This window comes from Choloepus didactylus, chromosome 6 (genome assembly GCF_015220235.1).
Source record: "Choloepus didactylus isolate mChoDid1 chromosome 6, mChoDid1.pri, whole genome shotgun sequence".
NCBI lineage: Eukaryota > Metazoa > Chordata > Mammalia > Pilosa > Megalonychidae > Choloepus > Choloepus didactylus.
The window spans coordinates 23410832-23482920 of record NC_051312.1 but is presented as its reverse complement, the minus strand read 5'-3'; the positions used below and the strand labels follow the sequence as shown (position 1 = coordinate 23482920).

The window sequence follows — 72089 nt, the reverse complement described above, 5'->3', positions numbered from 1 at the left end:
TCTACTGTCTGTCTTCCCTTCCCTGTCTCATTTTAATACTTCCCTACTAGTGCCTTCTAGGATCATCTTCCAAGTAAACTACTTGCATTCAAATCCTTGTCTTGGGATCTTCTCCTGGGGAAACAACCTAGGAAAAACTAGACAACATTGTTGCAACTGATTTGTGAGATAAATATAATTACTATTATATACAAAGAGCTCCTATTAACTGAAAATATAGAAACAACCCTAGAGATTTGAGCAAACAATCAAATAAACAGAAACACCAAAAATAAATTGGTAAAATCAATAGTTGTCATGAACTGCTGGGTAACAGTGTTGATCAAATATTTGGAAAAACTCTTTGGCAGTATGAACTCATCATTCCATTCCTTGGCATATATCCAGTAGAAACACAAAGCATAACTGAAACTAAAGATTGGGACATGAATGTTCATGACAACACAATTTCTAATTGCTGAAAACTGAAACAACTTGTATGTCCATCAAAGAACAGATCAATAATTTTGGTTGTATTTTTTCAGTTGAACACTGTATAGAAATGAAAAAGACTGACATTCTGATACTCAGAATATTAGGGAATTCCATAGCCATAGTGTTAAGCAAGAAAAGGCAAACATCAAAGTGCATATATCATATTATTATATTATTATAAATTTCAAAACTGGCAAAATTATTCTACAGTAATGTAAGTCAGAATAGCTATTACATTTTAGGAGTGCTGAATAGGTGAACATAAAGGAGGCTTCTGTCAATATGTCATTAATCATCTATGTCTTCTTCTTGATAAATATACTACTTAACTTGAGTTGTACTCATAGTAATTGTGCATTTTACTGTATTTATATTTAAGTTATACTTCAATAAAAATGTTTACCAGAAGAATCTGGAAAAAAATGTAGATTTGGCCAGTGTTGCAGTTGTGTTCTCTGAGTGCAGATGCTGAGACAGAGTTTGGGATGCAGAGTCTATTTTAGGGATCTATAGCTATGGAAGGGAAGAAAAGGATGCAATTTGGGACAAAGTGATAAATCAAACTCTGATGCACCCACCAATCCCTGGCTTACCCCAAGGGGAACTTTGCTATATATATGACCCATCAGTGTTGTCCCCCTGTGACCAGGCCTTTATAACCCTATGTTAATCAGTAGCCTGGGTTGGTGGCTCTCCACAGCTGGGGTCACCTGTGAAGGGGTTGACAGCTGGAAGAACATGTCCTTCCTCGAAGCAGGATCTGTAGAGTGAAAATCTGTCTAACATAGCAAGGAATAGGGAATCAGCCAGTCTCATATATTGCAGGTGAGAGTGGATGTTGGCAGAATTACCACAGAGAGTAGTTTGGTAGTACACACATAAATAAAATATACCTTATGACCCAGCAATTCTGCTTCTGAGAATTCAGTTTACATTGTGACTAGCAGATGTAAAGGAATGTGCATTTGGATATTCTGAAGTGTTCTTTGTAACAGCAAAAAAATGAAGACTTCTAAGTGTCCATTAATATATGTTTGGCTAATAAATTTATAGCACATTGAAAAAATCACAGCATGCAACCATTAAAAATTTAGTCATTTTTATGAATAATTAAATGGAAGGGCCTCTGTGCTGGTCTGAAACTGTTATGTACCCCAGGAAAGGTCATATTCTTTTAATCCAGTCTTGTGGATGTGAAATTATTGTGGGTGAGACTTTTCTATTAGATTATTTCCATGGAGGTGTGGCCCCATGCATTCATGGTGGGTGTTGATTAAGAGAGCCCAAGAGCAGACACCAACACTGACACTTGGAGATAACAGACAGAAAGAAATTTGGAGATGCTAAGCTAAGAGATGAAACCCAGAGTTTGCCCTGGAGGAGCTAAGACAGGACTCCTAAACTCTTAGAGAAACACCCTGGGAAAACAAACAAGGATGCACAGGAACTGAGAGAGAGAAGCTAAGTGAGAGAGAAGCTAAGAGAGGCAGAAACCCAGAGACATTTTGGAGAAAGCCATTTTGAAACCAGAACCTGGGAGCAAAGGACCAGCAAATGCCAGTCGTGTGCCTTCCCAGCTGACAAAGGTGTTCCAGAAGCCATCAGCCTTTCTTCAGTGAAATTTCAGCAAACTGGAACAGTCTCCAAAATATAGCACTTCAGAAAAATTGAGTAAGAACCACTTAGTATTACTAATTTGTAACTGGATACTGTTTACATAAAGAATGCATTTGTATATCTCTGTGTGATGAGCAGGTATATGTTTTTATTAATTTTTTAATGTTCACATAAAACTGGTAGAAAAGTAGCTGCAATGCTGTGGCAACAACCCAGTCCTGAGGTGCCAGGGGTCCCCTGGGACCAGAGCCTGCTGAGCCTCCTACCTGAGGAAGTTGAGGACAAGATGTGGAATAGTGGATTTGGAAACTATGGCAGCTCCACCTGGGGGTGCGGGTGGCCTCACGCAGTCCCCTAGGGGCTTTGGATTGCAGCCTTCTACTCAAGCTGAAAAGAAATCAAGAACCTGAGCCCAGCACATAGTATCTTGTACCATATCCCAGAGTGCTTTCCACCACTCTGGTTGATGAAGTGTTAAAGTTGGGAATGTTGGGATTTCACAAGTCACTATCATGGGCATGATCAGACTTGCAGGGAAGGCTCCAACCAACATTGTTTACAAATGGCTGACATGACAGCTGCACCCATGGATGTTCACCAGTGGGTTGACACAGATCATGCAAGCAGTGAAAATACTGTGGCTTCTTCAGAAACATATGTGAAAGTGGCTGACCACATGAGATCTTTTCAGAACAAAAAAGCCTGGTTGCCTTTAAGATCATAGCCCTGAAGAATTTGAATGAGTTCACCACACATATTTTGGAAGTACTCCATGCACACATGATGCTGAGCAAATCCCACAACCAGCCCTCAGCAGGAAGAACACCTAGTGCCAATCCAGGAATGGGAGAAGCAGGGAACTTTGGTCGGAATAAATTCATGCCAACCAATGGCCTCACTGTGGCCCAAAACCAGGTGCTGAGTTTGCTTAGAAAAGAACTTGCCTAAGACCTGAAGGATTGAACTTTCATGAGCTCAAAGAACCAGCTACAGCTCATGAAGATAGCCTCATTCAAGCAAGCTGTGGATTATCTTAGCAACAAGGGGCACATCTATTCCACTGTGGGTGATGATCATTTTAAATCCACAGATGCAGAATAACTGGATCTAATTGGGTACCTGAGATATTTTCTAGCTAGATCTGTTTTCACAATCTGTTGTCTTCAGCTGTGCATAAGTTTGACAAGTTAACTTCTAAGAAGTAAGTTTTTTCTATAAAAGGTCTCAACTGACATCCTTTTGAAACTTACTGTCCTTCATTTTTTTTTGTTTTGTTTTGTTTTGTTTTGTGTTGAAGCTCAGAGGGAGATGGGCAATTAAAAGGGATGTAAACCAGGAGAGAATTTCTTGAAGGAGTTATAAATAAGCTAGCTACAACATCAGGATAGATGGAATTGGAAGAGACACTACCAAGAGAGTTGGGCAATATTACATGAATAAATGCTCAGGCATGTCTGTTCCTAAAATGTTCCTTGTTAAGACAATAGGACTAGTGTCTATTGGCAGAGAGCTAACCAAGAGACCTGCCAACCTCTGTCTGTTTTTGTTCCCCACTTTGATTATGTGGAATTACTTTCAGAATTGCACTTTCATTCAGACTCTTGTCTTGATGGCCTGGAAAGTGTGTTTATGTGAATGTGAGGTTCTGGAGTGGTGGCCTCTGGAGCCAGGCAGAGGAAAGTACTTATTTTGTAGTTTTGTACAAAATAAGTGCATCCATTTGTTTAATAAAAAGTTTCCTTATTGCAGAAAACAAAACAAAACAAAACTGGTGGGAGTGGTTACCTCAGGAAGAAAAACTACTAGATTGAGGGAAAGTAGCATGTAGGAATTTATTTTTCTTTTTATCTCATCATTTGGTCATGTCAGGTAAATGTATTATCTAATTAAAGACCTTTACATTTAATTCAACATAAAGTGTTTTAATGCAGAAATCAATGAATGAAAAATGTTGACACAACTTCCACATTTTAGGATTACCAAGGTTTCTCTCTCTTTCTCTTTCTATGTAGATTGATAGATACTCATATTTACAAATATACATGTTTGTACATAATAATATATTTATATTTTGTGTATTTAGATATTTAAGTGTTTGATGTATATATTACATATTACATATATAATATTACATGTCATATATAATTCACGTGTACATGCATTTATGTTATGTGTCCACATGTTTATATATGCTTTAAAAACAGATGCACAGTAAAATGCAAAATATATTACATCAAGAGACAAATAATATTGGACTTGTCGATGAACTGAAATATCATTGTTATAGATTGAACCACATCCCCCACAAAGACATATTAAAATCCTAACCCTCAGTCCTTTGGATGTAAACCCATTGTAAATAGGATCATTGAAGATGTTTAGTTAAGGTGAAGCCAAACTGACCAGATGGGCCTTTATCCAATATAAGTGAAGTGCTTATAAGCAGAGGAAATTTGGAAAGAGGAGGAGGGCACAGGAGGAGACAGAAGGAGACATCTGGCCATGTGACAGAGGCAGAGACTGAGCTGTGAAGTGCCAGGAAGCCACCTCCAGAATGCTGCAGACCTCAGAGAAAGCACGATGCTGCTGAGGCCTTGATTTTGGACTTCAGCCTTCCAAAACTGTGAGAAAATAAATTCCTAGTGTTTAAGCCAACCAGTCTGTGGTATTTGTCATAGCATCCGGGTCATATTAAGGCAATCATAAAGATCCATCCATTGTTCCATTCTGTAATTTTAAAAGAAAATGTATTGCCTTTGTTGAACTGTAATAAGGGATATCACTTTTGCTTCAATAACTGCTTTAATCACTGCTAGATATTTTAATGTTTTACACTTTTAGTTCATATTCATGAAATTATAAGCATTCAATCTCTTTTCAGGTTTTAGTTAATGCCAATTGTTCTCACTGATAATTAGCTTATGTTTGCAGAAAGTTTTCATTTTGCTTTACTGCATGGAGAGTTTCAGAGAGTACAGATACTGCAGAGAGTTAAAGGTATGGGGAATGGTCCAATTTCTGCCTCTAATTAGCAATGCAGGCTTGGAATATTCACAGTAACTCCCACAGTGCTAATATCCAGAATAGTATTTTCCTGTGGAAATCACATTCTATGTCAAAGCAGTTATTAGAATCTCATACTAATGTCATTTTTATTTCAAAACACAAGTGAGCTAATATGTACAAAATTGCTTTGTATTTACAGTTATGATTTGAAAATTATGTAAGATATTGATTTTCATCTGTTCATTTACAAAATATATTTTTAATATATACCTTGGCACTGAGCTAGTTATTAACAATGCAAAGATGGAATACAATAGAGTGGGGGGTAGAAAATGCAGTGAAGAAATATAAAAGGAAAGTAATAAAATCAAAACTCAGCCTTAAAAAGAAGTTGATGTGTTCCTATTGGATTACAGTTTCATGATATCTTTCTCCCATAAACTTGGAGAAACTATTATTGGAAGTGTACATAGATGTCAGATTAATTTTAGTGCATGGTAGAATTTGATCTAGTTGTCTCTCCGTAAGCATCTTGATTTTCTTCCTTTATTATCAAGTGGATTTATGATTCGTTTCATATTTATAGTAGCATTTTCTGTATTATATTATTATACTTGAGAAGAAAGTTTCAAGAAATAAAGAAGCCATGCTTTTTTATAAATTTTAATGCAGTAGTGTACATAGTAAAAAGGGAAAGCCACCTTCCCCAAACCATCACCCAATCCCTCAATCCTCATTTCATTTTTCTTGTGTTGGATGTGTTTAAGTTATGATTTATTATTTTTCTGAACCTTCAGAGTTTCAAAGGTTCAGTTTTAGGAAAGGGACTACATAATTTGGATTTAAGTTTAAGTTTTCAGGGTTTTAAAAGTTTAAATATAAGCTTTGTGTGGAAAAATAATCTTTCCCTTCAATAAACCTTTAAAAGAGTGTTGATTCAGAATATTAAAAAAACACTTACAATAAGTATTATGATTGAAGTATGTCTAAGGTTGCTGTATTTCTTCAGGATCTTTTTGCATGGGGAGAGTGGTATTTGAATCATGGCAACTCCACATAGTGCCTTTGTGACCTGAGAAAATAGACTCTCTATGACTTGCTTACTTTATTTGTGAAATGGGTTAATTATTAGGAAATATGGGCTTTCATGCACATGAAATTAATTACAAATTAATTAGCAATGAAGACCCCAAAAATGTTAACTACCTGCTCCCCAACACCCACAGTCATGTTCATTAAAAAGCAATCTGGCAAATGTGTAGCAAAAAGATGATATTGAGAAATTACTTATACACTTACACCTTTCAGGTCAGAGATGACGGTGTCTTGGCGTAAGGCGATGGTGGTTGTGGCGGTGGAAGTGGCCGGATTAAATGAGCTTATTTAAGGTGAATGCTGACAGTTTTAAAAGAAATATTTTAATTGTGAATAATTTTAGATACACAAACAAGTTGTGAGCATAATTCAGTGATTTCCCATCCACCCTTCACCCAGTTATCCACATAATTCTTGCATCATCATCATCATACATTTGTCAAACCTAACAAAAAACAGTGGTACATTACTATTACCAAACTCCAGACTTTATTAGGATTCCACCAATTTTTCCATTAATAACTTTTCTGTGCCAGGACACAATCCAGTGTATCACATTACATTTGCTTGCCATGTCTCCCCAGGGCTGTGACAGTTTCTTGTTCTTTTCATGTTTCTCATGATCTTGACAATCTTAAGGGGTACCTGCTAGATATCCTGTAAAATGTTCCCAAATCTGAATTTTTTGATGATTTTCTGAGATTAAACTGAGGCTATGAGTTTTGGGGAAGCACATCACAGAGGTGAGGTGCTGTTTCACATTGTGCCATCATATAAGGAATACATGACATCACTGGTGATGTCACTTCACTGCTTGGCTAAGGTAGTGTTTGCCAGGTTTCTTCAGTATGAATTTGAATGTGGAATTTGAAATGCAATTGAGTTAGTGATAACAATTTCTGAATTATTTTCTTTTTTCTTCTCAAACCTGTAGTACCTATTTTCTTAAGTGAATATCCCTTATTTCAATAATTCAAGTTCTAAAAGAAGCTAATGGAATAGATTTGGTGATGTACTGATCCCTAATGAATTAGAAGAAAATACATCTACTTCAATACAAGAGAGAATATTTCAACAACTAATTGTTTTGTTTGTGTCCCACCGGGTAGTACTCCAGTTATAATTCTCCAAGGTCGATATCCTAGGGTCATGGAGAAGATATAAGTACCTGAAATTGGCAGTATTTAAATTGACTGTGGATTCAGCTTTCTATTATTTCTTTGAAATCCCTGAAATTTCTCATTTCCTGGAAAAAAATGCCATTTTGTTGGTTCACTTGTTAAAATATACTATTATTTCTGTTATAAATATCAAGACTGTTGCTATCTAATAAAATCATTGATTTCTGAGAAGCAAAATGAATGGAGTTCATTAATCATAAAAAGACATACTCAGTAAATTAACCAATCAAGCAGATTTTGTTTCAGTTCAGTTCATTTCATTTTTGGTATTTTTCTTTTCTTTTTTTTTTTTAATACATTTTTTATTGCAAAATTTAACATATATGCAGAACAGTAATAACTTTAACAGTACAATTTAACAAGTGGTTAGAGAGCAGATTTCAAAGAATGTTATGGGTTACACTTCTACTATTTCAGATATTTCCTTATTGTGATAGATAACATACATACAGAAAGGTGAAAACTTTCAAAGTACAATTTAACAATTAGTTAAATAGGTAATTTCAAAGAATGTTATGGGTTACAGTTCCACAGTTTCAGTTATTTCAGTATTTTTCAATTCAGATGGAAAACATGGAGCTCCAGATCATACAGATTAATCAGGAAATTAAATGTCAGTTTTTATCTTTGGATACATTTTAGTCTTCACTAGTACAACATGAAACGTTCATGAGGATGAAATTTTGTAGCATAAAAACTGGCAGCAAAAGGTGAAGTGATTTGTTCAGAGCTGTACAGCTTGTTAGTGGATGAGCCAGGACTGGACATAATTTGAAGGTGAAACTTTACGAAGCTAGCTCTCCTGGGAGGTGTCAAATATTTGCTTTCTCAACCCTTCTTTCCACTATGTCATAACTTTCAGTACATACTAAATGAAACTTTATAACTAAAACAGTAGAAAAATCATATATATATGCATATATATATTGTACAATACTACATTAAGGTTTGTGTGGTAAGATTCTATTTTGAAGTCTAAAGTTTTCAGATATGCATATAGATTTTTCAGCATTTCCTACATTTTTAGAATGTACCATTAATGTAACATTTAAAATTATAATATATTTAATCATTTTATCTTTACTTGGTAACAAATTTGCATTTTTGTCATGATGTAATATCTATTAGAAGATTTTGCATTATTTTCATTACTGGCATATTGTACCTAAACAACTTAACAGAATCACTGATTCTTATGTCGTTGTATTAGTGTTGTGATTAATCATATGACAGGTTTTGAGATAGAAGAGTGCTATATTTGTGAATATAATTTTATGGCTTTTTTTTCATTTAGTAGGAGTCTTTCCATCAGTATGGAAAACTAGGAAAATTGTTCTCCACTATATAATCTGGAAGTCATCTTAAATTAAAGCTTATTTTCCTGTGAATAAAACCTATTCAATAAAGTACTGGTGGCAGTGGCACTATTAAGGAACAGTACAGAAAAGACACAGAAAATTTATAAGGATGATTTTGATTTTAAACTGCACAGTTCTAGTTGGTTCCAGTTTCAGTTTTCATACAAGCCTAATACTAAACCATGAGTTTTCATAAAATTCATTTGAAATTGTTCCAGTTAAATACCAATGTTTTTTTCTGTGTATCTTTTTGTCATTGACCTAATGTGAGTGTTAAGTTCCACAGTAGTAGTAACAACACCCTAACTGCTAAAAGATTGCCTAATAAAAGTATGCCATTTGTTCAAAAGTTGAAGAAAATATCATTGATAAAATAATGTGAACAATCATGAACTTCTAAAATGTATCTGCCTGTTCCACTTTCAATTCGAAATAAAATGTTCCTGATGGATGCTCAGTGTGGAGCTAAAGGAAATCCCAGGTCCCTGGGATTCTGGAACAAGGCCATGCTGTCTATAAAAGAGAATCACGTGGCCTTTGATAGACTTCTCCTGCTGTGGTACAGGTAGAGAGTCTGGAAAAGCTTAGTCCGTTTGTCAGGGACCCAGGGAAAGCAAAAGTGGATCTAACTGGGTGGTATTTGTGTGCAGCTGATCAAATGGAGTGGTCAGCACACAGTGGTTTTACAGAGTTAAACATGCTTCAAAAAATGCATTTGTGATTGTCAAGAAGATATGTATGCCAATAGATTTTATGATTCAATTATATTAATATAAACTTGAACATTGGTGTGGCCATAGTAAAAGAAAACACAAGTTAATTTTAATTAAGGCAATCAATGTTTTCTAAGGACAATGATGACATTTTAGGTCAAATTAAAAAAAAAAGCAGGATGCATATTCTGTATATTTATAGTCTGTAGAGCTAAACACACACACACACACACACACACACACACACACAAGTATATACATAGAAAAGAAAAAGAAAAACAATATAGCAATGTTAACCTAAATTATCCCTGAATAGTTGCATGTTAGCTAATTTTCTTTTCATTTGTGTTTGACTGTAGTTATCACGGTTTGCAACTACAATTAAAAACTTTTACAGAAATACTTTAACTAGACTTGGTGAGGCATTGTCTCCAGTGATTTAGAAGAAATCACATTCTTCCAAAATGGCATGTGGGAGAATATTTCATCTAATTTCTAGGTTTGTGATTAAAAAGAAATGTTTCAGTAAAGAGATTCTGTAGGGTCTAAATGTCTGAGGTCATGGAGGCATACATAAACCCTAGATATTTTCCCAAAGAGGCAGCTTCCAATTCTCTCTCTCTCCTTTCTCTGTGTGTGTGTCTCTCTCTCTTTCTCCCTCTCTCTGTGTGTCTCTCTCTCCTTTTTCTGAGATTTCTTGGTATTATGAAAGAAAAACATTATTCCTAGAACATTAATTTAAATGCAATGTGGACTGCTTGTGTACATATAAACCTCTTGATATTATAAAAAGTGCTTGAATCCTGAGTGGGAACTTTCCTGGAGAATTTTATTTTTCATTTTATTGTTGTGAAATTTTACATATATACATAACAGTGATAACTTTAAAAGTATGATTTAACAATCAGTTAGAGAGCAAATTTCAAAGAATGCTATCAGTTACAGTTCTGCAAGTTTTTTATTTCCTTATTGTAATATATAACATATACAGAAAAGTGATAACTTTCAAAGAACAATTTAATGAGTAGCTATAGAGCAAATTTCAATAAATATTATGTTCCACACTTTCAGCCATTTCCCTCTAGTTATTCCAATACTCCAGCATCTAAAAAAATTAATATAAAGACTCAGTATTCATAATCCTTTGTTAAAACCTGTCTTGTTTGTTGTTACCCCTTCCTTTCACTTAATCAGTTTCTCAGTCTTCAGGGGTATATAGGCAGAGACCACCCCAATTTGTTCATATTGAAAAGAAATGTCATCATTATCCTGGATATATTTAATATCAGTTGGAGATTTTCAGGTGAGTTGGCTTCAGGTGAGGTGACTTGTGGTAACTTTCACTTGTATGGGAGAGATTGGGGTCCGGGAACCTTTGAAGCAGGGACATCTTGTGTAGTCCAAGTACTTTAGTATCTATGTGTACATATGTCCATTTACTGAGGGTTCACATTGTTAAACTCTACTCCCTCCCTTCTTCCCTGAGGTATCATACTTATTTCTGTTATGAGAATATCCACTATGTACTTAGCATTATTTAAAAATAAAATAATAAAATGTGAGAATAGCCTCATATCTCAAAATCTTGTCAAGAGGAGATGAGAATAATATGCATAAATAGTGAACATGACATACAAAATTTTGCTTTTCTGACAATTAATGTGTGTAGGTATGCCAAGAATGTGGAAACTCTTGCTTGAGTAAAAAGGGGAAGCTTTTTGTAATACTGGCTTTGGTCCAATGCTTTAAGTATATGAAATATTTAGTAGACTACTAAACTAGGATATTCCCAGTAAACAAAATGGAAAATGAAATAAGCCAAGGAATAAAAGAATGTTGTCATAATTAAAGAAGGCTGAATACTGGGAAATAACTAAGTTAAAGCTTAAGGTAACCAAGAAGAGACTATTAGATTTGATAGATTAAATAATAGGGCACAATTGAAGTCTTTGGAAACATAGATTGTTATAATAACTATTGTAATCAGGGGATGAAGAAATCAATGATCTCACAGTGTAGGGCAGGAACATTTCAGGGAGGTTGTCTGAATAGTGGTTGCAATTTGATGTCTCTCGCTGTTTCAGTTTGCTAAAACTGCTGAAATGCAATATATCAGAAATGGGTTGGCTTTTAACAATGGGGATTTATTGAGTTATAAGTTACAATTCTAAGACCATGAAAATGTCCAAAGTTCCTCTGTTACATGGGAAGGCACATGGCTTGCATCTTCTGGTCCTTTCCTCCTGGGTTCCCTTGCTTTCAGCTTCTGCTTCCAGTGGCTTTATCTCTGAGCTCCTGTGGGTGCTTCTCTCAGCATTTCTGGGGGGGGGGGGTTCTTTCTCTCTGTGCTCTCATAAAGGGCTCCAGTACTGGATTAAAACCCACTTTGAATGGGCTGGGCCACATCTCAATGGAACCTAAAGGTGCCACCCATAATAGGTCTGTCCCCGCAAGAATGGATTAGAAGAACATGTTTTTTTCTGGGGCACATAACAGATTCACTACCATACCTACCAACCTGCAAGTAGAAAAGGAGAACTATAGTGAACCAGACAGTGATGAGAGAGGAAAGGAGAGAATCTGAAAAATGTGTTAAAGGACAGTAGTTAGTGAATCAAAACCAAGAGGGTCAAAAGGAGATTCAGGAAAGAAAGTGGAGCCTCCCATTGTCTCACACTGGTTCTACTTGACATTTGATGGGCCAGTTTTGTCCTTGCTCAAAGACTCAAGGTTTTTATATTCAAATAAGCATTTAAAAATCATATTGATTAGTCATAGCATTAAAAATTAAAAGGGTGAGCACACATTTCCTGTAATCCATGACTGTCAGACTCAGAACTAAGAATTTTAACATTGTTTTCTAATTTAATACTTGAACTCCTTTAGCTATGTGTTATTGAATACATACTATTTTATTTTACAAATAATGAAGTCAAGATTCAGAAAATTTGAGTAATTCACCAAAGATAACACAGCAAATGGAAAAGCCTGAAATTGAAATTATATCTGTTTCCAAAATGCATGCTTCTTTCATAACATTGGTTTTTCATGAGCTCTTTGTTACTATCCTGATGAGTCTCATATACTTGTGCAGGAAATACACTTTAATAAAAGTCAGAAATGACATTTAACTGTGAAAAAAGATAATAGTTCCTTTCTGCCTTAAGCTGGCCAGGAAACCTTAGATGGTGTCATATTAAGACCCTTTTATTTACCTGAAATTTTCAACAACATACTTATTATTGACAACATTTTTGTAATCATAATTGGTCAGACAGAGACTTTTATGGTTATAAACTCCTTGTAAATACATGAGTGTTTTCTTTCTCAAAATAACATAACGAAATATAGCAAAGATTGAATGAATCATAACATGATAATCACCAATGTGGAGTTAATCAGCACCCCTCTACAATACCCAATGAGGCAGTGTCCCAGTAATAATCTATAACCTTTGGTGATCTTGCTCTGGAAAATATGGAATCCTTGGGCAAAACACATTTTCAATTACCCTCCAGTTCCGAGACTGTATAGACATATAATAGTACAGTCATTTCATACTATAATATGGCTAGTAAAGTTGTCAGATTAAAAAACAATAGACATTTAAAAGATAATGATCCAAACACTTAAATTTTAACCTAGTTAAAACTTCTTCATGTCCTTAGCAGTTAATAATAGAGTGGTATATGAGGAAAATGCCCCTCTTGCAAACTGTGGACTATAGTCAACAGTAATATTTTAATATTCTTTCATTAACATTATCAAATATACCACACCAATGCTAGGGGTAAATAATAGGGGTAGCAAGAGGTATGGGATGTTTTGAGTTTGTTTTTTTGTTTTGTTTTGTTTTGTTTTTGGAGTAATGAAAATGTTCTAAAATTGATTGTGGTTATGAATGCACAATTAAGTGATGATATTGTGAGCCACTGGTTGTTTAGTTTGTATTGATTGTGTGGTGTGTGAATATATCTCAATAAAATTGCTAATTGGATTTTTAAAAAAGCTAATGATCAAGTGTTCTCACACTAATTATTAGTGTTTTGAGAGCATTGGGTGACTCTAAGAAGGCACTAAATAATGTGGGAATGAAAACACAGGAATGACAGAAAATGCTACTTCACCACATTATCAGGTTGTTTCATTATTTTCAGTACAGTAAGGTGATTGTTGAAGCATCAAGAGAGAAATAAAGGAAAATTTGAAGAAATACAAGGCTATATTTCCTTCAACATCCACATGTTGTCAAAACTCACAAATTCCTGTTGTGACTCAAAAAGACTACCTTACCAGAGCCAGGATGCCTCAGTGATCCTCTCTCTAGATATCAGAATTGTATCAGTTTTATCTCCTCTAAAGGTTTACATGATCCTTCAGAAATGCTTTTTAGCACTAAATTTACATTCATTGTTATGTTAATATGCTTAAAAAGCATCAAACTTAAGAATGATGGAACTGTGAAAAACATGAGTTTTCTACAATACTGTAGAAAATTACTTCCCCTAAGGAAAATCTTTAATTCAAATTCTGTTTCTTAAAATAATCTCCTTGGGTTCAAAATCCAGCACAGTACTAACCAACTATGCAACCACAGACAAGTTCCTTAATTTATAGATGCCTCAGTTTCCTTATGTGAAAGCTGGACCATTTGATTTATAGTTCAGGATTTTTTCAGAGACTGAAATTAATATATTTTAATGCTTGAACACAATGTCTGACACATGGAAAATGTTTTATATAAGTGTATGATCATCACTGATATTTTACTTATTTTTGTTGTCATTACATCAGAATTTCTCCAAGAACAATCATGATGTTAGCTGAAGGAAATCAGAGTGCTGAAGCCAAATTCATCCTCTTGGGCTTCTCAGAGTACCCCGACCTCCAGGGTCCCCTCTTCCTGGTATTTCTGACCATCTACACAGTCACTGTGGTGGGGAATTTGGACATGGTCATGATTATCAAGATCAATCCCAATCTCTATACCCCCATGTACTTTTTCCTCAGACAGTTGTCCTTTGGGGATTTCTGTTTTTCCACTATACTTACATCTTAACTCTTGCAGAACTTGGTTGTGGAAGACAGAATCATCTCCTTCAGTGGGTGCTTCATGCAGTTCTTCTTGGCTTGTATATTTTCAGTGACAGGAACACTCATGCTGGCAGTGATGGCCTATGACCGATTTGTGGCTGTTTGTAACCCTCTGCTCTACACAGTCATCATGTCCCCAAAGCTCTGTGCATCCTTAGTGGCTGGATTCTACACATGGGGTATACTCTTTTCCCTGATACTGAGCTATTTTCTCCTAGAATTATCTTTCTGTGTGTCTAACATCATAAGCAATTTTGTCTGTGAGCACTCTATCATTGTCTTGGTCTCCTGCTCTGAACCCTACATCAGTCAAATGCTTTGTTTTGTCATTGCCATGTTTAATTAAGTGAGTAGTCTTGGGATCGTCCTCACTTAAATTTTCATTTTTGTCATTGCCATAGGGATGCTTTCTGTGGGTGGACATGAAAAAGCTCTCTCCACCTGTGCCTCCCACCTGACGGCCATCACCATTTTCCATGGGACTGTCCTACTCCTCTATTGTCTACCCAATTCCAAAAACTCAGGGCTCATTGTCGAAGTAGGCTCTGTGTTTTATTCAGTGGTGATCCACATGCTGAAACCTTTGATCTACAGCCTCGAGAACAAAGATGTAAAGGAGACTTTTAGGAAGTTAATGAATCATCCAATAAGCTTTTGTTGAAAATTTGTTTCCAAAGGAATCTGATTTATCTTGTTTAGGATTATTCAATGTTTACAATAGAGATGATTCAATTTATTTTATTCATTTCATCTGGCCAGATTTTTAAATCTATTGTAACAGACCAGGTATCTGATCATTTTATTTCTATTAAGTTCATTGTTTAATAAAGTAACTTTGAACCATATTTGAAGTAATACAGGTGCAATGGATTGAATAATGCCCCTCCCCCCAAATGTCTTGTCCACCAGAATGTCAGATGGTAAACTTTTTAAAAAATGGGGGCTTTTCAGATGTAATTAAGCTAAGGATTCATAGGAGATCATAGTGGATCATTATGATAGATAGGAAAGGATACACAGACACACAGGGAAGAAGGCCATGTGCAGATGGAGGTAGATATGTGAGTTAGGCTGTCACAAATGAAGAAATACCAGGAGCAAAATGTGGAAGAGGCCAAAAAGGCTTCACCCCTAGAGCCTTTGAAGAGAATGTAGCCCTGCTGGCAACTTTATTTTGGACATTGGCCCCTAGAACTGTGAAAGAATAAATTTCTGTTGTTTTAAGTCACCAAGTGTCTGATAAGTTTTTGTGGCTGCTCTCGGAAACTAATACAGCAAGTAAATATCAGACCACAAAATCCAAATCTCTCAGCTCATACATTGGCATGAGAAATGATATTTTAAATACTTTACATCCCATTTAAGCCATGAGAATATCTGGGCTATTTCTGGACTCTCAACTGTATTCCTTCTATCTGTATGTCTAATGATACCCCAGTACCACTTTATGGTGAATACTGATTACTGATTCCAAAAGTCACTCTGTTCCATTACCTTAGTGGTCAGTTGGTGATTGGAGAGATATTTCCTTAAATGCCTGGAACAATAAGAGAAGAACGTCCCAGTCTTTCCAGATGAGTTTCATGTGTGTTGATGCACACCTTCAACACTGAGCCTGAATGTCAGGCTGAGATGAGAGATCAGGGCCCTCTCAGGTCTTTCCTGAACATCATCCAGGCTTGGGCATGCACCTGGCTTTCTATATTCCTAGAAACATGTCTGAGATTTTCAAAGCATCTCATGAACCAGCTGTCTCCCAGGTTTTATTGTGGTCTATTGTTTGTCCCTACTGTAATCCATTTGCACAGGTCCAGTGACTACTACATTTGCATTTAAATGTTTTCATTCACCAAATAGCCATCTCAGCACTGCAAAAATCCTGGAAGAAGTGACATCAAGACAAGCCCTTTGAACCAGTCCTCTAGGGAGCCACCAGACTGGTTAAAACAAGCAGCCACCCTTCTTTGATAATAAGGTCCATTGTGTTTCCTCTGTTACCATTGCCCATACCAAGGTGGCTCCAAGGCCACCACCAAACCAAGGAGTGGGAAATAGGACAAGAGCAAGCTAAAACAGCACCAAACTCTCTATTCTTACTGAGATTTAGCTGTTTGTTCTTAACAAAGCATGTCTGCCCTTGCTGCAATTTTTTGTTAACTTTCAGAGTTCCAAAGAAATTTGATTTTGAGTTTTTGCCAGTTTACTCCTTGCTTTTGTAGAGGGATGGACTTTTCAAGTTACCTACTTTGCCATTTTTGCTTATTTCACTTTAAGAAGGAAAAATGCAAAAATAAGTGAAATAAAAATCAAAAAACAAAAAGAGTGACAGATATTTTAGGTAGGCAAAGAAGATATAAAAGGTAGATTATAGGAGTCTCTAAGGAAGAAAACTAAAGCAAGACATTAAGAAAATGGCTCATGGAATGGGGTAAACATGAAAGACTTGTGACTTCAGGTGTCTTCCATCACACCAATAGTCTGACAGTACCATCAATTGAGAGGACCCTATGAAGTTCAAGAGAACAGGTGCTTGGGTGACACAGCCCATTGATAGCAGCCTTCCAGAGTACATGTTGAGAGGGACAAGAGCAGAAAGTGGACCTAAAGAGGCACATGTAAAATAATAAGCAACCATATGCATTAGTGCTGTTCAAAAATGCATTGAATTTAAGGGTGAATTAGCAAAACCCATTGTCCTATTTTCATTTTCTAACACCCTGCTAAATATATAGAAGATCTTAAAAGTTATTCTGAACCTTTTTTTTAAACAACCAATTAGCAGTGGTTCCTACACTTTAGTGATCATAAGTGTCACCCAAATTCCTTCTTTAATGTGGATATTGGGTCCTGTTTCTAGGAATTCTGATCTAGGAAATCTTATTTGGACCTGAGAATTTCATAACTGAGAATTCTAGTCAATTCTGATAATGCAGGGACTACTCTTTGAGAAATCCTGCTTTTACTTAGTTTTATTAATTCCAGAGGGCATTTTAATGAAATAAAAATAAAGCCTGGTAGACAATTTGATGTTTCCAATTTTCTGAGTAATTACAAGGAAATTCTAGTCATTAAAGAGTGTATGAGATACAAAGCATTTGCTTTAATTACTTGTTTTGAGGCTTGTGAGGAATAAGTTGCTAGCGATTCTCCAGAGTTTGAGTCCCAAGGGCTATAGAGTTAGGTATAAGGTCCATGATGCCCCAATTTTATTCAGCTTACAGAGAAACAGGAGGTGGTGGCCTGTTTCTCTGTAGTAGGTGAGTTGCTTCAGATTGTCTCAGAAACAGTGAAAATATGATTTTCCTGATAGAGTAACTGGGGTTTTTAATTTTTCCTTTTATGTTGTTACTGTAACTGCTCTCTAAAACTGGACCCAATCATATTAAATAAGAAGTTGATGCACTGGAAATAATTGGCTTTATTGTCTATTAACAACCATTTCACAAAAATAGAATAAACTTGCCACCTAAAAATGGATATTTATCCATACCAAATTCATACACATCTTAAAGAGGTATATATAAACTTTCTAAGAATTGGCTCAATGTGCTATTATTCATATACAAAAATAGCTTTCTCATTATTATTATTAGAATGTTTGATAAATCTTGGCATCCAAAAGTTATGTGTGTGTGTGTGTGTGTGTGTGTGTATGTGTGTGTGTGTGTGTGTATAAAGCAGATACCTCCACTTCTAGGTCAAAAGAAGGCCATTGCCTTCCTTAGCATCAACCCCTCAGGAACTGAGGTATGCAATGAGATAAGTAGTCTTTATGCAATAAAAGGAGCTAATGGGATTGCTAAACTTCCTTCATATGTTCTAACATCTTATCTTATTCTTTGAAAAAAAACATATCTTAAATATTTTATTTGATCCAAGTATATAGGGAAAACACCGCAGCAGCATGTTTTGTTCTTTGAGCAAATGTTTCATATTTCTTCAAAGAATCCCTCACTAGATTATGTATTTATGTACAAACATTTGCTCAGTATAATTTATGCACATGCTATGCTGCTAGCTAGTGTGTGGATACAACGGGGAAAGATAACATATTTACAAATATTACTCCTTTACACTACAATTAAGTATTTTTTCATGAAAACATAAAGTGTAATGGGAATTCAAAAGTGTTTTAGAGACTCAGCTTGGTTTGGTACATGCATAGAAGCTATTTGGATGAGGCATGATCTTATGGAGAAAATTCACTCCAGTAACTCTTCTCATTTTTTTTTCTTTATAGAAAGTTATAACATATTTGATGTTCACTCACATAAATCTCTTTGGCAGGAACAACTCTGTCCCATCATCTTCCATTAAAGGAAATGTGATGATGGCTGAAAGAAATCTGAGTGTGGAGACCACCTTTGCCCTCTTAGGGTTCACAGATTACCCAGAGCTTCAGATTCCGCTCTTCCTGCTTTTTCTGTCCATGTATATTATCACTGTGGTAGGAAATCTTGGGATGATAGTAATCATAAAGATTAACCCCAAATTTCATACCCCGATGTACTTTTTCCTCAGTCACCTTTCTTTTGTTGATTTCTGTTACTCTTCCATCATCACTCCCAAGCTGCTTGAGAACTTGGTCATGGCAGACAAAAGCATCTTGTACTTGAGCTGCATGCTGCAGTTTTTCCTGTCCTGCACTGCTGTGGTGACTGAGTCCTTCCTGCTGGCTGTGATGGCCTATGACCGCTTTGTGGCCGTCTGTGACCCTCTGCTTTATACAGTGGCCATGTCACAGAGGCTCTGTGCCCTGCTGGTGGCTGGGTCATATCTCTGGGGTATGTTTGGCCCCTTTGTGCTCCTTTGCTATGCTCTCCATCTAAACTATTATGGACATAATGTGATCAACCACTTTTTTTGTGAATATACTGCTCTTATTGCTGTCTCGAGCTCCGATATACACATCCCTCACCTGCTGCTTTTTGGCTTTGCCACCTTCAATGAGGTAAGCACTCTCCTGATCATCCTCACTTCGTATGTTTTTATTTTTGTGACTGTACTGAAAATCCGCTCTGCCAGTGGACGTCGCAAAGCCTTCTCCACCTGTGCCTCCCACCTGACTGCCATCACCATCTTCCATGGGACCATACTTTCCCTCTACTGTGTGCCCAACTCCAAGAACTCTGGGCAAACAGTCAAAGTGGCCTCTGTATTTTACACAGTGGTCAATCCCATGCTGAACCCCCTGATCTACAGCCTGAGGAACAAAGATGTGAAGGAGGCTTTTCAAAAGTTAATAGACACAAAAGTCCTATTTCACTGAACCAACCTCAAAAATTGTTTTTCATTCCAGTGAGCAACTGGGCCAGTTTCTATATGCTTCCAAAACATACAGCATTTCATAAGATGTTTTTATAGATGACTGTGATTTTGATAGATTGTGAACTGATAAGTTCAAGTCATTTGATGATGCAAGAAGTTTAATTCTGGGATACCTTCCACAGGATTTTGATCCATAAATTACCTATTTCTTCAAATCCTCTAAAAGCAAGCAAACAAAAATACTACAAATAACTGCAGGTAAAGGTACACATTGTTATAATTAATAATAACTTATGATTCTTCAATTTTTTCTGCATGATAGGTACTGAGATAAATTTTGACAAACTTTATCACATTTAAGGCCCAACACGATACATGAGGTCAGATAATATGAGTATCCTGTTTTACACAGATTTACCTAGGAGATTAAATACATTGTCCAGTGTTTTATATCTAGTAAATTATAGAACAAGTTCTCAGAGAAGGATTTATTCTAAGAGCCCATTACTTAATGTAACTTAACCACAAGTCTGGGGTATAAATTCAGCACTTTTAATTCTATATGATATACTCAATGACTGCATGAGCATGAAGAGCTTTTGAAAGAGCAAGGGTGATGGCTAAAGCAGAAAGAGGGTCTTGAGGCTGACTTTACAGAAAGAGAAGTGCATGCCCCAAGCATAGAAGAAAGAATAAAACTTAGTACAGTTGATTGGGGAAAGGATCTTGATGACAGGGACAACAGCAAATGCAGGTTTCTGCACAGTAAAACATCACAGTGATTTGATGAACTTCTGTGTGTCTAAAGTGGGTGGAAATAGGGAAGTGTGGTTTGTGTGGTAGAAAAGTGAACATAATCTGGGCCATAACCCTTCTCTCCTGCCCATTGCCCATGATGCTCTGGTGTTCACTTTTATTCTTCTCTCATATTGTCACTATTATTATTACTATTATTATTATTAGTGCCAGTTTGGATATAATATGTACCCCAAAGAGCCATGTTCTTTTAATCTGATCTTGTGGGATATTTGTATTAGGTTGTTTCCATGGACATGTGACTCACCCAACTGTAGGTGATAAATTCGAATAGATTATTTCCATGGAAGTGTTACCCCACCAATTCAGCACGGGTCTTGATTAATTTAATGGAGTCCTTTAGAAAAAGCCATCACAAGCCCAGACTGCTGCTGATGCTTTAGAGATGCTAGCTCATCATTTGCTCCAGAGAAGCTAAGAGAGACAAGCCCAGAGATACTGTGGAGAAAGGCATTTTGAAACCAGAGCCTCGGAGCAGATGCCAGCCACATGCCTTCCCAGCAAAAAGAGGTTTTCTGGATACCATCGGCTATTCTTCAGTTGAGGTATCTTCTTGTTGACGCCTTAACTTGGTCACTTTTATGGCCTTAGAACTGTAAATTTGTAACCTAACAAACCCCCTTTATAAAAGCCAATCCATTTCTCTTATTTTACATTCCAGCAGCATTAGCAAATTGGAACATTATTATTGTTATTGACAATTTCTATGTGTCAGACATTATGCTAAATGGTTTATAAGATTTTGCCCTTATTTAGTCCTCATAAAGACTGTATTTGTATTTACAAATAGGAATCCTGAAGTTCAAAAGATTGCCCCAGGTCCCATAGTTAGACTGTCTAAATTTAAATTCAAGCCCAAGTCTATCTGACACCATTGTCTGCACTCCTTCACTAGATTCTGTGAACTTTGCTGATTCAATGAACATAGATTTCCTTGCCTCTGGATGGAGAAAGTATTGACTCATGGATTTTTTGTAACCTATATAAAAATTTTTTTGACAATACCTAACAGGTGTAGTTTACTTCCTGAAGTAGGTAACAATTTGCCAATATATAATAGGCATGAACATTTGCAGAGTTAAATCAGTGATGTCAATGTCTCCCTGAAGATCCTTCTTCAATTATGTGTTAAGAGGTATATGCATTAATTAATCTCCATTCAGAATTTTAGCTGTAGTGTCACCAAATCCATGGCATAAAGAGAAGATCTCTGATATTTTTCAGGATTTCTGAACAAAGAATGCAAACTCTTATCCAGTGTATCCAAACATTAGTCCATAAACTGTTATACATCAATACGAATGAGTAACTATGTAGTGAAGTTATAAAAATGATGATAGAATAATGCAAACTGTTTTTCATAATATTAAATATTAGGATGCTGCATATTTTGACATTATACTTTTCATTTTACGGTTTTGAAATATTTGTTCTTGTGTGAAATAATTATGTCAGAAGGGAGTTGCATTTACTTCTGCATGTGTGTCTAATTAATTAAAATTCTATTTTAGTATTCTTACCTGGCTAAACAATGAGTTGGCAGAAGTTTGTTGTGAGCCAAAAGTTATTATGAAAGCAAAATTATTAAATTCCAAAAGCTGGATATCAGGCGTCTAATAATCCTGTAGTAGGAAGTCTAGATTTCTCTGGGTAACATAATGCCTGGTCTTCTTGTTTTCAGTGTCTTAACACAATACTGTTTCACCTGAGGATTCTTCTAAATGGACCTATTTAAACTCTCATCCACAGAGTCAATAAATCCTATGAGTGTGTTGTTTACTCACTTAATTGAAGGTGTGGAATAGAGGTACTTAGAGGATGATGTTGACTCACCATAGGGAAGGTCTTTCTGATTTGTTAATACATATGATAATGAGTGATTTGCCTTTAAAATTATTTGTTTCACTTGTCACTGGTGATTTTCAAACGTGTGTAATAAGCATTGAGTCTTTGTTGGGAGATACAGGTGTACGTGTTGTGTGGTAAAAGAAGGAAGAGTTTTTTTGACATCTTCACTCCTTCCATCCTGAATTCCATCTGTGAATTCCATGAATGGGTGTCCTCACTCTTGAGAGAGTAACCTCTTATGTTGAGGAGTACACAAGACAAGGACAGTTATACCTGTTGTGTAGCTGATGACATGCAGGTTTAAGGAAATTGTCATTTCCACAAGTTCATAAACTAGAAATGACTGAATTAAAGTGGGAACTTAACTCTTTGAGCCCAGATTGAGTGCTGTTTTACTATACTGTCTCTGAGGCTTTTAGTCTGAGAAGTCATAGAAATTAATTTTGTCCTTCAGAAAGCACAACTGATGAGCTCATTTCAATACTCCTAGATTATGACTGGATAGTATTGACTCCAAAGTCTGTATTCCCAGGATTATTGGGCCTGAAAATCTCCTCAACTTTTCTCTAATGCACAGTTTTAGGCCCAGAATGAATGCAATAAATCATTAGGTGGGGTAACTGAGGAATCATACTTCAAAATATCTGAATTAAATTTCATATGAAAGAAGAAGCAAGCACAAAATCCAGGAAAAAAACCCTAAAAGTTAAAACAAATTAAAGCAGGAACGCTAAACATTACAAAATTTAATGCTAATTATGTAGTGTCATTATTAAAGAGTGTGATATTGGGAAAAATAGATAATCCTATGAAAAAAAGATAAAATTGGATCTGTTCTTTATTCCACATGCCAAATAAGAGTTCTAGAAAATGAAGATAAAATTTAGATTAAGTAAATATACCAAAACTTCATGACAAAAACAACAGAAATTAAAATGACAAATGAATAATTGTGAAAAAATAATTATGTATCACATATAGTTGAAGAGTAAACAACTGACAATCCTACAGAAAAACAGATATTTGATTAAATAGTTCTCATAAAAGGAATACAAATTAGCCTTTAAATATATGGAAAGTTTTTCAACCTCATTTATAGTAAGAAAAGCAAATGAAAATTTCCCTGAGATATCATTTCTCCCAGTATCAGATTGGCAGAAATACAAAAATTTAATGGCATATCCTGTAAATGAGGATGTGGGGAAAAAGACATTTTTATTCATTGGGAGCAGGGTTGTAACAAGCTAGAGTCCCTATAGAAGGAAACTTTAAACACTTAGAAAATTACATATACATTTATTCATTTACTAAGCAATCACAAATCTAAGAATCCATTCTAAAGATAGAGTCACAAAAAATATGAAATAAGATTAGCAAGCATTATTTATAATAACAACAAGATAGATAAAATTCAATATGAAAATGGCTTAAGAATCTATGGATCACAACAAAGTACTATATAACTGTAGTAAAAGAAGGGGGATGATTTTTATATACTGTTATGGAGTGTCCTCCGTGATATATTATTAATAGAAAAAAGATGAGATGCAGAAAATTGTTTAAAATATGGAAAATTTTATGAAACAGAAAATAAATAAAATGGGAAAGTGAGGATGAAATCTGGGAATGTGCCTTATAAAATAGTTTTGATTTTAGAAAAAGGTAATATTTTACATTATTTGAAAAAATATCTTGCTATTAAAAAGGAAAGAAAAACAATCTCTACCAACTGAAAACAAATAAAAATAAATTAACTTATCGATAATGTTGCAAGCATGCCTACATAGTGTAAAGCATTTTCTTTAAAGGACTTTTAATATAGTATTTTGACATCATCTCACTACTACATAAAGATTAGTTTAGTATAAAGTAAATAAAAAATTATATAAATGACATTGAAACCAAAATTGTCCACGTAAGAGAAGCATTACAGCTGTAATATCAAAGAAGGTATGTGTGGTGGCTTGGAGTTCTATACTCATAAAACAATGTACTTAATCCATTCCTTTCATTGTGAACCCACTGCATATAGGATCTTTTGATGAGGTTACTTCAGTTAAGATGTGGCCCAATTGAATCAAGATGGGCCTTAATCCTGTTACTGGAGGCCTTTCAAAGAAGGCCACAGACAGAGAGAGGGCATGGAAACAGCAAGACGCTGGAAGACAAGGGAACCCAATGTATTTGCATAACTTGCTCCCTCACTTCACAGTGGTCTGTGCCTAAATTGCACCTCACTGTGGTCCTGCCTGATGCCCCTACTTAAATTGTCACCTCTAGTTAATCTCATCAGCACTCCTCATTGTTGGAAAAATAATTACAAATTTGTTTTTTGTATTTTTTGTTTTCCCCATTAAATGTCATTGAAAAAGGAAAGATCTTTAACTCTCTTTTATCCCAATACCTAAGATAGTGGCTGGCTCATGGTAAACCTATAAAAATATTTGGCTAATTACTGGATGAATAAATAAGTGAATACATATGACTTCATTATGGACTCAACCTCCTTTCCTTGGTTCTCACACTGGAAAACAAAGTGCACAAAATAGCAACTTTTTAAATACTGGATAATGCATGCATACTCTTCAGTTTATGCTCAATGGGACTGATCATTACTACAAAGAGATTATATATCTTTGGAGAGAAAAGTTTGAATGTGATTCATTTCTGTATTTTTCTCATATTAATAGCATATCTTTGTATATAATAGGTATGCAAAAAATTTGCTTAATAAATAGATAATAAAATTTTTGCCCAATTGAATTTTGGAAAAAAGTTAATCTAGTGATATATATATACACCTAAAAATATGAAATGCTTCAGAAATTTGTGTATCATCCTTGTGCAGGGGCCATGCTAATTGTCTGTATCATTCCAATTTTACTATATGTGCTGCTGAAATAAGCACAACAATAAAACTTTGGTAAGGCTATGTTTTGCCAAACTTTTGCTAAAAGAGAATGTTTGGGATATTGGTCTCCATCTGTAAGCAATTTCATCAGACTGCATTCTATTTTGGAAATTCAATATGTGCATTTTATTAAACCTGACTAGAGATAGGAAATCAAGCAGAATGACGGTTTTGTTTTGTTTTGTTTTGTTTTGACTGCCCAGTTTCAATAATCACTTCTTCTAAAACCAACTTATTTGTTCTTTGAACTATCTCCTCTCTGCAATCAAAATCCCCAGAGTTTTGGTAGTTTCTCAGGTCCATGGAAAATCTTATTTATCTTTCAGTAAGTATTTTGATACATTGACTTTGTGCTAGTTACCATCTAGGGGCTTGAAATAGATCAGTGTACAAAACAGCAGAAATTCCTGACTTTCCTGGAACTTTTATTCTAGCAGGAGGAAACATAATGTAAAATAAGTACAATGAAATCTGTTTGAAGCTTAATAAGTATTTTAAACACTAAAATTGGGTTGTAGGATAACACCTGCAAAACAAAAGTGGGTTCATGGAACTGTGTGTTATTGAAAAGGGGCATTGCAGCAAAAAGTTAAAAGAGCATTCCAGTCAGAGGAAACACCAGTAGAAAGGACCCAAATGAAGAAGGTACTATTTTGTCAAGGAATTTCAAAGAGGTCAGAATAGCTGGAAAAAAGTGAAAGGGAAAGAGTAGTAAAATACAACAGGATTTAACAGAGACAAGACCATTTTTTCCAGTTGAATATTTACCATTGTAAGTATTTATTTTCAATAATTCATAATCACCTGAAAGCTGGCTCTTCACACTTCTCCAATATGGTTTGAGTGGGTGGTGTGGAGGAACAGGGTTATGCCTGGCACATAAACTATACTTTATGTATTTAATAATGATGAATCTGGTGATTACATGTATTTTTCTAGTTGTGGGAGGGTATAGGTGTGATCATTGGCTAAGGGAAATGACTTTAAAATACAAATTGTTTCATATTCAATGTCCCTAATATTGCTACATTTTCCTCCAATTTTTGTAGTACATCAAAAATGATATCAGAGAAAGGTGAATGATCTTAATTGTTTACTTTGTGGTCTCTGGAGAATAAAGCAATAGAAAGTCTTCAGTGTTCATGTCACAACAATTGTGAGTACAGATATTAGATTACAGGAATCTCTCCCAGCCAAGCTTTCCAAAGACAAGAGAGATCCTGCCTTTGCCTCCAGCAGGTTTGCTTTAAGATTCTAAAGATGCACTTACTAATTTCAATGTAGGGTGTTCAGAACACAGCTTGGGTGGGGGAGGAACTTACTCATTAGAGCAAGACAGTTTTTGAGAAATATTTAGTCATCACAGTAGATTCATATATGAACATGCAAGGAACAGGAAGTGGACTCTTTAAACAGAGTTTTGCATAGAAGTGCTGGCTCAGATGTGCTGCTAAATAACAGTGCCATGAACAATAGTTATCTGAGGTGGAGGAATAGAAGATGCCTGAGAGTTTTAGAAATGTGTATTTTCTTCCTCCTGTAATTTTTAGAAGAGCTGTCAAGGTAGAAAAGCATATGAGTACAACTGAATAATCAGAGATCAAACAAATTCTCACATGAAAAAAATAAAAAGAAACAAGCTTTAAAATTACAAAGCCTGGAACAAATGCTGGATCCTGGAAGCAAAGTGAACATTGAAATAAGAAGAAATTATAGGGAAGAAGATTTTAGTTAACATATTTCCTTTATCTAAGACATTTAAGAATTAATTTTTAACCAATGTATATGTTTTATATAATGATTCTTCTCTGCCTCAACTGCTGTTATTAAATTGATGATAGTACTCATTGTATCTTTTGCATATACGGTATTAAGAAAAAAATGTAATAATTAGAATGCCCAGCTGTGTGATAGATTACCTTTTAAGGTTATGTTCAATTTTCAGATTTGTGCGTATAGGAACACATGAGGCTATTGAGGGTTTCAGTCTTGCATATGACCTGATATCTTATTGCTGGGACATTTGAAAATTAAGACCACAGATAACCTCACCAGAACTGACTGAGAAGGAGTTTCCTGGTGTGGTGGGATCTGAGAGGGGCCAGGCACTGATTTCTAGAGATATAAAAATTTGTTTTTAATTACTGTTTTCCTATGAAATGTCTTCAGCATGCATTAACTTAAGATTTTCACCCTTCTATTCATATATAGTAAAGGTACAGAATGAGTATGAGTATTTTAGCTATCTTGAAAGGAAATAAAAAAGACGGACCTTGAAAATTAAAGTTACTAGATCAAATAGTCTTTTTGACAGTATTTCTGGATGAGAACATTTCTCTAAATCTCGTTCTCATGTGTTTCAACTTGTTACTGCTCTCTAGACTATCTCTATGGCATGTCACACTGTCATTGGAATATTTGGCATGGTTTTAGAGTCTCTAGTTTGCTCAAAATTAAACAGTGTGATAATTGACAAGGAAATCTGTTCATATATAAACCTTTAACATGGACCAGAGCTTGGTATAGGGATGTGGACATATGGCTGGGAGTCTGGAGATCAGGGTCCTGGTCGCTGATTCAGGGATTGGTTTTTGTATGTCATTGGGCAAGTCAAGACTTCTAGCTTCTGTTTTGTTACCTGCATAATAAAGAAATTAATCTAGATTATCATAGGTTTTAATTTTATTATTCCTCAAGCAATGAGGAAGAATTGGAGGGTAGGACTCCCTGAATTGAAGAGAATTTTCCCTGAAAAAATTAAATAAAATCCATTTTGATATCAAATTTGCTGCATCAGGTAGGAAAACAATAATTAAAGGGTTAGAGGGAATTATCAATAAAGACACAAATGAAAAGTGTAAAGGCTGTCCAGTCTTTATGTTCCATATGTACATGAGATGAATTAGTTTAAAAATCACTGATTTTTTTTACTCATTGTAGAGACGGCATAATTAGTCATTGCATTATGCTGAAATTATCTCTTACAAACTCATAAATTTCAAGGAGATCTGAAAGTGTTATGCAATGATTCAACTAACAATTATCATCAAACAACTTACACTCATTTCCTAATATTTTTATATATTAGAAATAACAGGTAAGAATTTAAATAGTTCAAAATTGTATTAGATTTTCCTTAAGAAAAATTAAAAGTAACTGGTGACATTTTAAAATTGCAGATGTTCAGTGTATATTGGACAATAAACACAGAGAAAGATTCTGAAGACTTATGTTATGTCTCTTCTGATATCAGCAAGGGATAGTTAATCAAGCTTCCTATATGTTCACTCTCCTTAATATTTTTGTTTCCAGGATTGGCATTCAGATTTTCAACAGATAGAAAACATGCTTTTGTCAGAGGGAAGTAAAAGTGAGCCCACATTCACTCTCTTGGGCTTCTCAGAGTACCTGGAAATGCAAGTCCCTCTCTTCTTAGTATTTCTGGCTATCTACAATGTTACTCTTGTAGAAAATCTTGGAATGATTGTTATTATCAAAATTAACCCCACACTGCACACTCCCATGTACTTTTTCCTCAGCCATCGCTCCTTTGTAGATTTCTGCTATTCCTCCATCACTGCTCCCAAAATGCTGGTGAACCTACTTGTAGAAGACAGAACCATTTCATTTTTAGGACAGATTGTACATTTCTCTTTCTTTGTACATTTGTGGTGACTGACTCCTTTGTATAGGCTGTAATGGCCTATGACCACCTAGTAGCTATTTGAAACTCTGTGCTCTATGGGTGCCATGTCTCAGAAACACTGTGCCATGCTGGTGGTTGGATCATATGCATGGAGAGTGACATGTTCCTTGATTCTCAGAGGCTCTGCTTTCAACTTATGTTTTCTTGGTTTCAATACACTCAGTCACTTCTTCTGTGAGTTCTCCACACTGCTCTCTCTCTCCTGTTCTTATGCTTATCTCATGTTGCTGCTTTATATATTCACCACATTTAATGAGGTGAACACCTCTTATGTGTTCATTGTTGTCACCATCCTGAAGATGCATTCAGCCAGTGGATGCCACAAAACCTTCTCTACTTGTGCCTCACACCCGACTGCTATCACCATTTTTGACAGCACCATCCTCTTCCTCTACTGTATTCCCCACTCCAAAAATTCCAGGTATGGTCAAAATGGCCCCTGTGGTTTTACACAGAGGTGATCCCTGTGTTGACTCCTCTGGTCTACAGTTTCAAGCAATAAGGATTTCAAGGAAACTCATTAAGGAAATGGTCACTAAAGTATTTTCTACCTAAGCATATTATTATAGTAAAGTTTATTCCTGACTTTGTCAATAATTATGTCCAAAAAGTTTGCTTTTAAAAATATCTTTAGAAATCAATAAAGAGTTACTGTTTTACATTGGTGAGGACATAAATTTTGGATTAAGTAGACTAAACTTGTCTCTATCTCTTACTTGCTGGAGAAAATCAATTAACTTAATGTCCATCATCTTTAGTTTTTCATCTACAAAATTTCAATACCATGACCTTGCAAATAATCTGTTTGTGAAGATTAAAAGAAAATATAAATGGCATATAAGTCACCTTGTATAATATAAATAGATACTAATTTCTTCCTTCTTTTTATAAGGCACTTTCAGTATAGTAGGTTCTCAATAAAACTGTGAATTCTTTTATAAAAGTATAAATTGCTGTGAAAATAAGACATAGTCCTTGTCTTCAAAGAACACAAAGTCCAGGCCCAGATGACAAACGTTAATCCTTTGATGACTCTCAGACCTTGAATCTAATGGAGTTTGCTCTGCTGGGTTTTGGAATTTTTTGTAACTCATGACTCTTTCACATTTTTCTCTACTTGTCCCCCATTGTATACTGAAAGCAGATAACTAACTTTCTTGATTTCACACATCCACAGACAGAGGGCAACTGTGCCCAGAAGAGACCACACTCAGAAGCAATTTTAATGAGACTTTGTATTTAGCATTGATATTGAGATAACTTAAGGTTTTGGGGATATTGTGATGGAATGAATATATTTTGGATGTGGAAAGAACATGCCTTTTGGCATCCAGAGGGCAGACTGTGGTGGCTTGGAACTATGCACTCCAGAAAAACATGTTCTTTAACTTTATCCATTCCTCTTGGTGTGTGGACCCACTGTAAATAAGATCTCTTCAAGATGTTACTCAATTAAGATGTGGCCCAAATGAATTAGGTTGGCTTTAATCCTGATTACTGGACTTCCTTACAAACAGATTGAAAATCAGACAGAAAAAAAGAGGGTGCAGCCAGAAACTGAAGGTCAATGGAACCAGGAAGAGAAGGTAGAAGCCAGGAGAGGCCATGTGCTCCTTGATTTTGGACTTCTCCTAGCCTCAAAATCATGAGCCATTAAATTCCTTTTGTCTAAGCCAACCCACTGCATGGCATTGTATTTAGCAGCTAGGAAATTAATCAGCAAGGATGGTGAGTGCCCAATCTGTGTACGTGCTATCATTCTGCCATCCTCCCCCAAGCCATCATAAATTATCAATCCCTTATGATTTTTTCCCTAAATATTGGTATGATCTCTGAACCCTTCTAAACAGAACTCTTATCCAACATTTAAAAAAAAGTGATTGGAGTTTCCAGGTGCCCATAGCTAATATTCTGCATATATTTATTCAAAACTAAGTGAAAAAACCATGCAGTCATTAACATCAACTTATATTTAAATTGGAAAAAAGTAAGAAGCATTGTTTTAGATATTGATTATCTAATAAAAGAATGTTTTTCTATTGAATTGTTTCACTTGGTTTTTATAAGTAATTTATCTTTCATTACACATTTGATACCTATACAGATTCTAATTTTATTTGAAATTAGAAAACTAGTTGTATTAACCTTGGGTTGATTTAAGTGGTAATCCTATCATTTACATCTTATGTATGTAATTTATGTAGTGACAATTACAGAGTATTTTCTCTTATTTCTCTCCTGCTTTGGTAAACAATGGTCACATTGTGTGATGGAACTGGCACAACCCACTCAGTTTTTACTCTTAGGAAATAGAAGCCCATACAATTTGTTACTTTTTGAAAGCTGTAAAAACAATTGGTGACAGAATCAGGGTATTCATGTCAGACTCCAGCTACATCAGCAAGCACATTTTCCACTAAATTCTAGAATCAATCCCATATTCTTATATTTTCAAGTTGTGATTCTCCAGATTCTTTATGGTGGTTCCCTTTGCTTCTACGTAGAATGTAATTTACATTAGTAGTTTTTAAGAGTTGAATCATATCCTTCACAAAAGACATGTTCAGATCCTAACCCCCATCCTGTGAGCGTGACACCATTTGTAAATAGGACCTTTGAAGATGCCTTTGTTAGGTAATGTATGACCAAACTGAGTGAGGCTGGCCCTTAATTCAATATGACTGAAGGACAAGAAAGGAAATTGGACAAGGAAGTAGAAGCCAGAAGTAGGAGAATCCAGAATGATAGCCATGTGACAGAGGGCTGGAACCATCAAACACTACAGACATTGGAGAAAGCAGGGCCTGGCCTATAGCTTCATTTAAGTCATCTAGCCTCCCAAACAATGAGCCAATAAATTCCTTTTGTTTAAATAAACTAGTCTGTGGTAATTGTCATAGCAGACTCAGCAAACTAGGATAGTATTCTTCAGATATTTGGTCATGTGCCTCTAATTGATTTTTGAAAGAGTATACACCCCAAAACTTGTTTTGATATATATCATTGTTAGTTTTAAATAGCATCAAAAAGTATAATTTCTATCACATACTATAATTTATTTGAAATACATGAACATAATTTTAATAGCTAGATTTATATCTTTCCTTCTTCTCCTTCAACTCATATTTTAATTCTACTTCTCCAAAGAACAGTATGATTTTATGAATCACCCCCTTTATTTCTTATGATCAAAACTTTCTTTCAGGATTATCAAAATACATTTCTGGGTTGTTAAACTTGTATAGAAATGACACAATTATAGATACACTGCTAATTAAGAAATAAAATTTATTGTAAATTTCAACTAAAATATGAATATCAAAATTAGAAAAATAAATATAGGAAGTATTTAGTTTAATTAGAAGTTTGAGTTTCATTTTTTTTAATTAACTAGTATATCATGGTAGAAAATCACTGTATTAATCAGTATCTCCAGGGAAATAGAACCAATTATATATATAATGTAAATATTGAGGGATTTTATAAGAATTGTCTTCCATGACTGTGGGGATGGGTAAGTTCAAATTCCATAGGGCAGCCACAAGTTGGGAACTCTGATGAAGTTTTTCAATGAATTCCTAAAGAGATGCTCACTGGCTAAAATAGAGATGGAAATTCTCTCTTCTGATGGCTGAAATCATTACTTCTCCTTTAGAAGCCTTCATATGATTCAATGAGACTTCTCTCATTGTTGAAGGCAATCTCCTTAGTTGCTTATAGAGTTAATCAGCCATAAATGCAATCAAAATACTGATGATTTAAGTACATGAAATAGTCTCACAGTAATAATTAGGCCAGTGCTTGTTTGATCAAACAACTGGACACCATAACCTGGTCAAATTAGCATATAAACTTAACCATCTCAGTCACTTAATGTTAGAAGACAATTGGGATCAGTATCAATTCTATTTCTACATTTAACTTGCTGAAAATTCTGAAAATATTTGACCATGTTCAAAGTAAATTGGAATAGAAACCCTGCTGACAATTGTATTGTCATAGCAATGTCACTCAATATTTTTAACTCCGTCCAAGTTGTGGATGGACTTGCCAATTCCTCTCATCGATTTTTCATCAAAAATATTTTTAAGGATGAATTAAACTCAGTTTGCCTTTCAATTTTTCTGAAAGCCCAAAATTTGGAAGTGACCTCTGTTTAACAGAAATTAGCTAGCAAGTGGCCTAGATTTGTCACTCCTTTTTTTACCAATGTGACTTTTGCCAATGTGACTTTGCAGCTCTACACATCAAGTGTGGATTCTATTCTCCATTCTGGAACATATGCTACTCTTGCAATTTGTTTTGGCTAAGAAAGTGACATTGTGTCAGTTCCAAACCTTTGAGACTTATGGCTTTTACACGCTCATGTAGTCATGTACACCTGTCATGTTTACAAACATGAAATAAACTGACAGAAAAAGAGAGGCCCATGGCCCACATCACACCAGCTGCCAACTAACCCACAACGAGGCTTGAGAGTAAACCTCTCTAAACCTCCAGCTGGTATCATTCATAAGAGCAAGCCAAGATCAGTGAAGCATATACTGAATTCGCACAATGCAGCTGACTCATGCAGGAGTGAGAAATAGTAAATGATTGCTCTTTTTAGCCAATGTGTTTTTCAATTACTTATTATGCAATCATTGGAGTCACTCGCTTTCTCAAGTTTTGGAAAGGTTGCCAAAAAACCTTTTCCAAGATTTATCATATGATAATTAAGGACATCTGTTATTTTTCCACATAGAGATGACTTGTTTCAATAATGCAATAAGAAAATTTGGAAATATCAAAATATTATTGATTTCATTGAACCTTGAAAATATAAAATTTCATTAAAATTATATTATCTTATTGTGCATTAAATACATTTTCATCAAAAGTGTGGGGGTTTGTGTCAGGAGGCCCCTTCCCCCATGGCAGCCTGCTCTGCAAAACCTCCCTGTGGGAGAAAGCAGCAGTCCCTGTCAGGAGCAAGTGAATAAAGTTCAATCTAGCTCCATCTGGGGTTTTAATTAACAAATGTGGACTGCTGTATACAAGCTACAAACACAGATAAACCCCTAACAAGAAGCAAAGTACTCTGAGGTTGCTCCCAGTGGAGAGGAGGTGGGGCTGAGAGGGTAAAAATGCAGAAGTTTTTGGAAACAGCTGTGCTTATTATACTCAGAAAAGCCTGTGTCACAAGAAAAGGAGCACAAAAGACCAGGCATTATCTGACCAACAGCAAACTAGGGGTTGGAAACTGGCTCTGAAAAGGAGATTTCTTTCTCCTTTTTGTCTCTCTCAATCTGAGTGGCTCAGCAGAGAAAGCCTCAGGCAGTTTAAGCTCTCAGCCCTCTGACCCAGGCAGGGGTGGAGTTAACAGAGTCAGAGAGACAAAGCAGTAATTCAAGTGCAGAAGATAACTCCCTAGGTAGTGTGTCTTCCCTAAGAGGTGGGAAAAGATTTGTGGGTGTTTTCCTTTTTTTCCTCTGACTCCTTGTCTTTTTTATACTTCAAATCCCCCTGGCCAGACCAGAATTAAAACTGTAAGAGAATAACTATCCAGACAATAGCCTAAATCACTAGGCAAGGCTTGGGTGTTGTGGAAAGGCCTTAAAAAGGGATTTCTTTCTTTTTTTTTTTTCTTTTTTTAAAATAACTATGATAAGTAGCTCTTTACAGAAAATGTGGTCAAGCTCAATTGGCAGTCCTCCATCAAAGAACTCAGACCCTAGGCTGGTGCTGGAAATCAGAAACCAGCTTCAGTCAGCCATGTTCCCACAAGGACAGACTCAGTCAGAAAACTAAAGGCACTGTACCTCTTTACACTGGTGAGGGAGATGTGGGCTGGCAAGTGCCACCTGCTGGACTGGATAGGAAAAACACAAAGTCTAAAGGCCTCCCAGGAGGGTCTCATTCTGAGGGAAATGCCATATCCTCCTCCCAATACCTGGGCTCTTTGGATTGGGAAAGCCTGACTGGGGTTGATGAAATCTGAGGAGACCCTCTCACAATAAGGCCACATAGAGGCAGGGCAAGAAACAGAAAAACAAAAGGTTAAAAACTCTGATCAGCTAAATAGAACCTAAGTTACAGATCTAGAATAAGTTGAAGAGAACACCACAGGATAGAGAACAAAGCTAACCAAAAAGGAAACCCAAGATAAAAGAGTGAACACAAGCTCGAGAATAAACTAATCAAGAAAATCAGATGCCTAGACAGCTTAAGATATTGAGCTATACTAGGAAACAAATATGGACCAGCAGCCAAAGCAACAAACCAACAGTTCAACCAAGGTACAGGAGTTGAGGCAACTAATCCTAAATCATTTCAAGCAACTGAGGGAACAATTAATTAAAGAATTAAAGATGTTCAAACAAATCTCCTAAATCAATTCAATGAACCAAGGGAAGATATGGCAAAAAGATGAAGGATATAATGAAGGTACTGGGTGACCAGAAGGAATAATTCATAAGCTTGAAAAAACAAATGGCAGATCTTATGGGAATGAAAACCATAATAGAAGAGATGAAAAACACAGTAGAGGGATATAACAGTAGATTTGAACAGGCAGAAGAAAGGATCAGTGAACTGGAAGATAAGACGTTTGTATTCATAAACACAAAATAACACACAGAGAAAAGAATGGAAAAATAAGAGCAGGGTCTTAGGGAGCTGAATGACAACATGAAGTGCACAAATATATGTGTTATGGGTGGCCCAGAAGGAGAAGAGAAGGGAAAGGGGACAGAAAGAATAATAGAAGAAACACTCACTGAAAATTTCCCAACTCTTATGAAAGACAGAAAATTATAGATTCAAGAATTACAACATACCCCAAACAGAATAGATTCCAATACACCTACTCCAAGATACTTACTGATCAGATTGTCCAATTTCAAAGACAAAAAGAGAATTCTGAAAGCAGCAAGAGAAAAGCAATCCATCACATACAAGGAAAGCTTGATAAGACCATGTACAGATTTCTCCACAGTAATCATGGAGGTGAGAAGATAGTGGTATGATATATTGAAGACACTGAAAGATAAAAACTGTCAACCAATAATTCTATATCCAGCAAAACTGTCCTTCAAAAATGAGGGAGAGATTAAAATATTTTCAGACAGACACAGAGAGTTTGGAATAAGAGACTGGCACTACAAGAAATACTAAAGGGAGCACTACAGGCTGATAGGAAAAGACAGGAGAGAGATTGGAAGAGTATAGAAATGAAGATTATCTGTAAGAATAAAAGGAGATAGAGGAAAAAATAAGACATGACATAAAAACAAAAAGACAAAATGGTAGAAGAAACTACTGCCCTTATGGTAATAACACCAAATGTTAGTGGATTAAACTCCCCAATAAAAAGACATAGACTGGCAGAATGGATTAAAAAAAAAAAAAAGGAACATCTATATGCTATCTACAGGAAACTCACTTTAGATACAAAGACAAACATAAGCTGAAAGTGAAAGGATGGAAAAAATATTTCACACAAACAGCAACAAGAAAAAAGCAGGAGTAACTATATTAATATCAGACAAATTAGACTTCAAAAGTAAAACAATTAAAAGACAAAGAAGAACATTATATATTAATAAAAGGGTCAATTCATCAAGGAAACATAACAATCATAAATATTTACACATCAAGCCAGAGACCCCCAAAACTCATGATGTAAACACAGAGAACACCGAGAGGAAAAGTAGAAACCTCTTCAATAATAGTTGGAGACTTCAATACACTACTGTAATCAATGAATAGAACATCTAGATAGAGGATCAATAAATGAACTAGACTTGGCAGACATCTATAGAACACTACACCTCACAACAGCAGGATAATGGTAGCACAATGTTTAAGTATACTGAACAAATGTCTGTGAGTGAAGCTTAGAGGGGTGGGCTAGGTGCATATATGACACCATTGGTAAAGATAGATGATAGGGACTGGGACTGTATGACTTGGCAAAAGCTGGAGTGGTTGATGATTGTGATTAAATTACAAATGTGGGAATGTTTTTACAGGTGGGAGAACAAATGAAGATCAACCATGCAAAGTGTTGAAAAAGGGATGTTATTGGGGAAAAATATAATCAAAGCAAACTGGAGTATGTGGTCAACAGTAACATGGTAATATACTTCCATTAAATGTAACAAAGGCAATATAACCAAAGCTAAATATGAACGAGAGGGGAATATAAGGGGGGATATGGGATTCTTGTTAGTTGTGTTGTTGTCTGACCTTAGTATTATTTTGTATTGCATGATATTTTATTTTTCTTTTCATTGCCTTTTTATTATTAATTTAAAAAGCACTAATTTTGTAGAAATCAATATGTTCAAGTGCTGACTGTGGTGATAAATGCAAAACTATATGAAGATACTGTGAACAACTGATTGTACACTGTGGATAATTGAATGCTATGTGAATATATCTCTATAAAATTGTAGGAAAATATAAATAAGGATAAAAGTGCTTGAGAAAACATGGAGAGAGTAATTTACCTATTTACTGTTGTAGCCTTTCTGGGGGACAGTGTGATGGTTCAACAAGAAGCTGAGTATGTGGGTGCCATAAGGTCCTGCAACCTCATTGTGGATATATGCTTGGAATATCTGAGAGCAGGGACATGGGTGGACATTTGCACACTGGTTTTTATGGAGGCTGTATTCATGATTTGCAATAGGTGGAGGTGGCCTAAGAGTACACTGACTGAGGAACAGAATGGTGAATGAGGTGTATGCAGCTGTAAGAAGGAGTGAAGCTGTGAGACACACAAGGTAAAAGATCCTGTAAACAGCATTTTGAGTGAAGTATGCCAGAAACAAAGGCAGACATTATAGTGCCTCACCAATATGGACTAACTATAATGTGTAAACTCAAAATTAAATCTTAGAGCACAGCTTATCAGGGGAATGCTCATTGTAATGGTCCCTAGACTGTAAGCACTTATAGCAGTAACATCTATTCATGAATTGTAATGGCTCTCTCCAAATTCTGAGATGCTGATCCCTTTTTGTATGACCTTATTGGTTTCTGGAACTTTGGGTATCTATGTGACACTTGAGGCTCAGAGCTGGAGTTCAACAGATATAAGCATCAGTATCAGTGCATACAGCAACTGTTTAAAAGGCTGAAAAAGAGTCTAGTCCTCAATTAGAGATATGAATGAAGCAGATCTGGTTAGGACTAGGACAAATTGGGCCAAAGGGTGAAGGATGATACTGACTGTGTTTTGAAACTTCAACTTCCAAGGGAGGAGATTGTTATCTGGAACAGGGTACCCTAAACAATTTAACTTGTATAGTCAGCTTGTTCATACACCACAATTACATGGAACTTTGAACAGGAAGTGAGATCTGGTAGGTTTGCACAGATTAGTGTGAAATAGCAACACATCCTGGAGTAATTCAGTCAGAGAATAAAAATATATATGCAGAGCCCCCTGAGGAGCTGGGGGAAAATGCAGAAGTGTTGGACTTCCTCATTTGGGTTGTTGCTGATCTTCTCATAAACATTGAGGACTGCTGGTTTGGTATGCTGAGCCCCCTATCTTGGGGCTTGCTTCATGGGGCTCATTGTTGAAAAGGAGAGGCTGAATTTGCTTGTGACTCTGCCTAGTAGTCTCCCCCTGAGTGCCTCTTTGTTGCTTGGATGTGACTCTTTCTCTCTAGCTAGGCCAGCTAGGCAAGTGAACTTGCTGTCCTCCCCCCTGTGTGGGACCTTATTCCCAGGGGTGTAAATCTCTCTGGCAATGCAGAGCATGACTCCCAGGGATGAATCTGGACCCAGCATCATGGGATTGAGAACATCTTCTTGACCAAAGGGGGATGCAAAATGAAATGAAATAAAATTTCAGTGGCTGAAAGATTTTAAATGGAGTCGAGAAGCCACTCTGTTGAAATTCTTATGCACTACATAGATAACACTTCTTAGGTTTTCATATACTGAAATAGCTATAAGTAAATACCTGAAACTATCAAACTCTAACCCAGTGGCCTTGACTCTTGAAAATGATTGTATAATTGTGAGAGTTTGATGGTGAAAACCTTTTGGGTCACACTCTCTTTACCCAGTGTATGGATGGATGACTAGAAGACTGGGGACAGACACTGGATGAAGATTGGGGTGGGATGGGGAGGGTTACTTGGGTGTTTGTTTTTTTTTTTTACTTTTATTTTTTATTCTTATTTTTATTCATTATGGTGTAAAGAAATTGTTCAAAAATGGATTGGGCTGATGAAGGCACAACTGTATGATGGTACTATGAACAGTTGATTGTACACCATGGATATTTCAATAAAACTGAATTTAAAAAAAGCATGGGGTTTCACATTTTGATTGTTCAATTTAAGTAAAATGAGCATGAAGTCAATTCTACTCAACTTTCTTTTTAATTTGAATCAACCTTTAAAACCATCTCATAGTTCTTTAAGTTTAAAATAGAGAGGCAAGGTAACTTTGTTGTGAATACATTGCCAAATTATGTGAGCCATCAATGCAAATGATGACTTTTAGAGATGTTCTTATAATTTGTCTTTCATGAGACTCTCTCTTTCTGGAAGGATTCAGCCCGGGGTAATAATTTGGGGGTGCACTAAAAAAAAAAAGGAAGACTGTTAAACATATATTATCAGCAATGAATTGTACAACTGATTTGAAAACATCATCATGTACTAAGTATATGTCTAATGCAGTTCTTTACCCTGCAAAGTATCTTAGTTTCCTGTAGCTAAAACAACAATCCTTTCAAGGGTTGGCTTAAACAGCAGGAATATAGTGACTCATGCTTTTGAGGCCAGAAGAAGCTCAAAATCAAGTTGTCAGCAAGATGATATCCTCTCCCCAAAGACTGCAGTATTCTGGGGCTGGCTGTCTGCAATCCTTGGTCCCAGACTTTTCTGTTGGCTTTCTCTTCTGTGTCAAATTTCCTTTGCTTATAAGTACCTCAGCCATATTGGATTAAGGCCCACCCTAATTCAGTTTGGCCACACCTTAACTGATATACTCAAAGTTCCTATATAAAAATGGGTTCATACACACAGGATCAGGGGTTAGAATCTGATGGTGCTTTTTGTGGGGTACATGATTCAACCCCCAGTAGAAAGATGAGAAAGCCAGGAATTAACAAGAAGCCATACCATAGTTTGAAGTGCTTTGATTAATGAAAACTTCAGGATAATAATATTTCAAGTTGTCTTTTTGTTTTGATTTTTAGAAGTTTATTTTGTATCTGTTTTTCTTATGGGGCAATTCATCATGGTAGTATGCAATATCTTGACTTTTTAAATTTTATTTATTTCTATTTATTAAGATTGTTCACATACCATACAATCATCCAAAGATCAAAGTGTAAAATCAATCAATTGCCCCTGGTACCATCGTACAGCTGTGCATCCATCACCACAATTAATTTTTTCAATTTTTAGAACATTTTTATTACTCCAGAAAAGAGATACAGACAAAAAAAGAGGAAACGCAAATCCCCCCACCCCTTACTACTCCGTCCATTGTTGACTCATAGTGTTGGTATAGTACATTTGTTACTGTTTATGAAAGAATGTTAAAATACTACTAACTGTAATTAGTTTGCAATAGGTAGTTTTCCCTATATGCCCCTCTATTATTTTTTTAAAGTTTCAGAATAGTATTTAATTATCAAATATTTATAGTCATCTTCTCTGATATCACAAAATAGTGGCCATGCTATAAATTTTACAGATGAAGATATTGTTGCACTATTCTCACCATAAATAGGTTGCAGAAGAAACCTGAATGCAGATCAATATTTTCCCTTCTTCCTCATTTGTATATTTATAAACATGCCTACACATAACACTTGCTATTCAAATTATTTTTATCTGAACCAAGGAACTAAATGCATTGAGATAATTTTGTTTTGTTTATAGGAATTCTCACAGTAAACTATACAAGCTTAGGGATCAGAGAGTAAATAGATTTTTTTTTTTTTTGCCACACCCTCTGTTTGAACTCAGAAGCTAAAATGGTTCAGTATTTTCCATTAACTATTTAATAAATAGTTATTGGGTCCACAGTTAACATTCTTTTGTTTCAGTGTATGAAATAGCAGTTAATAATTGCTGCTTAAATTTAGTTAATAATTGCTGCTTAAATGACTACCATGACAGATGTCTCTCCATATATAAATAGACATTTTCCCCAACACTGCTTCCTATATGGCTTTGCTCTATATGTCCCATGCCTATCTCCAGACAATGCCATCTAATCTACACCAACCAATAAAACATAATTGAGAATACACACTTTTCAATGGTCTCAAAAAGTATAAGAGTATTCCTTTGGATTTTTAAAAGAGGTCTATATTTTCAGACTTAAATTTAAGAGTTTTTAAATATTTTTAGTCTAATTTCTATTTTATCAAGTAAGAAACTAAGAGTCATCTTATGAGTTAAGTGAGATGACCACATTTACAATCAGCAAGTCAGAAAAGTGAGGCAAGTATCTTCATCTTCTGACTTCAAGTGTTTCAGAAAGAATGCCATACCATAAACCTGAGTTATCCATTTGAAATAGAGTGAAAGAAATGGTAGCATTGCATAGGATGTGATACCAAGTATGTTTTCTCCTTCATAATGTCACCATTCTGCAATGTCTGCTTATTCCTCTCTGAAATATGGAGTTAAAAATAATTTAATATAGGATTGTGTCTTATGATGACTATGATGATAAAGCAAAACTTATATTCAGTTGTCACTATATGACTTAAAAAATGCATCTTCATCTAATATTACAGAACCTTTCTCCATATCTCTCCTTTCTTTGTTTCTCTGTTGGGAGGGCTCTTTTAGTATCTCAAGTAGGGCAGGTCTTTTGTTAGCAAAATTTCTCAGCATTTGTTTATCTGTGAAAAATTTAAGCTCTCCCTCAAATTTGAAGGAGAACTTTGCTGTATAAAGAATGCTTGGTTGGCAATTTTTCTCTCTCAGAATTTTAAATATGCCATGCCACTGCCTTCTTGTCTCCATGGTGGCTGCAGAGTAGACACTACTTAGTCTTCTGTTTTTTTCCTTGTATGTGGTGAATTGCTTTGCTCTTGCTGCTTTCAGAACTTGCTCCTTCTATTCAGCATTAGACAGTGTGATCAGAATATTTCTGGGAGTGGGTTTATTTGGATTTATTCTATTTGGAGTTCACTGGGCATTTATGCTTTGTCTATTTATGTTGTGTACAAGGTTTGGGATATTTTCCCCAACAATTTCTTTGAATACTTTTTCTAGACCTTTACCCTTCTCTTCCCCTTCTGGGACACCAATGAGTCTTATATTTGGGCATTTTATTTTATCTATCATGTCCCTGAGGTCCATTCTGATATTTTTATTTTTCCCCATTCTTTCTTCTGTTCTTTCATTTTCCATTTTGTCATACTCCAGGTAACTGATTCATTGTTCAGCTTCCTCTAGTCTTGTATCCAGAATCTTTTTAATATGGTTGACAGTTTCTTTTATTTCCATAAGATCATATATATTTTTATTTACTCTTGCAATTTCTTCTTTATGCTCTTCTAGGTTCTTCTTCATTTCTTTTATATCCTGTGCCATGCTCTTCTTCATGTACTTTATATTCTGTGCCATGCTCTCATTGTTTGTCTTTAGTTTTTTGATTAGTTGCTCCAAGTACTGCATCACCTCTGATCTTTTGATTTGGGTGTTTGGGTTTGGGTTATCCATATCATCTGTTTTTTTCATATGCTTTACAGTTTTCTGTTGTTTTTGGCTTCTTGCTATTTGCTTAACTTGATAGGATTCTTTTTGGATATGTATGCTAATTCAAAGTCTTCTCTCTAATTTGTCAGATCTACAGCTTGGTGGCATACACTTTCTCCAACTAACTAGCAGGTGGGGTCTTTGAGCCACTTATTCCCTTCAAGCCAGTTTTCCCCAACTTTGTCTTTGTGGTGTGTGGGGGTCTCTTTCTTGTGGGGTCCAAATGGTGCACCAGTTTTGCATGTGTATTTGGTGCTCTCTGCCCTGAATGTGGAGTGTGTGTCTGAAAAGTTAGGGAGCAAGGGCAGCTTTAACAATCAAACCTCCCAGGTGTTCCTGGAGATTTAAGGCTGTTCCAAGAGTCTAAACCTTCAGTTCAGTCTTGCCACAGATTGTCTCTGCACTGACCCATGAGTCCTTGGTATTGGCATATGGTCCCTGGGATTTCCAAGTGGGTCCCTCTTCCAAGCCATGCCCTTCTAGGACCTCTGCTGAGGGAAGGCTGTGCTACATCACAAGTGTGTGCCAACCTTCAAGGGAAGTTCTGGGCTGCAGGGCCATGTAGGGGTGTTCCCAGCCTGCTGAAAGGATGGCTGAATGGGGCATGATAATTTCCCCCTTTTCACACTGCTCTGACTCCTAGCTCTGGGACAATTAGCTGTGGGTTCACAAAAGGCTATTGTCCATGCCAGATTTTGTAGTGTGTGCACACATTGCTGGAAACACTTCCCATCAGACTGGGTTTTTTGGCACAGATCTGAACTGTGGTTCCAGCACCCACCAGGCAAGAGCATTCCCAGCCTACCAGGAAGATGGCTGCAAGGGGCATGGTTTTTTCCCCTTTTGGCTAACCTCTGCCTGACTCACTCCAAGACAATTAGCAGTGGGTGCATGAAAGGCTATCATCCATGCCAGATACTGAGACATACTCACAGGTTGTGGAGACACTGTTCCTGCCATGCTTCCATGTGTGTGGTTCTCGCTGCCATATCTGCAGCCATTTTGGGTTTTTAAAAAGGAGCTAGTCTGACTCCAAATGCCAACCCATGGTTTCCCCACACCCCAGTGTGGCTGCTGGATATTCAGCAGGATTACTCACTTGCTTCAGAATGCAGACTCCTGGTTTCACCAAGTGCATGGTCCCTGTGGATTTAGCAGACTTTGTCCAGCTGGTGCATGACAGGAACTGGTGTTCTGGGTGACTTTCTGGCTTTAATCTAGTATTTTTCATGGTGGTGGTTTTTTTGCCCTGTCTGTCCTAACTGCCATCTTCTGGAGGTCCAGATCCACAGTTTTTACTTACAGATTTTATGTTGTGATCTTGGGCATTCCTCCCAATTCAGGTTGGTGTATGATGAGTGGATGGTCATGTTTGTCCCCCCACAGTTATTCCAGCTTATTTACTAATTGTTTCTGTTTTTTTTTTTTTTTTCAGTTGTTCCAGGAGAACTACTTGGCTTCCATTCCTCTCTATGCTGCCATCTTAGATCCCCCAATATCTTGACTTTTTAAAATGAGAGAAGAGAAATTGTAAAAGGTGCTACATTGTAAAGGAGAACCAAAAGCATTCCTCAACTTCAGGACATTCTCATATTTGTTTTAGGAAAACATATATATAGCTGTTAGGAATTTGGACACAGATTCACCTATACCTAATTATATCCATGAAATTCTTGAAATTATTGGTATATCTAGGGGTACAAAGACATGGGTTTGAACACTGTTGGTTTAGGTAGATGATATATATTCAGCAAGGTCTAGACTGAGGAGAGACCTTTGAAGCATTCTTATTTAACAGCATCTGGTAATGCAAATTCCTGCTATCCAAGCACCCTTCTGTGCTTCTTCTCTTCATGCATTCATATGGGTGGTGCAAACCAGAAAGCTGCATGTGACCTCTTCCTATCAGTGATTTCTTACATGATTTTGGCAAGTCACATCTGTCTGTGCCTCAGTCATCTTATTTAAAAATGGGACATTAAAAAAATACCTCATTCACTTATTCTCATAAAGAAGTGTTATGTCTTGTTTTTAGAACAGAATTTAACACATAGGAAGTAGTCAGTAATGTGAGCAATTATTATTAGTATTAATAAAATGTCTGCATCAGCTTCCAATGGCCATCTTCAAAATGTCTCTCAGCTCCAGCTAGCTATGAGCTCCTTCTGTCTGAGCTTATATAGTGCTCCAGTAAACTAATCAAGGCCCATGTTGAGTGGGCAGGGCCATGACTCTATGGAAATTATCCAGAGTTATCACTACAGTTGGGTGGATCACATCTCCTTGGACATGGAACCAACAGGTTCCAACCCATTCCACACTAATATGTGTGACCCCACAAGAATGTATTAAAGAATATGGCTTTTCCTGGGGGACATAAATATACAAACCAGCAAATAAAGGAAGATTATTATTCCCACACCTTTCTGGTATTTGGTGGATCTCTCATGTGACTTCAGACACTATGTAGTGCAGGAAGTTAGGAGCTTTTAAATATGAGACAGGCAACATGGTAAGACATGCTTATATATTTCATTACAATGTGAACACTGGCTCACAGAGACAATGCTCAGGTGCAGCATGCAATGCTCTGTAATTCGTCATGAACTCTGTAAGGAATTGTTTTATATTACAATACTATATCTCATAGATTTTTATCCCTCTTTTTATGTTTCATAGACATCAATAATTGCTTCTCTCCTGAGGAAGGGTAGTTTTCCTGGTATCTTGTTGCTATCCCACAGAGATAAATGATTGTTTCAGAAAGCTTAAGGGACATGGACCCCAGGGAGACACACAAAGACATAAAGCCTGCAATATTTTCCATCATAGAATCTGCAGAAAGAGGAGAAGCAATGTTTGTCCCACAGGTTGGTTGGTTGAACTAAACTGGTTATTTGTGAAATATATGAGTGGTGTTTGGGGGAGTTAGACAGTTGCTTTGAATTTTTTTCCTCCATTGGGGTAATTAAAGAAACTCATATGTGAGAGAAGAGAGAAAGGAAGAGTTTAATTAGACTGGGATTTTTCATACTAATCTCTATTTTAGCTGTCTTTTAATTAAAGACTGTTTTAAGAAAAAAACATATTTTTGAGCGCACCTTCAGGGAAACATTTTTCTTTGAGTATTATGAATGTTTTAGATAGGAAATGGGAACAAGTTAATCTGCAGAACCAAATATCCTCTAATAGCTATTAGTATGAGAAAGAAAACAGTATGAACAAAATGGAAAGCATGCATCATTTGTTGTGTGTGTGTGTGTGTGTGTGTGTGTGTGTGTGTGTGTCTTACACTAACTCCATCATGGAACCTGGAGGAGAAAGCATGGAGGTTCTCCTGACAGTCCCCCTGATGGTGAAAGTACCAGTAAGAGACCCTCAGGACTGTTGAAGGAGAAACCCAGACATGTGAATAACCTCTGGAGTGGAAAGGAGAGGAATCATTTTGGTCTCATGTAACACACTGTAAAATACTTTATGATGGCAGTACTTTTCATACTTGATACTATATTGACAATTTGAGCCAGATCATGCTTGGTTGTGAAGGCCTGTCTTGTACATACACCGTAGGGTGTTTAGCCACATCCATGGCCTCTATCCACGAGATGCCAACAGCTCTTCACCCAATTGTCCTAATCAAAAATGACTCCAGATACTACCAATGACCCTTGAGGGGTAAAATCACTCCTCACTGAGAACCACCACTTCACTGATATGCAACAAAACAACTTTTAAACTTTAGTCTTGAAAACAGGAAAAGGTTTTCAACATTATGTACTACATTGAACTCAAGGAAAGTTAAATAACACAACTATCCAAGTCAGGGAATAGAGAAAACCATATCATCCAAATTCATTCTTTGTTTTCAGCAGGGATTTCTCTATGCATGTGCCCTTGACCTCTTCTAAACCAGTGGAAGTATGGTGAAAATACCTGGTTGTGTTGGTTTCTAGTCCAGATTCTCTTTCTCCCATAATAATCCAACTCATGCCTCAGATTCTCTTTCTCCCATAATAATCCAACTCATGCCTCTAGAGTCCTTTATGTACTAACCACGAGTCAGGAAGGGAGACGGTCCTTACTCTCTGTTTGCATTTGTTGTGTTCTAGGACTTGAAGACATCTTCTGAATTAAAAAAAAAAAGAAGCTACTCTTTTTCCTTCTTTCCCCATCCTCCCCATGAACACATATGCTTTGTGAGAATTCTGACAAATTTATGCATTCCTCTTTTAAAAAAATGGAGATAAAATATTTACATTTCAAAGGTGTTATGAGGATTAAATATACAATGCAAAGTATGTATATATGCATAATATTCTACCAGTGCAAACTGGCCTACTATTCTTTAACTTGCAATGTTATCACAGTCATTTTTCAGGAAATTAAAATTCTTCAAAACTATCATTTTAATAGCTGCATAGCTTTTCATCATATATACGTACCATAGTTTGGACTGTTTCCCTTTTTTGACACTTAGGTTAATTGTAGGGTTTTATATCATAAACAATACTGCAGTGCAACAATAGGCATTTTTATTAATAATTCCTAGTTCTTGCAATAGATTGAAAGCAATGAAATTAATTTGTCAGTAACATCTGTTTAAGGCTTCAGGTTCATAGTTACAAAAAGTTTCATAGTTACAGGAAGATATTTAAGAGTATCCCATTCCCTAACCCTGGTCAACACTGAAGAGCATAATTAACAAAATCACTATGCTAATATTTAGAAAAAATGCTAGTATAGAATATAAAAGCTATTCTCTACATCTACAAATATCAATACAAAATGAAAACTTGTGGGTTAGTAATCTTACATAAATATTTTTTTCCATCACTTCAATGAAAAACTCAGAGAAGGTATTATATTGCAAACACTATTTTCTAGGATTTCTGGTTTGGATAAATGATTGAAGGACTTTTGGTTAAAATGGATTTGAAACCATAGAGCAATAAAGCAAATTAATATTTACCTTCTTTCTAATGATATGTCCCTCCTTAAAGTGTGCAAGATGAGTTTAAGGAATCTTGTAAGCTTCTGTAGTTGTTAATGTTATTCATGATTTTGCATGATCTGTGAACTAAGCTATGAGCTTTGTTCATCTGTTTCTACTATTTCTGAACTCCCAAATGTCACAAAACACAATGCCCTACTTCTTTATTACCAAAAGCAGTTCTGATTATTCTCATGTCTGTTTTTAGGAAACAGAAGTTTGGATCCTATAATCGAAAATAACTTTTTGTTTAGTTTTTTTGTTTGTTTGTTTGTTTGTTTTTGTTTTGTTTTGTTTTTTCCATTTTCCCATCCAAAATAAAGTGGGGACATGGAGAAGGGAAACTGCAGCACTGTGTCAGAGTTCATCCTCCTGGGATTATCAGACCTCCCTGAGCTGAGTGTCTTCCTCTCCCTGGTGTTCCTGCTCATCTATGGAGTCACAGTGATGGGCAACCTGGGTATGATCGCAGTGATCCAGGTCAGCTCTCAGCTTCACACCCCCATGTACTTTTTCCTTAGCCACTTGTCCCTTGTAGATTTCTGTTACTCCACTATCATTGTGCCTAAGATGCTGACCAATAACATAAGCAAAGACAAAGCCATTTCCTTCCTGGGTTGCATGGTTCAGTTCTATTTATTTTGTACTTTTGTAGTCACTGAGGTCATCCTGCTGGCTGTGATGGCCTATGATCGTTTTGTGGCCATCTGTTACCCACTGCTGTACCTGGTTATCATGTCCCAGAAGCTCTGTATGGGACTGATAGCTGTCTGCTATCTCTGTGGAGTAGTGTGTTCTCTGATTCACATGTGCTTAGCTCTTGAGCTCCTGTCTTATAGATCAAATGTGATAAACCACTTCTTCTGTGATTTACCCCCTCTCTTATCTCTTGCCTGCTCTGATGTGTCTATGAATGAACTGGTATTGTACATTGTGACCACTTTCAATGAGGTCACCACCATTGTGATCATCATCACCTCCTATTTGCTTATTCTCATCACTATCCTGAGAATGCGCTCTGCAGAGGGAAGGCGCAAAGCCTTTTCCACCTGTGCCTCCCACCTTACAGCCATCATTGTCTTCCATGGAACGATCCTTTTCATTTATTGCAGACCCAGTTCTGACTACAGTCTGGAAACTGATAAAGTAACCACTGTGTTCTATACTGTAGTGATTCCCATGCTGAACCCCCTCATCTATAGCCTGAGGAACAAGGACGTGAAGGGAGCACTCAGGAAAATGGTGGGATTCAAACTACTTTTTCAAGGATTGATTCCTTAGCTGGTATCAGGGTTTCAAACTGGAGCTTTATGGAGGAGCTTTTATCTGGGTGGATGGTGATAATGTGATAAAAAGAGATGGACTTAGGAGCTAGGTTCTACCCATTCTTCTTTATTGTCCACTCATCTTGAACCATTTTAAAATACCCAATGTTGGATAGAACATAACTCAAATGCATAATTCAAATCCAAAGTGTTTTGAATGGGCATCTGGGATGGTTTTTAAGTTTCAATCTTCGAGTTCTAGGCAACACAAGTTCTCACAAAGGGCAACTAGGAAGACATGTCTTTACAACATTAAAATATGTGACCCCTCATATATTGACTTCACTTTCCTCCCATGAAATATACACTTACTTCATATTATTTGCATATTCTGGAAAACCATGGATTGAGTTTCCCATGGATTTATATGTATTTGTGGTTTTTAATTTTAGTCATATTTTGATTACAACTGTTTCTGCTGCAAGGTTTATAATTATAAGTTTTAGAAATTTCTCATATTTTAATGGAGATAGTACTGTAACATAAAATTATCATGATGATTAAATAAATATTACATGTTAAATTATTAGTGCTACAAATAGGTCTATTGCAATTCATTAAATAATTATCTGATAATGTTACTATTGTTTTCACCTTTACTTTTTGCTCTGTATTGCACTTTCATTCTCCATTACCTGAATAAATCCTGTATTCCAAGTATCCAGAATCTTCAGTGCCCTTATCATTAGGACTTCAGGGACACACATAGTATATCAGTAGTGTGGATAAGTTTCTGTCTCTTTCTCCTGAGATATGGGTGCAACGAGTATAAAGACTCATTATGCTGCTAGAAAAAGGTACTCTGACCTACATTCAGCTTCAAAAAACCTTTCAAATATCAGATTTCTCTTTCTTCCCAATTTCACTTCACAGGTAATGCTCCCACCTTCCTGAGAATAGTGAACTCACATTTAGTGCTCTTCAAAGAAGAGACATATCTGTTCCTTCTTGAGTTACTTTAATTCGTTTTCTTATATACATGTATGTAATCCAATCACAATCACCCCATTGCTTATCAACAATAGGGGATGATATGCATTCACAAATTCCTTGTGAATAGAATCTCAGTTTTCCCGGAGGGACCCACACCTCTGCCATTCTCAGTAGGGCTCTTTTTCTGCACCAACTCAGGGCTTGAGCAAGAATCAACTGCTGTCACCAAGAGTCACAGTGATTGATTTCTTCTCGACACTCCAGGGAGCTAACAAGCCAATTGTGGGAGTTTGTTGGAAGTATTAGCTAAGAGGAGCTTCTTTTTGCTGAGGCCAATCCTCTGGGCAGATTGAAGCAAAACCATTTGTAGCTCTCCTTGCCAAGAAGAGGAGAGAGTTTGAGAGTTAAGTCATCAAAGAGGAAGCTATACTAAGAACTGTAGAAAGACACATACTTGATGGCATATCTTTTGTACAGTTGGATTCTCTGTCAACCCTTCTATACCCAGATTTTTAAGTTATCTCAACAAAAAATTCCTATTTTTGTTTAAATCATTTAAAAAGGAGTTTGGCAGCAAAAGATGACCAATACACCTAATTATAAATATTTTATTTATCATAGAATAAAGTTCACATCCCTAGAAGTGGAATTCAAGGCCATTTTAGTTTAAATCAGATATATCTTTACAGTTATGTATGTACTCATTAGGCAACATCTTCTCTGTAAATTCCAGTTTCACATCTCTAAGCACAACCCGCAGTTTTCTATCTCCATGGAATTACTTAGGTTTTTTTCCTCTTCCTTCTTCATTCACTATTCTATACTTGACAAAATCATTCATGCCCAGTTCACATTATCCAACTCTTCTGCCTGGCCCAATATGTATGACATGAATATTTTGATTGAATGAAGACTTCCTGACCTGTTCTGTCCTTAGATTACCAGAAATCAATTTGAACACAGATAAAAGTACATCATAGCACATATTATATTCTTTAGCTTTCTTCACAATTTTTTCTCTTTAGATAACTTGAGTGCAAGATCTTTTTTCCTTTTCAGTGTTTAGCTAGATAAATTTATTGCTTTCTCAGTTTATTCCACCATCCCTTCATATACAATATTCCAATATTTGTAAAATCAATTGTTTTTAGCTGGCTAAATTAGATAGTATATTATAACCTAATTTTCTCTGAAAGCCAAGATATACTTCCCTTGGGCATTATGAAGATGTGTAAAAGCACATTACATCATTTCATTTTGTGTTTAATCAAACTCCTGAGAAGCACTGTTTAATTGCTCACTCATCCTTTCCCTTTGGGATTTGGATACCAGAGTTTAGGGCCCTGGGATCTGATGTGGGGTCACAGAAATGATCTTAACAGTCCCAAAGCAAAGGATAAAATGTCTTGCATTTTCCTTGGGAAACTCAGCCTTCCTATGTGAGGCAAAAAATTTTTGTCTATGGACACAAAAGTCATGCCCCAAATGAATTCTGAAGAATTTTGCAACAAACTTATTTTTTTTTTATTTCTGCCTCTGAACATCAAACTTGATTTTCCTATTAGAAAACAGTCTGAAGCTGACAACATTGTAGTAAGACGGTGAATGAAAGAAAGGTATTAACCTGGTAAGAAATCTGATGGAATCATAGAATATTAGTGCCTGATTGGGTTCTAAAATCTCATCTTATATTCACTTATTTCACACAGAGGAAACTGATGTTCTTAAAGGAAGCATGCCTGGTATAAGACAGGTGGTAAATCCTTAAGGTATTTGTAACAAAAAATAATGAAGTGAGCAAGCACTTTAGAATATTGTATTCATAGAGCAACTATCAGCATTAATGGACTCTGATTAGATATCCAAATGTAAAGGCAATTCTCCTTAGCTGTTATTTCTTATTAAAAGAAGAGCAGATTTATAAAGCAATTGAGGCTGACTCAATTTTTATATCATATTTTTTATTCTATGCTATGGTAATGCACTGATACCGAGAGCAGTCACAGAAGTAATGGGACTGGGGTTGGGGTGAGGGCCTGGCCTTAAGGGAATAGAAAAAAAAAAAATGTTTTAAAAAGCAGCTGTAGGGCTCAAGATAGAGAACTTGAAATACATCATCTTGATGAATGTTTTCAGAAACTTCTCTTGCCAGCTGACAATTGCGTAGGAGAACATTAATTTGCCCATCTTTTGTACTATCATTCTTATATTATAGATGAAAAAACTGAAATTTAGAGTTTAATGTTTATTTCATGGATACTAAGTTTTAGAGGCAAGATTCAATCACTTGTCTAACTAATTCAAAATGTTTTTTTTTTCTATTTTATCAGTGGATTTCAAACTATTCCAAAGAATTTTATTGTTACTCAGAGACAAAGGCACATCTGAAGGTGAGAAATAAATAACTTCTGCTCCTCAACCCAGGAGACTTCCCCAGGAACAATGCTTTCTTCAGTTGTGGAAATAATTGAAGACGATCCAAAGGAACAAATACAGTCTATTTATTTAGAGTTTGCTAGAGTTAGCAAAGGAATGGCCATAGTCTGTGATTCAGGAACCCCTGAAGCAGGAACAGTCACAGTTGCTCTGGGATATGTTGGGAGATCTCCATGAGCAATAGGCTACACTGATAAAGAGAAATATGTCAGGGCTAACCACTCCTCTCTTGGAAAGTTGCTGTTGATGGCGGGGGGGGGGGCTGTTATGAAGAATGCTTTAGACCTAATTACAAGGGTGCTGATAGCACAAGTAACAAGAAGGCAAGAAAGGGAGTGTAGTTTACTATATGGTTCCCTCTGCCTAATTTACTAGAGCTCCCATGGTCTCCATTCACATAAGGATGTTGATTGTTTTAGTTTCCTAGGCTGCTACAAGCAAATTACATGAAATGGTTCAGATTAAACAGTGGGTACTTGTTCACTTACTATCGGAGGCCAGGAAAATATCCAAATCAAGGCATCATCAAGATAATGTTTTTTTCCCAAAGACTCCTGGTCTCTTCCTTTTCTTCCTGTCATTCCTTTTCTTCCTTTGTTGATTTCAGCTTCTTGCTGGAAATAGTATTCTCTCTCTCTCTCTCTCTTTCTGTCTTTCTTTCCTCACTTTGTTTATGAAGGACTCCAGTAATAAGATTAAGACCCATCCTGAATGAGGTGGGTCACACCTTAACTGTAGTAGGTTCATCAGTAGGTACTACTGAAAATGGGTTTACAACCAGAGGAATGGATTAGATTTAAGAAAATATTTTTTCTGTGGTACATACAGCTTCAAACCACCACATGCATTATTTAAATGAAAGTTTATATAAAGCTCCATACCATTTTTTGTTTTTTATAAATATGATTTTACAGGTAAGAGGGAAAATATTTCTAAAGAAATCTATAATATAAATCAAGACAACACACACATATTAGTACCTGATCCAGAATTAATGACATTTCTTTGATACAGCTACATCCACGTGCATGATCACCATCATCCCTTGACTGATAAAGAGGACATAACTATTTCCATGTCTGGTTACTTGGTGTACAACTCTTTACCCTCTGGATTACCATCTGATATTCCTTATAGGTTGGTGATTGAGGAAGAAGTACAGAATTTTTAACATTATTATTTTATTCCTATCTACACAATTGTCTAATATTGTACCTGAAAAAAGTATAGCTACATAATCTCCTGGCAAACAATATTTATATTTTTGCTTCAACAATCTCAATATAGCCATTTTGTCATTAGAACTGTCCCTGCCTAGCAAAATAGTAAACCAGAAACAATACTGGATTGCTGGAGGGATTGCAGAGATTAATGCCTCTCTTAAAGACTTGAAGGATGCAGGGGTGGTGATTCCCATCACATCCACATTCAACTGTCCTATTTGGAGGATGACAGGGGATTATTGTAATGTTAACCAGGTGGTGACTCTGATTGCAGGTGCTGTTCCAGATATGGCAACATTGCTTGAGCAAATCAACACACCCCCTGGTACCTGGTATGCAGCTGTTGACCTGGCAAATGTTTTTTCTCAATAGCTGTTAGTAAGGACCACCAGAAACAGTTTGCTTTCAGCTGGCAAGGCCAGCAGTATACATTCACTATGCTACATCAGAGGTATATCAACTCTCCACCCCTATGTCATAATATTGTCCACAGGGATGTTGATCATTTCTCCCCCCCACAAGACATCATACTGCTCCATTATATTGATGATATCATGTTGATTGGATTTTGGATATGACATATTCCTCATTTGGTTGTGCTACCCTGGCTCATTTACCGAGTGACCAGCAAAGCTTCTAGTTTTGAGTAGGGAGAGGAACAAACTGCTGTGCAAGCTGCTCTGCCACTTGGACCATATGATCCAACTGATTCAATGATGCTGGAATCATCTGTGGCAAATAGAGACGCCATTCAGAGACTTTGGCAGGCTCCTATAGGAGAATCACAATGCAGGCCCTTAGGATTTTGGAGTAAGGCTTTACCATCCTCTGCAGATAACTACTCTCCATTTGAGAAACAGCTTTTGGCCTGCTATTCTGCCTTAGTAGAGACAGAACAATTAACAAAGGACCACCCAGTTACCATGAGACCTAAGTTACCTATCAAGAGCTGGGTGTTGTCTGGTCTGTGAAGCCATAAAGTTGGGCTGGCATAGCAGCACTCCATCATATAATGGAAATGGTATATATGAGATAGAGCATGAGAGGGGCCTGAAGGCACAAGTTACATGAGGAAGTGTTCTAAATGCCTATGGCCCCACTCCTGCCATCTTACCTTCTCTTTCCCAGCCAACATCTATGGCATCTTGGGGAGTTCCTTATAATCAGTTGATTGAGGAAGAGAAAACTTGGACCTGCTTTACAGATGGTTTTGCACCAGATGCAGGCACCACATGAAAGCAGAGAGCTGCAGCACTGTAGCCCCTTTCTGGCATGTCCCTGAATGACAGTGGTGAAGGGAATTTCTCCCAGTGGGCAGAACTTCAAGCAGTACACCTGGTTGTTCTCTTTGCTTGGAAGGAAAAACTGGCCAGAGGTGCATTTGTACATTGATTCATGTGCTGTTTCTAATGGTTTGGCTGGATGGTCAGAGATTGGAAGGAACATGATTGGAAAATTGATGAAAATGAAGTCTGGAGAAGATGTATGTGCATAGACCTTTCTGAGCAGGCAAAAAACATGAAGATATTTGTGTGCCATGTGAATGCTCATCAGAGGGTGACTTCAGCAGAAGAATGTTTTAATAACCAAGTGGATAAAATGACCCATTTGGTGATCTGCAATCAGCCTCTTTCCCCAGCCACTCTTTACTTGCCCAATGACCTCATGTTCAAAGTGGTCATGGTGGTAGAGATGGAGGTTTTACATGGTCTCAGTAACATGGACTTCCACTCACCAAGGCCAACTTTATCACAGCCACTGCTGAGTGCCCAATCTGCCAGCAGCAGAGACACACACTCAGTCCCTGATATGGCACTATTCCCTGAGGTTATCAGCCTGCTATCTAGTAGCAGGTTGATTACATTGTACCACTTCCATCATGGAAAGGGCAGTGATTTGTTCTCGCTGGAATAGACACATACTTCAGACATGTGTTTGCCTTCCCTGCATGCAATCTTCTGCCAAAACTACTATCTGTGGGCTTATGGAATGCCTTATCCATAGTCATGGTGTTCCACACAGCATTGCTTCTGAACAAGGAACCCACTTCACAGCAAATAAAGTGAGGGAATGGGCACATTCTCATGGAATTCTGTGGTCTTACCATGTTCCCCATCATCCAGAGGCAGCTGGGTTGATAGAATGGTGAAATGGCCTGTTGAAGACTCAATTTTAGCACCAACTATGTGGCAAAACCTTGCAGGGCTTGAGCAGTTTTCTCCAGGAAGCTATGTGTGCTCTGAATCAGTGTCCACTCCATGGTGCTGTTTCTCCCATAGCCAGGATTCATGGGTCCAGGAATAAAGGGGTGTAAACAGGAGTGGCACCACTCACTATCACTCCTAGTGGATTGATAGCCCCCCCCCCCTTATTGCTGATTCTGTTTATTTGGATCTTCTCTTTTTTTGACTTTCTCAATCTAGCTATTGGTTTGTCCATCTTGGGCTACTCAAAGAAACAACTTTGAGTATGGTCAGAGAATATGCTTTGAATAATTTCAATCTTTTTAAATTTATTGAGACATATTTTGTGTCCCAGCCTATAGTCTATGCTGGAGAACCTTCTATAACAAAGGTTTGGGTATTACAGTCCCTGCAAGCTTAAGTTCTGCAAGCTTAAGTCTACAGGTGATAGCACCAAAATGAGGAGTGCTTCCACCAGGACACAAAACAATAATTCAGTTTTGAACTGGAAGTTAAGACTGTCACCTGGCCATTTTTGGTTTTTTATGTCTCTGAATCAACAGGAAAGGAAAGGGATTACTGTAATGGCTGGGGTGTTTGATCCTGACTATCAAGGGGAAATAGCACTGCAACTACACAGTGGAAGTAAAGATGAGCCTTCCTGGAATACAGAAGACCCCCTAGAGTTTCTCTTAGTACTACTATGTCCTGTGATTACAGTCAAATGAAAACCAGAACATCCCAATGCAGGCAGGACTACCAGTGGCCAAGAAACTTCAGAAATGAAGGTTTGGGTCACCCCACCAGGCAAAGAACCATAGCCAGATGAAGTGCTAGCTGAGGGTAAGGGAAACATGGGATTGGTAGTGGAATAAGGTAATGATAAATATGAACTATGACAACATGACCAGTTACAGAAATGAGGACTATGATGGCATGAATATTTTTTGCTGACAGAGCTGCACAGGAATGAGACACAGACACAAAGTTAAGAATTAAGGGAGCAGGGGGCCCACTGCATCTCATGCTAAGTGGATGATAATGCATTTTGGCTCCAGTTATTTATTTCAGAAGATAAGAGAGTATATGCTAAATGTCCTGAGGCATGGGAGACCCCACCAGATACCTATGTTTACATCCTGTTGCATATCAGAAGGAACAATCTAGGTTTAGGACAATGGTAAATTTTGTCGTCATAGTCACAAGACACATATCTTTACAAGGCGTGCCTGCATGGCATTCCACGCAGGCCTGTGGCTTAGCATTCCAAGCCACCACCCCAGATATGGCTCAGGCAACATGGAAGACTCGGTTTCCCACAAGTCCCCCTTTTTGTTTCTTCAATGCAGAGAGGATGGACCAAGCAGCTTCTTTCTGCTTTAGGTCTGAGAGGGTTTTTCTCATGCATCTGAGGATTAAACAAAGACAAAGCAAAATTATTAAGATTAGGAGAATACTACCTAAAAATCCATCACCAAGAGATTTAACCCATATAAGGGGATTTAATCATTCAAGGCCTTTAGCGATGCCTTGCATAGTTTCAGTTTCAGTAAGAGAATCTAGATTAGCACTTTGTATATCATTTACTGTTTCCTGCAGTTTTAGAATATCCAATGTAAGATTACTATAGTGTCCAAGTAAATGTTTTTTAAATTTACTCCAATTAAAAACTGTGGGATTATATTCATGAGGGGTCACACAAAACATGGATGTATTCCAGTCACATTTTAACTTAAATTGATGCCATATATTCTCAACTTCTTCTCTTAGAAGGAGAACAGCATTTTTTAGGTCTCCAAGGTGAGCATTAGTTTCCTTGTCAATTTGGAATTGCTTGTCTCAAGACGTGCTTGCATTCTTGTGCCATTTTTGGACAAATTTGGTGGTCTGAATAGATTGATGTAAGGCTGCTCCTGCAACAGCAGCAGTTGTAGTGATGGCTATTATACCTATAATAAAAGCTATAATAATCCAAGAAATCTTTTTGTTCTTTTATATATCTTTTCTAAAATTTATAGTAACATATGCATATCAGGTGATGGCTCCCAAGGTTTATGCTGTGAAACAGGGAGCCATAGACCCTTTCATCATCTAAGAACTACAACAGTGATGTTGCTAGAATTTATGGTGTTATTTAAACAAGTATATAATGAGCAACTCCAATTGGCCAGACAAGTAATTTCTTTGGTAGTAGTGTTAATAGTTAAGTTTCCTACCCAGAATACATAGGGGTCTCTGACACATGCTTGTATTTCAAAAGTATCTATTTTTGTGAAATAAATATTATGTAAACTAATAGGAAGCCTCCAAAGTGTATCTTGAACATAAGAATGATTTAAAATAGGTCTAGGTGGAGACCAGCCAACACCTTCCCAAATAATAGGATATTTAGCCTAAGCATAGAGAGAATTAAGCCCAATAAGTGTAATTTCCTGAATGAGCACATGCTGGAGATATACTCACAGCAACAGCGATAAGAGCCAACATTGCTGCAGTCAGGTTATGACCTGTTACTGGCAGCATGGCTTGCTGGATTTGTTTTTCTGCATCCTGACACAGCTTTTTTATCTGACCCCAAGTTGGTCTGATCACTGTCGTCTTCAGCGTCAGACCCTAGAACTGCATCACTGGTGGCTCGATGTCCCATAGGAATTCTCTTTTCTTTGCTGGGTTCATGGTATGGCTTCAGTCATTGGGCAGGTATCCAAAGTGGTGCTCGTCCATCACCTGGGGAAACACAAGTATAACCTCTTCCCCATGTTAATAAAGTACCCATTGTCCATTCATTAGTTAGCATGTCCTTCCACCATATAGGAGGTGCTTTATGGAAATAATGTTTCAGTGTTGTCTGTTCAGCTGGAAAATGCCATTCTGTGGCAGTGCCACCCAGTTTTTCATAAAAATTTAGAAAATTTAAAGTAAATAAAGCTTTTGATAATTGTTCATGGGGAGTTCCATCAAATATTTATCCTTGTTTTGTTGTGAGTATGTTTGCATTTGTCTGTAAAGCAAATATCATTGTTTTCTTCTCTATCTTATCCCCTTGTCATGTGACATAAGCTGTGTTGTTCATTTTTGCAGAATTTAAATTAAAGGAAATCAATTATAAGAGAGTTAATGTCACCCAAGGATTGCACCCTAGCCTGGAGACATTTAGAGCATTTCCAGCTGTATGCAGGATAGCAGAGTATTGTTAGGTGAAATATATGTTTGTTATTGTTCTCTACTTAGAGATGAAGTATGGTTTAAGTTGATGTCTATAACTGCTAAGTTAACAAGGAGTGGAATGTGATGGTTAGGTTCATGTGTCAATTTGAGCAGGTGATGGTGTCCAGGTGTCTGGTCAAGCAGACACTGGCCTAACCATTACTTCAAGGACACTTGTGGATGGTTAATAAACCAGAAGTCTGGTTTACAAAATCATCAGTCAATTGGCTGTAGCTGTGACTGATTGCATCAACAAAGAGCATGTCTTCCACAATGAGAGAATTCAATCAGCTGGATTTAATTCAATCAGTTGAAGACTTTTAAGCGATACAGATAGAAGATCTTCACTTCTTTTCAGCTACTCATTGAAGCATTTCCTGAGGATTTCATTGAACATCTTATTTGGAGTTGCCAGTTTGTTGCCTGTCCTATGGAATTCAGAGTCATGCACACTCAGTTGCATAAGACACTTTTATAAAATCTTATATTCATAGATATCTCTTGTTGATTCTGTTTCTCTAGAGAACCCTAACTAATACAGAAGACATTCAGTCTCATCATTTAGTGCTATGCTGGCTGTAAGTTTTTCCTAAATGCCCTTTATCATATTGAGGATTTTTCCTTCAATTCCTACCTTTTGATGTGATTTTATCAAAAAAGGATGATGAGTTTTGTTGAATTCCTGCCTTTTCAGTGTCTATTGAAATGAGCATTTGATTTTTTTCCTTTGGATTTGTTAATGTGTTGTATTACATTGATTGGTTTTCTTATGTTGAACCACCCTTGCATGCCTGGAATGAAGCCCATTTGGTCATGGTGTATGATTCTTTTACTGTATCTTTGAATTTGATTTGCAAGCATTTTCTTATGAATTTTTGCATCTATATTCATTAGGGAGATTGGCCTATAGTTTTCCTTCCTTTTTGTATCTTTATCTGCTTTGGGTATTACAGTGATGTTAGCTTCATAAAATAAGTTAGGTAGTGTTCTTTTTACTTCAATTTTTTGAAAGAGTTTTAGCAGGAATGGTGTCAGCTTTTTGTAAAGTTTAGTGGAATTCCCTGAGAAGCCACCTGGCCCTGGGAATTTTTTTGTGGGAAGCTTTTTGATGACTGATTGGATCTTTTTGCTTGTGATTGATTTGTTGAGGTATTCTACTTCTTCTTGGGGCAGTCTAGGTCAGTCTAACTTATCTTGTTTGTTGGCATAGAGTTGTTCATAGAATTGGCTTCAGGATCCACAGCAAAGCCCCCTCCCCCTTATTGCTGATTCTGTTTATTTGGGCCTTCTCTCTTTTTGACTTTCTCAATCTAGATATTGGTTTGTCCATCTTGGGCTACTCAAAGAACAAACTTTGAGTATGGTCAGAGAATGTGCTTTGAATAATTTCAATCTTTTTAAATTTATTGAGACATGTTTTGTGCCCCAGCCTATGGTTTATCCTGGAGAACCTTCTATAAGCACTAGAGAAAAGAATGTATGCCCTAGTAATTTGGGGTGTAACACTCTATATCTGTTAAGTCCAATTCACTTATCACTTGGTTTGTGTTCTCAGTTTCCTTCTTGGACATCTGTATGGTTGTTCTATCTATAGAGGAAAGTGGTGTATTGAAGTTTCCCACTATTGTTGTAGAAACTTCTAATGCTCCCTTCTGTTTTGCCATGTTTGACTCATGTACTTTGGAGTACCTTGATTGGGTGCCCAAATATTTATGATTGTTATTTCTTCTTGATCATTTGTCCCTTTTATTAATATATAGTGTCATTCTTCTTCTCTTATGACATCTTTGTATTTAAAGCCCATTTTGTCTCATATTATTATTGCTACCCCTCCTTTCCTTTGGTTGCATCTTGCATGGAACTTTTTTTTTTCGATTCTTTCACTTTCAATCTCTTTTTGCCACTGGGTCTAAGGTGAGTCTCTTGTAAACAACATATTCATGAATCATAGCTTTGAATCCATTCTGCCAATCTGTATCTCTTAATTGGAGAGTATAATCCATTCACATTAAAACTATTACTGTGAAGGCAGTTCTTGGACCAACCGTATTATCCTTTGGTTTCTATTTGTCAGATCTATTACCACCTCCCCCCCCCACTTTTTTTTTTTTCCTTTTTAGTTACCCTTATTAATACTATTCAGTTCTGTGCCCTTCTCCAGACCTCTCTCTTCTTTCTGTTTTTCACAGCTGGTAGAACTCTCATATTTCTTGCACGGCAGGTCACTTGTTAACAAATTCCCTCAACATTTGTTTGTGAAAATTTTAAACTCTCCCTCAATTTTGAAGGAGAGCTTTGCTGGATAATATATTCTTGGACAGCAATTTTTCTGTTTCAGAATCTTAAATATGTCATACCACTGCCTTCTCATCTCCATGGTGACTGCTGAGTAGTCAGTACTTACTCCTATGTGTTTTCCCTTGCATGTGGTGAATTGCTTCTCCCTTGCTGCTTTCAGGACTTTCTCCTTCTATGACTGAGAGTAGGTTTATTTGGATTTATTCCATTTGTAGTTCATTGGACATCTTTGATTTGCACAATTGTGTCATTTAGAAGGGTTGGGAACTATATCTTCAAAGATTCTTACGGCCCTTTACTCTTCTCTTCTCCTGCTGGGACACTAATGATTCTTATATGTTTGTGCTTCATGTTGTCCATCATTTCCCTGAGGTCCATTTCATTTTTTTCACCATTTTTTAAATTGTGCATTTGCATTTAATTGTATTGTCCTCTACTTCACTTGTTCTTTCTTCTGTTACTTCAAATCTACTCTTATGTGCTTCTAGTATATTTTTAATTTGACCAACAGTATCTTTTATTTTCATAAAATCTAATTTCTATTTACTCTTTCAAATTCTTCTCTATGATCTTCTGAGTGTTTTTAATGTCCTTTATGTTTTTAGCCAATCCTTTGAAGTTGTTTTAGAGATTTGTGTGTATTTCTTTGATTAATTGATACAAGTTCTGAGTCTCCTGTGGCTTTATAATTTGGTAGCTTGGCTTGTCCACATTTTCTTAGGTTCAGGTGCTGTCCTAGTTTGCTAATGCTGTGGAATGCAAAACACCAGAGACGGATTGGCTTTTATAAAAAGGGGGTTTATTTCACTACACAATTACAGTCTTAAGGCCACAAAGTGTCCAAGGTAACACCCCAGCAATTGGATACCTTCACCGGAGGATGTCCAATAGCGTCCGGAAAACCTCTGCTAGCTAGGAAGGCAGCTGGTGTCTGCTCCAAAGCTCTGGCCTCAAAACGGCTTTCTCCCAGGATGTTCCCCTCTAGCAAGCTTACTCCTCTTCAAAATGTCACTCACAGCTGCACTCCCTTTCCTGTCCTTCAGCCAGCTCATTTATATGGCTCCACTGATCAAGGCCCACCTCAAATGAGTGGGGCCATGCCTCCATGGAAATATCCCATCAGTTATGGTCCACAGTTAGGTGGGGTGCATCTCCATGCAAACAACCTATTCCAAACATTCCAACTTAATTCCCACTATTATGTCTGCCCCACAAGATTGCATCAAAGAATATGGCTTTTTCTGGGGGACATAATACATTCAAACTGGCACAGATGCTTAGTGATTTTCTGTTGACCTCAGAGCATTTGCTTATCTTGATAAGGTTATTTTGGGAAATGCAGGATTACTTGAACATCCATCTATCTATCTATTTATGGCAGGGCCACAGCTTGCTGGAATGGACTTTACCTGTCTTCCCAGCAGATGGTACTCACCCTCAAGCCAGTTTCTTTCCCAAATTTGAATTTGGCTGGGTGAGTTCTAAGCCAGGTAGAAATCCAATTAGTGCACCAGTTCTCCATGTACACTGGGGACTGCCAGCCCTTGTAATGTGGTATGGGTCCTGTGCAGTTTGGAAGGTAGTGTGCTTAAGCACACCATGTGTCTGATTCTTCCCAGGACTCCAAGTGGATCATTCTCGGACTGTGGGACCATGATTCTCACCCTCCAACTCAAGTGCGCCGTGCTCCCCACCTGTGATGTTCCTTTGAGCCTCTTGATGAAAGACTTTTGATGTTAGGTTCTCACTATGTGTGTAGCATTCCAAAGTAGAAAGGACCCCACATGCCATCTTCCCAAGCTCTTATTTGAATCATGAATCTCCTAAACAAGATTCCCAATAATTGGTTATTCTACCTCCACCTGCACATTTAAGTGACAGGAAACGTACAAGCAAAGCAGTAAATTCCAATTTTGGTCATCCACTAATAGAGCTTAAAACATTCTTCCCTCTATTTTACACCAAGTAGGTGGATAAAGAGTCCAATCTGGAGATCAATTTGGTCTTTAGAAGTAGTAATATATAATGTCATATGGAAGTACAATGAGTTAATTAGATGTCATGTTTAGATAACACAAAATTGTGGCAATCCACTGAATTCCTTCCACTGTTTGAACTTTAACATCTCAGTTCCAAACACAGTTTTCTGCCATGCTGCCACTCATAATAAGAATTTTAGTGCAGTATGAGTTTAATGAGAAAATATGGTGGAAAGGAACCCCTTAAAGTCTTTTGTCTAAAGCAAGCATTTCCCATAAGGCTTTTCTTCTTTCATACTTTCCCCTAATATGTCCCTGCTGGCAAGAACATGCCAACTTATAAACCACAGGAGGTCCTTGGCTTTATTTCCTTTCTGGAATGTTTTCATACGGGGCCTCTTACAATATCAGCTATCAAGTCTAAGGCATTCAATGATGACTTTAGCTTATACAATTATAATGTATTAAGAGTGTCCTTGAGTGTTACTAGAACTGAGGTAGATAAAGTAGGTGAATATCAAGAGAATACATTGAGAAGTGCTCTTTTTTCATGAATTGTTGGTAGGTATTCCTTTATACATCCATTACTTCTAGTAACCACAAGTACATGCACTTACAAGCTATAAAATATATTCAAGGCACATACTATACCTTTAGTTAATTTTGTTTAGACTAACATTTAATAAGCACTTAAATTATCAATGTTTTCATTTTTATTACTTATCTGTTTATTTCCCATTTTGTGACTAATACATGAGGCAGATTCTTTGGATAACAGGAATGAAAACCACAGTTCTTGAGCACAAAATGTTCACATCCCCATACTGGATAAAATGATTTAGTAAGCAGAATAGTATTGTAAAAATGCCTCAAAGAAACAGTTGTTTGTGAATACAAAAAGGAACATTTAACAGATTGAGAAAGGAGAAGAAGAGAAAAGCTTTCCTGCAGAATTGATGGAGGAGTTAAGAATTACCACTCAAGGATGTACTTTCCCCAGACCCTTCCCTTTGTTCTTTTATAACCTAAGCATGTTGGTCTTTGTTGCTTCTTTAAAGACAAGGTGTTGTCCTTCTCAAGTCATCCCTAATTGCCATTCTCTCTGCTTAGAATCATTTCCTCTCCCCAACTTGTATCTTTATTCATCTTTTAGATCTGTAATAAAATTACTCCATGGAGGGAAGCCTTCCTTCTCTGCATATCAATGTCAGACATTTTGTTTTGGATTTTTATTGGTCTTTTTATTTCATGATGATTTTCAATTTATTAAGAATTTTTGAAAGCTGAACTGATTAATGCTTGTTTTTCCACTAGCTTATTCATCAGTATAAGAACTACTGGATTCACCATGAAACAACAAACAACTAAATGTACAAAAGACAGTAAACATGCAATACAGTTTAGAATAATTGAAATAGTTCACAAATTAAAGTTTGAACAAATAAAAATATGACTTGACAAGAACCCTCAGGCAAATTTTACACATCATGGGAGTTATATATATAAATTCAGGGCTTATAATGAAACACAATCATCTAAGGAAATGCAAAATTTTGGTATCATTGTAATTTATTGCAAACACTTTTTGAAAAATTAGCATTTGAGACAATTTGTTTCTTAGGTATTTTCATATGATTTTATGAAAAAAGAGCTCAAATATATGCTTATGCATACACCTATACATACACATGCAGTTTATTTATTTACTGTAAATATTTAACACCACTTTTTGTTTTTCAGTCTGAGATTAACAACTAGAAGCATGGTGAATGGATCCCTTTGAGCTCAGAGTTAGTAGTTTGTCAATCCTTGGATTGGAAATATTTATGTATTCCTATTGATATTTCCAGGAGACTGCTTGTAAATATGTATTATCATGGAATAATAATTACACATAGTAAAAAAAAATCAGTTAATAATATGCAATTTGCAATGATACACATCCTCCAATTTCAGTCTTCAGATGCATGTTACCCATGTGATGTTCTACTATGGCATACAGGTTGATCTCCCCGTGAGGACACAGATGAAACCATGTGATACATTTGGTAACTTCTTCTAAGTTGCAGAGAAGGATGTTCCATACTTTCAGTAATACTTTGGTATATAAAAAAGTAAAAGATAGAAGGAAAAACAATATTTCACCTTGTGATTAACCTACATTCTTCAAGCTGCCACTTAGAAAAAGTTTCCAAATTGCTTTGGAGTAGATTGGGTATGCAACAGAAGCAAGACCTGCACTTAGGCAAATTTCTTATTTGACTTTGTATTATTGCTTTCATAACATTCCTGTCACTCATCATTTTAGTGTACAACATGGATTTTTAAATTACAGTGAGTATATTATATAAGCATATATAATTAAAACCTTTCAAGGGCTTGAAATGGTCTAGGCACTACATTACATGATTGTATTAACTCATTTAACACTCCAACAATCAATGATAATGATGAAGGTATTATGTTCTTCCCATTTTACAGATGAAGGATAGTATAGATAATTAAGTAGCTTGTTCAACATGCCACCCATTAGCCAGGCACAGAGCTGGCGTGTGGACCAAGGCAATCTGGCTCCTTCCCTTACCTAGGTATCTACTATACATATGAGATATTTAAAACATGAACATACACACACACACACACACACACACACAATGTTTTGAAAAATTTACTACATCCCTTAATACAGCCTGAAATAACCCATTTTAATATAAATTCCAAGCTAGTGATCATTAAACAGTAATCTATTATTTGGTAGTAACTGTGAAACTTTTAAATGTTTTCTTATACACTGGGGTTATGAAATGTAATTGATCATATATAAAAGAAAGTATTTTAGGAAATCCCTTGGCTGACAAGCTGTGTGTGTGATGGTGAGATGGCTGCAGGTTTGCAGTTGAAGTTTGCATTTGGAGTTTGCATTTGGGGAATGAGGTGAGCATGAGTCTTGTATTTCATGAGGAATCTACCTTTGGTCTTAGCACTTGCTTAGCTGCATGTTTTACAGCTTTTCTTCTCAAACTGTGTATCAATGGATTCAGCACTGGGATGACATGTTATAGAAAACTGAGATAATTTTATCAGTGTTGGGAGAATACAGGTAGCTGGGTCATGAGTAACTAAAGAGAAGAGTCCTCTGATAGATGGCCACAGATGTCAGACGAGAGGCACATGTGGAAAAGGTTTTCTCCCTTCCACTAGAAGAGCGGATCTTTAAGACTAAGAGAAGAATAAAGAAGTAGGATACAATGATGATGATGAAACAGATAACTTCCTCAGAGCTGTCATATGAGGGGAGGAGCCACTCATTAATTGAGGTGTCTGTGCAGGATAGCTTAAGGAGGGGAGGGAGGTCATAGAAAAAGTGATTAATAACATTTTTGTCACAGTATTTCAGAATAAAGGCAAAGAATGTGTGAACCAGGGAACTCATTTTGCCACCAATGTAGGATAAAGCAATCAGCCATGTACAGATGCCTAGGGACATCACAACTGAATACAGCAAAGGGTTACAGATGGCAACATAGTAGTCATAGGCCATGGCAGCCAAGATAAAGGATTCTGAATCTGTAAAAGTACAGAAAAAATAAAACTGCAGGGCACAGCCATAATAGGAAATAGATGTGTACTCTGAGTGGAAACTGACCAACATTTTAGGAACAATGGCTGAAGAATAACAAAGGTCAACAAAGGACAAGTTGCTAAGAAAAAATACATGGCAGTTTGAAGTCAGAGGTCAATTCTGATTAACATCATCAAGCCAATGTTCCCTGTTAAAATCATACCTTACAACGTCAGGAACATGAGGAATAGAACAACCTGCAATTCAGGGCGAGTTGGAAATCCTAACAGAATAAACTCAGTCACCAATGTGCATTTTCCTTCTATCAGTTCCATACTCTGTGCTTCTCTTTATTTCCTTTAAGGAGAATACAAATATCCTAAAATGCTATATTTGAAAAGAAAAAAAAGACTTAGACATGATTGAGAGGTGATTTTATTGTTTCACCAAACAAGCAACAAAATAAAGAAACTAAAACTCAAACTCCCCTTCAAATATAAAATGAGAGATATTTATTTAGAATTTAGTAGTTGTAAGATTTCATAACTGTAAGTTTTTCTTTATTTGTGTGATTAATGACTATTTCTTCCAATGGACAGTTGGTATCATAAGTGCTGAGATCATGTGTAATTTTGCTTACCTTTTGGACCACCAAATATAGCATAATAACTTGCATAGAGGATTAAATAAATTAATGAATTAATGAATGTGCTAAAGACAGAATAAAGGAAAGAAGAAATATATATATTTATGCATAAAAACAAATATAAACATATTTAAAAAATTGACTTGTAAAGTGTGCTGCGGAATGAAGAGAACTATGGAAACATTTAATTTTTCTGTGCAGGAATTAAGATACAGTAGCATACCCAATCTCCTGACATAGTAGATAGAGGGGTATAATGAAACATGGAACAGCTAATTTTAAGTAAAAATAATATCAGTCAAATGAAAACATATCACTAAATACCAGCCTTGAGTATTTTGTTTTGATAGGATGAATTTAGGGTAATTCCTTAAATCCTGTGAAGTTACTAAACCAAACTGATTAAATTAGTCATATATTTGTTCTTGGCACAATGTTCAGCTTCAAGTAAGCACACAATAAGTATTAGTTGATGAATGAGTAAAGCAAGAAATTAAATAGTTATATATAATAGTCATCTATCATCTATTTATCAGTGATTTTTTTATCTACCTACCTACTTACTTATGTATCCATCCATGTAGAAACACTTTATAGGGACTGAAAGAAGTACTTAAACAGCAAAAAATAGTTTCAATTGCTCCACTGCTATGCCTTACTCCCAGCTTATGGCTAGTGCTATGAAGCAAGGTTGTACTAATCATGGCTAATATTTACGTAGTACTTATCACGGGCAAGGCAATAGTCTAAACACTTTACATAAAACTTATTTAATTGTCAAAATAAAATTAACAAACTTTTGATGTAGTTACTATCATTATTGTATTTCTTTTACAGATGAGGGATTAAGGCACAGAGAGTTTGAAACCTAAGGTGTAATGGAAACAAGATGAGAATCCAAGCTCCTGAGTCCAAGATCTTATGATACCTTGTGTCTGTAGAAGGCACATTGTCCTTACAAACTCCCTGTTTTGGATGAGAAAATTGAGGCTTAATGTGATTTCCTAAAGTCATGTACTTCACAGTTGCAATTCAAATTCAGATATGCCCAAAGCCAGAAGCCCATGATATTAGCTTTGAGGGTATTCAGAATTTTAATGTGGCCATTGTGAGGCAGACTGAGGGATATACACCAGCTGAGGGAAGAGAGAAACAGCTACATGTTTACTGAAACAGCAGGGTATGTGCTCTTGGAAACTTTGAATTTATCATCCCTTCTGATCCTGGAAGAATTCCAGTTTTATTTAGAAAGGTGAGAGAGAAGAAAAGAGGCCTTAAGGGTAAAGGTAGTAGAAGACAGAGATACTGGAATTCTTGCTTTAAATAAGGATTAGCAAAACATCCAATCAAAATGCTATGTTTCATTCAATTCTCCCCAACCTATAACAACATGATTTTAGGATAGAAAATAAAGTTTAAATTAATTCAAACTCTCAGATAGCCAGTCATGTTTCTTGCACTTCTCTTAACAGTAACAAAGAGCTTATTTCAACAAAATGTGTTTAGAGTCTCAGAGATGCTATATCAGAAAGACTGATTAAAAATGGATTACCTTGAGAATACAGAATAAACTGATGAAAGTTCCTCCCCAACTGTTTGTACATAAATTAATGATTCTTGTTTTCCCATCCACAAAAGACAACTTATGTGCCATTAAAGCCAATCTAATAACGATATAGAAGCTACTTACCAAGGAAGAAACTGCTTCCAATTACCTGCATGAATAATTCCATCAGTACACCCAAGTGTTTTTACATGCACTCTTATTACAATGGGGACCTAATAATTGAAGGATTCCAATCATGCTTATTTCAAAAGGGCTCTTAGGGAAATATTAGCAGGGTATTGATATTATACATTTCTCCCCTAATATACATGTTGTGTAATTACAAGAGAAATACTATTGTTATTAATTTGAATCAGAACTTTCCTTTCAGTAATACTGGGGCTGTTTCATTGATAACTGGAGACCTACAAAAGACTCCCCTTTTTGTGGAAGGTCTTTATAAATAGTTCAAATGTTTAAAAATGTTAGCTAAGACCTTTTAAATCATCTCACAAACTTCAAAATTGCTATCTCTATCATCAATACTGGAAATTGATAAATAAATTTTGCAGCATAGAAAGGTGAGTGAGGAGACACTGCTGTAGAATTTGGTATCAGCAGTTGTTTTCTGAGAAGTTGGCAACATGTAAAGATAAGCATCTTATGTCAAAGAGCATCAAGATTCTGGCAGTAATGTACCATAGTAAATACAGGTTTTATAAGTTTAGTTACACTGATATTCATTGTACATGGTGATTTCACTAAAACTATCACATTAAAGGGCTAGCTGTCATTAGTATAGCCCATTTAATTATATTATAAACACCAAAAGCTGTTCACCTTATAAGATGGATTTCATAATTCACACTATATCTGCTGAATCTTAGTGGCTACTGTTTTGCTTGGAACAGACTTAGAAAACTAAAGTATAGAAGTTTTTGCTTAAAAGGCAGGTTTTGGGCAGGTAGTATATATGGCTGTTAGGAACAAAGAGAGGCTATGGGAATGGGGGGCAAGAGAGAGTGAGCTACATGAATTGTTGGGGGCAGGACATACTTGGGCTATATTTCATAAATTTTGCAACTTGGGCAGGCAGGATGTTTTTGCAGGAGTGGGGCTGTATAGTGAAAATATGCAAACTTGCTGCTGTCAGCATGACTTGTTTCTTTTCTGTAGGGGCTCAGGTTTTAGTAGCACCAAGTGACAGATTATTGGTATGTCAGCCTGACTCAGTTGTCTCTGTCTCTTTTTTGTAGTTCCTGGATAAACAGGAAGTTGAAGTGTATGAAGTTGATTAGTGCAGCTATTAACCATTTCATCTTTACATTCCTTTTCTTTTAGCCAAGGGAGTTTTTGGGCCCCCAAAAGACTAAGTATAGTCAGTTTGTGATTTTATAGGCTGGTACTTGAAGGCTACAGAGGATAGGGGAAAGAGGAGAGTGGCTTTGAGGCACTGTGTGACCAAATTGGTAATGATGGGAAGGAAGACAGGTTTGAGGAGTAGGATGGTGATTAACATGATCATCAGTAAGTCTTGGGAGTACAACTAGGAGGCCTTAGATGGAAACTCCTTGATTGATTCCTATCTGGTTTGGGGTTGCTGGTTTATGCCATGAAACCATTTGGCTTGTGTGAAGATTTTTTGGATGTTGGATTTTATTTGTTTGGTGGTGTTGATTTAGATGCAACAGGAGGTATTGGCAACAGCAAACACTTCTCTTTTCAGCTAAAAGATAATTTAAAGCTAGGCAGTTATTTATAATTATAGCTGCAAGGAAATTGGGAGAAGTGGTAAGTTTTGAGAGGGTTTGTTTGGTTTCAGATGCTATTTTTTTCAAGTGTAACAGTAGGTTTTGGAGGGTGCTTTTATGCACTTAAAACCTGATTTAAGGGGTGGCTAGGTCACAGAGGGCTTCTGCTCCTGCTAGGAAGAGGCTTAGTGTTTTACGATGCTGTGGGTAGTAGTGGGTGGAATTGTATACAGTGCAGCTGGGGTGTGAGAAGAAACTGACAGTGCATTGTCCTGTGGTTATGACGGCATAGAGGCAAGAAAGACTTGGGAATGGGGAGGGGGAGCAAGGAGAGTGAGCTTCATGAGCTATTTGGGGCAGGATGTCCTTGGGCCATGTTTCATTAATTTTATAAATTGGAGAGGCAGGATGTTTTGCAGGAATGGAATTATTTAGTGAAAATAAGCAAACTTGTTGGTTTCTTGTTTTTTCTTTGTAGTTCACTGGGTAAAAAGTAAAATTCAAGTATATCAAGTTAATTAGTGAAGCTGTTACTCATTCCATTTTCACACTACCTAGTTAAAATTTCTTGGGACTGCTTAGTGACAGGGTTAGAGAACTGCAAGTTAACCTTAAAGCACAAGGTAAATTTAGACTTTTCAGCATAATATGGAGAAACAAGGAATTTAATATTTTTTGTTTACTGTGATGATAATGATGATAGTAATGGAAAAAACTTGAAATATGCTGTATTAATTTGCTGCATAAAGCTAGTTTTCTAAGAAAGCTTCCTTTACAAATTTATATGAAAATTTCAAAAAATACAATAATTTAGAATTTCACATAATAAAGGATACAAATACCCATTTTCTTTCCCTAATTCTTTTCATCAGACTGGGTAGTGACAACTTAACACTCTAATAATTGATTGATCCATTAGAATCTGTGGGCAGAGGCCCAAGGTTCTAGAATTGCTGTTATAAAAGACAATTCTCTCCAGCAATTTCAGCTTTTTCTCTGTAGAAAAATAATTGTAATCTCTGCTTAATTCCTGGGACTTTTTACCACTCTTTAGAATGACTTTAAATTTCTCTGACATGGTATCTGAGAGATACAGGGGAGGGAAGTATAAAGGAGAGCTATTTTATATCATTAAGCTAAGTGGAAGCCAACCATTCCAGTAAAGCATAGTTTTGGGGCATATAGCGGTG

General features: G+C 36.4%; 2 protein-coding genes, 1 non-coding gene and 3 pseudogenes across 3 annotated transcripts; 4 read left to right on the top strand and 2 right to left on the bottom strand.

The window, feature by feature from the left end:
* Nucleotides 1-2377: 2377 nt before the first annotated feature.
* LOC119538519 lies at nucleotides 2378-3192 on the top strand (annotated as a pseudogene).
* An 11065-nt stretch (nucleotides 3193-14257) lies between these two features.
* LOC119536710 lies at nucleotides 14258-15199 on the top strand (annotated as a pseudogene).
* Nucleotides 15200-18865: 3666 nt separating this feature from the next.
* On the top strand, nucleotides 18866-19807 carry LOC119537606 (olfactory receptor 5D14). The gene has a single exon (XM_037840143.1). It carries the CDS (start codon nucleotides 18866-18868, stop codon nucleotides 19805-19807), a length of 942 nt encoding a protein of 313 aa, XP_037696071.1.
* A 5466-nt stretch (nucleotides 19808-25273) lies between these two features.
* LOC119538977 lies at nucleotides 25274-25378 on the bottom strand. The gene has a single exon (XR_005217753.1). It is a non-coding gene; the product is annotated as a U6 spliceosomal RNA (small nuclear RNA).
* A 22762-nt stretch (nucleotides 25379-48140) lies between these two features.
* Nucleotides 48141-49091, top strand: LOC119536709 (olfactory receptor 5L1-like). Its single transcript, XM_037839510.1, has one exon. The coding sequence runs from the start codon at nucleotides 48141-48143 to the stop codon at nucleotides 49089-49091; it is 951 nt and encodes a 316-aa protein (XP_037695438.1).
* Nucleotides 49092-66348: 17257 nt separating this feature from the next.
* Nucleotides 66349-67291, bottom strand: LOC119535690 (annotated as a pseudogene).
* Nucleotides 67292-72089: the final 4798 nt, after the last annotated feature.

Bases quoted from the DNA above. Each gene is read 5' to 3' on its own strand.
- LOC119537606 (XM_037840143.1), top strand. From the start codon at position 18,866: ATGATGGCTGAAAGAAATCTGAGTGTGGAGACCACCTTTGCCCTCTTA.
- LOC119536709 (XM_037839510.1), top strand. From the start codon at position 48,141: ATGGAGAAGGGAAACTGCAGCACTGTGTCAGAGTTCATCCTCCTGGGA.